Genomic DNA, 72,089 nt, shown 5'->3' on the forward strand with positions numbered 1-72,089 from the left:
AAGCCACATGGGTCTTGTGTAGGCACATGCGCTCTCATATCCACTGCACTCTTAATTTTTAAAATGCACTCATGCCAATGTGAAACTAATTACTCTGGCCTCCACAGGGACCTAAACTTACAGGCCCAATGTCCAACTCTACTCTCTACAGGAACATGCAGTCACATGCCCACTGCCCCCATCTGGTCACAGCAGGCTCCTACTCTCACATGCCCACAGCTTCTCTCTGGAATCTGCAGGCCATTTCCCTCATATGGACAGTTTCCCTCTGTCCTGGACAGGCCCCTGCACTCACATATCACTGCCCCTTCTTACCTCTTCATGTCTCTACACTCATGTGCTCACTGCCTTCCCTAGCCTCTGCAGGGACCTACACTCACAAACAAACTGACCCACTCTGCCCTCTGCATGCACCTGTACCCACATGCCCACTTTTCCCATCTGACCTCTGTGGACATCTGCACCTATATGTCCATAGCACCCTGGTCTCTGCAGACACATGAACTTGCAGGCCTGCTGACCCTCTCTGCTATCCACAGGTAGCTATGCTCCCATGCCCACTGCCCTACTCTGGCCTCTGCAGTCACTTGATATCCCATGATGCCTGCCACATTTCCTCTGCAGGCACATATACACATACCCACTGCCTACCCCCCACGCCTCTCCTCTCATGTGCCCATTGCACTTCTGTACCCTCTTGAGACACCTGTATTCATTTAGCCAATGATTACCTGCTCTGTGCAAGAATCTGCTCTAACATGTATACTGCCCACCTCTGGTCTCTGTCTGTAGCTACACTCACATCCCCACTGCCCTTCTGGTGTCTGCAGGCTTGTGCATTCAAGTCCTGCTCTACTTACCCTCTGAAGTCTCCTGCACACAAATGCCAACTGACCATGTGGCACCTGCAGTCCCTTATCTTACAGTACTAAAACCTGTACTCTCATGCACATTGCCAAACTCCAGCCTCTGCAAGCATCTACAATCACATGTCCACTGCACTCTTGGCCTCTGAAAGTCACCTGCACTCACAGGGCCACTGACCACCAGTCCTATGCAGAAACTCATGTACCCACTGCCACCTGCACTCTCCTTACTGCATAGAACTGAACTCATGAGCCCACAGACCTGCTCTGGCCTCTGCAGGTACCTGCAATCACATGCCCACCTCACCCATTTGATCTCTGTAGACACCTACATTCACATGTCAATGACACTCTGGTCTCTGCAGACACATGAACTCACAGCCTACTGCCCCTCTCTAGTATCTACAGTTCCAGTGCCTGCCCTCTGCAGGCACCTGTACTCACATTGCCATTACTCTCTTCTATAACCTAAAGTCACCCATACTCTCAAGCCCACGGCCTCTGCAGGCACATACACTCATAGTCATTGCTCACTAATGCCTCTGCACTCACATGTGCACTGCACCTCCCTTTCCTCTTAATATACCAAAATTACTTCATATACCCAAATTACTGACTGCCCCGTGCAGGAATCTGTACTGATATTTCTAATACCCACCTCTTGTGTTGTTGCTAGCTACACTCACATGCACACAACCTTCCTGGTCTCTAATGGCAACTGCATTCACACGCTCAATGCTTTCCTGGTATCTGCAGGATTATGCATCCCCATTTCCAAAGATCCAATTAGCCCTAGGAAGGGTGCAGCACTCATAGGCACACCACATGCCTGGTATGTGCAGGTACATACAATCACATGCATAATAATACCTGCCTGGCCTTTCCACGCACTACCCCACTCTAGCCTCTGAATGCACCTGCACTGACATGCCTCCACCGTGCCTGGGCTCTGAAGGAACCACTACTCACATGTTTCCTGGGAACCTCTGGTCTGTCCACACTTCCACTCACATGACCACTGCCAGCCTGCCCTATGCAGGCATGTACATTTAAATACCCACTACTTGACTTAGCCCTCTGAATGTTCCTGCACTCAAATGCCCAGATACCCCTGGCATCTCTGGGCATGTTCAGCCACAGGCCAATCCCCTCATCTGACATCATCAGTCACTTATAGTCATTGCCCACTGCTATCCTGCCCTCAGCAGGAGAGTGAACTCACAGGCCTACATCCCACCTCTGACCTCTGCAGGCATCTACACCTACATATCCACTGACACACAGGATCTATGCATGCATATGCACTCACATGCCCACTGGCCCTCGCTGGTCTCTGTGGTCACCAGCACTCACATGCCGACTGCTGCCTTGCATCTGCAGACACCTGCACTCACACACACAATGCCCTCCTCTGGCATCCTCGGGCACTTGCACTCACATACCCACCAAACCCTTCCTGCTTTGCAGGTACCTGCACTCACAGGCACACTTCTTCTCCCTGACCCCTGTAGATAATTGCACTCACGGGCCGCCCTTCCACTTCTGATCTCAGACAGCAACAACACCCACATGTTAACTGACACCCTGGTCTCTGCATGTACTTGCACTTACATCACAGGCCACTGCCCCTCTCTGGTATCTACAGGTAGCTATGCTTCCATGCCAACTATCATTCTCTGGCCTTTGCAGTCACTTGCACCCACATTCCCAGTGCCAACCCCTGGCCTCTGCAAGCACCTACATTCACAGGCCAATTGCCCTCTTCCATAACCTACAGTCACCTTCACTCTCATGCCCAGTGGTTCCTTGCCTCTGCAGACAGACACACTCATCCCCAGTGCTCCCCTATACCTCTGCACACATGTGTCCATGGCACCTCTATGTCCACTTGAGAAAACTGAATTCACATAGCCAATGAGTGCCAGGCCTGTGCAGGAATTTGCACTAGCATGTCCAAAACCAACATCTGGTCTTGTTGTCTACACTCACATGCCCACTGAGGTCCTGAAAACTACGTGAGTGTCCACTCACATTCCCTCTGCTCCACCTAGCCCTCTGAAGGCTTCTGAATTCACATGTCCACTGCATCCCTGATGTCTTCAGGCACCAGCAGTCACATGTCCATTGCTTCATTTCACCTCTGCAAGAATCTGCACTCTCAGGCCTAATGACCACCTCTAGACTGCAGGCACCTGTACTCACATGCCTCCTGCCCACCTCTGCTCTCTGCATGGACCTGCACTTCCATGCTTACTACCCAACTCTGCTCTCTGAATGTAACTGAACTCACATGCTCACTGCCTACCTCTGCTCCATGCAGGTATCTGTACTCACATAATCCACTGCACCCCTGTGTCCTCAGCAGGCAACTGTACTCACATGCTCAATTCTTCTCTCTTGCCTCTATAGCCACCTCAGTCGCAGTGCAACCTCCCACTTATCACATCTGCAGACACCTGCACTCACATGCCCACTGCATCCCTGGCATCTACATGCATCTGCATGCACACTGACAACACATGCCTCATCTATGAAAGGCACCTGAGCACACGTGGCCACAAATTATTCTGCATTCTCATACCTACTGTTCTCACCTATCTTCTGCAGGCACCTGCATTCAAGTGTACAGGGCCACCCTCAAGCCACTGCAGGGACCTTTATTCACAGGTTCACTGCCTTTCTCTGTCCCCTGCAGGCACCTGAAAACAACTGCTCCTTGTTTCTTTCTGGTTTCTACAGGCACCTATAATCCCACACCAATTGCCATGTTCTGTAACATATGATTAATCGCATTCACATGCCCACTGCCCCTACATGGCTTCTACACAACAAGTACTCACATACCAATGACTGCCTGGCTCGGACAAGGATCTGCATGAACAGGTCTATTACCCACATCTTATCTTGGTGCTTACCTGCATTCACATACACACTGGTCTCCTGACACCTGCACACACATGCCCACTGCCCATCATTTATCTTCTGTAGCCTCATGCACTCACACCACACATCAGCCATGTGGCCCCTGCAAATACCTATACACTGCTCCACTCTGCTCCCTGCAGTTACTTGGACTCACATGCCCACTTCCCTCCTCTGGCCTCAGCAGAACTGTAGTCACATGAGCACTTCCTGTCTCTGGCCTTGTAGGCACCTGTTCACACAGCCAACCTCATACTGGGGACATCTACTGGCATCTGCACTCATGCCTACTGCACTCTTTATCCTCCGAGGACACCTGTACCCACAGGCTCCTCTCTGTCTTCTGAAGTCATATGCACTCACATGTCCAATGTCACCTTCTGGCCTCTGCAGCCACATCTATTCACAAACCCACAACCCTCATATGTCTTCTGCAGGCACCTGCACTCACATACCCACTGTCATCCTTTTCTCTGCAGGAACGTGCAGTCTCAAGCCTACTGCCACTCTCTGGCCTCTCCATGCATGTGCACATGTCTCTGCAGACAAATGTCCTCACATGGCCACTGCTACTCTATGGCCTGTACATGACACTTTCTGATCACTCAGGCACCTGCACTCAAAAGCCTACTGTACCTTCTATCCCCTGCAGGCACCTACACATGCATGCCCACTGCCTCTCTCTGCTCTCTGCAGACACCTTTAGTCACATGACCATTGCCCCCTTAACTCTGCAGTAACATACACTCACATACCCACTGTGCCCAATGGCCTGTACATTCACCTACACTCAACTGATGATTTTCCATTTCTGACCCCTCTAAGTCACCAAGGTTCACATACACAATGACTGCCTGGCCTGTGCAAAATTATGGATTGACATTTTAGCTGCCCATGTGTTGTCTTGTTGCTAGGTACATTACATGTCTATCACCTTCCCTGGCAGCTCCAGTTACCTGCATTCACATGACCACTTCACCCTGGCCTCTAAAGGAAGCTGCACTCCCTCCTATCCTCTGGTCTATGCCTACGTCCTACACTTACATCTCCTCTGCCCCCTGACCCACTGCAGGAACCTGCACTCACATGTTCCACTGCATTACTCTTGACTCTGTAGGTACCTGGCCCACATGCTTATTGACTTCCTGGACTGTGCAGGAACCTGCACCCACATGCCTCCTCCCAGACAGGCCTATGAAGTAACCTGTGCTCACATGCTCCCTGCTAACCTCTTATCTATGCCCACACCTATACTCACATGCCCACTGCCCTATTCTTCCCTCTGTAGGCACCTGAATCACATGCCTATTACCAGCCTGGCCTCTGCAGGAATCTCCAGTCACAGGCTCACCAACCATACTGTGACCTCAGCAGGCACATACTCTCACATGCTCACAGCCAGCCTGTCCTATGGAGAAACCTGCACTCACATGCACATAAACACCATCTGGTCTCTGCAGGCAACTGCAGTCACAGACCCAAAGCCCATGCCTTGCCTCTGTAGGCACCTGTACTCTCAGACTAACCTTCCACTTATGAGCTCAGCAGACATCTACACTCATGGGCACACTGTCATCCTGTCCTCAGCAAGAACATGCACTCACATACTGACTTCTCTGTCCTCTGTAGGCATTCACACACACACACACACACACACACACACACACACACACACATACACACACACACACACACACACACACACACACATCCACTCACACCTGCTCTCTGCAGGCAGCTGGACTCCAGGCCCACTTGCCCTCTCTTTCCTCTGCAGGCACCTGCACTCACATTCATGCCCACTGCCCAACTCTGCTGTTTATGGAACATACAGTCACATTCCTACTGCACCTGTGGCCTCAGTAAGGGTACAAATTCACATGCCCACTGTATCCATCTGTCTTCTAGATACACCTGGGCTCAAATGCCCACTGGTATCCTGCCCTCTGCATGATATCACATGATCACCGCCCTACTCTGCTCTCAGCAGGTACTTGGACTCACATGCCCACTGCCCCCATGGCCTCAGTCAGGGGCTAGAATCACATGCCCACTGTGCCCATATGTCTTCCTCGGGCACCTGTATTCACATGCCTACTGCTCTTTTGGGCTCCAAAATTCACATGCCCGCCACCTCCCTCTGGCACCTCTAGGCACCTACACTCACATGCCCACTACACAACTCTGCTCTCTACAGGAACATGCAGTCACTGCCCGCTTTGGTCACAGCAGGCCCCTACACTCACATGCCCACATATTCTCTCTGGCATCTGCAGATCATTGCCCTCATATGGACAGTTTCCCTTTGTCTTGGACAGGCCCCTGCACTCACATGTCACTGCCCCCTCTCTCCTCTGCATGTCTCTACACTCACGCACTGCACTGCCCTGGTCTCTGCAGACACATGAACTCACCATCTTACTGCTTATCAGAGTACAGGGGTACAGCCTGAAGGGAATCCTTAGCCAGGACAGGAGCAAAAGTTTTCACGGGACTCGGGCATGTCCAGAATGACCAAAGTGTTACAGCTTCCCAAGGGGAAGCCTGAGCAAGGTAGGCTGCAGGGCCTCTTACCAAGGCTGCTGCCCCGGAGTTGGTGGCAGGAAAAGAGATGCAGTGGGCAGGAGGGAGCCAAAGTCCTGGCCACAGAGCAGGAAATAGCTGTGCTGAAGCATGCACGCCTGGCCAGCTGGGCAGGGTTAAAGTCCAGTGAGAAAAGCTTCAGGAGGGAAAACTTTTCTGGAGTGTTATAACTCAGTAAGACAGCCACGCTCAGAGGCTCTTTGGTGAAATATGCTCTTTATTCCTTGTAGACAGGGATGTTATAAGCGTTTTGGTGTGGGATGGGATCTAGGGGTAGGTGCTTCCTATTGGCTCGGTTAGGGATGCTCTATCAGCATGGGGAAGGACTTCAGGTGCTGTCTCTATGTGATTGTCTTGGTCCTCCTAGAGGATATCACAGTCATGTGATCCAGGACAGGAAGCTGGCTGAGACCTAGTTCAAACTCCTGTCATTCTCAATTATGAGTTTTATCAGGGCTCTGAACTTTGCTACTACCTTACTAGTTCTCTACTGCCCCTCTCTGGTAGCTACAGGTAGTTATGCTACCATGCCCAGTCACACCCTCATGCCCCTTCAGGCACATACACTTATACCCATTGCTCCCTACTACCTTGCACTTACATGGCCACTGCATTCACATACCTAAAGACTGCCTGGCCTGTGCAGGAATCTGCATTGACATTTCTACTGCCCACTTCTTGTCTTGTTGCTAGCTACATTACATGTCTGTCACCTTCTTAGCAGCTGATGGCAGCAGCACTCACATGCCCACTGTCTTCCTCGTCTCTGCAGGAATGCGCAATCCCATCCCCACTGTTCCACATAGCCCTCTGAAGGCTGCAGCACTCACAGGTGCACTGCATGCCTGGCATGCACAGGTACCTGCAGTCCCGTGCATACTATCTGCCTGGCCTTCCCAAGCATTGACATGCCCAGCTCCCAACTCTGGCCTCTGCATACACCTGCACTGACATGACCACTGCCCTTCCCTGGTTGCTCCTATCACATGCATCTGCATGATCACTTCACACCCTGGCCTCTTTAGGAAGCTGATCTAGCATGATCACTGACACCCTCTGACCTCTGCAGGCACATGCCTCCTCTCTGCCTGACCTCTGAAGGAACCTGCACTCACGTGCTCCCTGGGAACCTCTGGTCTATATCCACACTTCCACTCACATACCCAATGCCTTCATGGCCTCTGCAGGCATGTACACTCAAATGTCTGCTGTTTAACTTAGGCCTCTGAAGGCTCCTGCACTCAAATGCCCAGTTCCCCTCCCTGGCCTCTGTAGGCACCTGAACTCACAGTTCAACATCCCATACCTGACCTCAGCAGGCACATACACTCATGGGCCTACTGCTGTCCTGTCCTCAGCAGGAACATGAACTCACAGACTCACTTCCCATCTCTGACCTCTGTTGAATTAATTAATAAATAAAACCCACCGTGGGGTTGCTACCTACCTCAATGAATTAAGTTCCCAAAACAAAAGCTAGACAATTGCCTAGTTTCTATGCTACTAAAATCCACCTCCTACGGATAATTCTGAATTACTACTTACTAATTTCTATGTTACATCTTGTATGCTCAGGACCTATTTGTTCAGCCCAAGGAGAATCCTTGCTTCTCTACCTCGATGTCTCTGTCTATCCTCTCTTCACACTCTCATATTGCATGAATGATCTCTTTCTTCTTCTCCTTTAGTTCTCAAGCCCAGGAAATCCTAAAGTTCTGCCTCTGTCTGTTCTCCCCAGCTATTGGCTGCTGGCATCTTTATTTACCAATCATAACCAACTGGGTGCAAGTTTCCTGAAGCTATGTGCAAACCTTCTCCAGCAAACAGTTATTTTGGGGGACATAATTAGCATTTGTAATATAAGCAGCTACAGGACATCTGTAAGCTTCTGCACTCACAGGTCCTCTAACACCCTGGTCTTTTCAATCGCATGCACTCACATGCCCTCTGGCCCTCTCTGTCCTCTTCAGGCAGGGGGACTCACATGTCCACTACCCCCTTGCATCTTCAGACACCTGTACTCACAGGCCCACTGCCAGGCTGTATCCTGCAGGAACCTAAACTCACATGCTCTCTGACACCCTTCAGGCACATACACATATGTTACCACTGCACCTCTGTTCCCTCTCCATGGACATGAACTCACAGGCCCACTGCCCCTCTCTAGCCTCTGCAGGCCCCTATACTCCCATATGCATGATACACATCTGCCCTCTGCAGTTACTTGTTTTCATAAGCCTAATGCCACCCTCTGTCCTCTCAAGACATCTGCACTCACATACCTGCACCCCTCTCTGGCCTCTATAAGAAACCTGCATTCAAATGGCCACTGTCCTACCCTGGCCTTTTCAGGCATCTACATTCATATGCCCCTGCACATTTTGCCTCTGCAGTCACTGGCACTCACATGCCCACTGCCTCCTTATGGCCTCTCCTGGCATGTGCATTAACATGCCCACTGCTCCAGTCTGCCATATGCAGATACTTGAATTCACATGCCCTCTTTTCCACTCTGGTGTCTACATGAAACTGGAGTTACGTCACTGCTTCCCTCTGGCTTCTACAGTCACCTGCAGTCACCTGCACTCTACGTACCCAATATTCCCCCATGGCCTCTGCAGCCACCTGCACTCACATGTCCACTGCTCTACTCTGCCCTCTCTAGGTACCTGAACTCACATGATCATTACCTCTGCAGGAATCTGCAGTCACATGCTCACCAACCACCCTCTGGCCCTGGAGGCATGTGCACTCGGATAAACACTGCCCTCCTCAGGCCTCTCCATGCATCTGTACTCACATGGTAGTTGCCCTACTCTATCCTCTGCAGGCACCTACACTCACAGACACACTGCCCTACTGTCCCTCTGCAGGTTCCTGGAATCGCATGCCCACTACACACTCCTTACCCCTGCAGCCATAGACATTCAAATTACCAATGACCCCAACTGTAGCCTCTGCAGACACCTGCTATCACATTACCAAGGAAATCTTCTTTACTCAGAGGGCACCTGCACTCTCAGGCCCACTGCCTTCTTACTCTTCATGCTCACTCATCCCCTGCCCCCACCCCTGCCTTGTGCCCATGCATTCACAGGCCCATTGCACCCCTGTGGTCACTCCAGGCACCAGTATTCACTTAACCTAAGGACTGCCAGGCCTGTGCAGGAATCTGCACTAACATGACCTCTGCCAACATCTGTTCTTGGTGCTTAGCTGCATTTTCATGCACACTTCTTTCCTAGACTTGCTGGCACCAGCATGTATATGCCCACTGACCTCCTGGCATCTGCAAGCATGTGCATTCCCATTTACTCTGCTCCAATTATCCCTCAGAAGCCTCCTTGAGTCAAATGCCCACTATATCCCTGACATTACAGGCATGAGCAGTCACATGTCCACTGCCTCCTTTTTGCCTGTGCAGGCTTCAACACGTTCATGCCCAATGCCGACCTCTTGCCTTGCAAGCATATGCATTCACTTACCCAGTGCGTCACTCTGGTCTCAGCATGTACCTGCCCTCACAAGCCCACTATCCCATCCGTATCTCTGCAAGCACTTTGACCCATAGCTCACTGCACCACTGTGGTCTCAACAGGAGCTTAGACTCACATGCCATGATGTCCATATGTCTTTATCAGGCTCCTACACTTGCATGCACATTGCCCCCTCAGGTCACAGCAGGCTTCTAAACTCACATGCTCACTGCCCCCCTCTGGTCACTGCAGGTGCCTATGCTCAAATGCCCACAGCTTTTCTCTGGCATCTGCAGGCCATTTCCCTCATATGGACAGTTCCCCTCTGTCCTGGATAGGCCCCTGCACTCACATATCACTGCCCCCTCTCTCCTCTGCATGTCTCTACACTCACGTGCTCACTGCCTTCCCTAGCCTCTGCAGGGACCTCCACTCACAAACAAACTGACCCACTCTGCCCTCTGCAGGCACCACATACCCACTTCACCCATCTGACCCCTGTGGACAACTGCACGTATATATCCATGGCACCCTGGTCTCTGCAGACACATGAACTCGCAGGCCTGCTGACCCTCTCTGCTATCCACAGGTAGCTATGCTCCCATGCCCAGTGCCCCACTCTGGCCTATACAAACACCTATACACACATTGCTAGTGCCATGCTCTTGCCTGCAGTCACCTGTAACCACATGACCACTGCCACCATTCCTTTGCATATATATATACACACACATACACACACACACTGTCCCCCACACTTCTGCCCTCATATGCCCATTCTACTTCACCCTCTTAGATACCTGTATGCATTTACGCAATGACTGTCTGTTCTATACAGGAACCTGTACTAACATATCCACACAACTAAAAAATTCATCTTACACTCATCAGAATGGCTAAGATCAAAAACTCAAGAGATAGCACATGCTGGGGAGGATGTAGATCAATGGGGATACTCCTCTATTGTTGGTGGGAGTGCAAACTTCTGCAACCACATTGGAAAACAGTTTTGTGTTTTCTCAGAAAACTGGGAATAGTTCTACCTCAAGAGACAGCTAAACTATTCCTGGGCATATACCCAAAAGATGCTCCAACATCCCCAAAGATACTTGCTCAACTATGTTCATAATAGATTTATTCATAATAGCCAGAAACTGGGAACAACCTACATGTCCCTCAACTGAAGAATGGATAAAGAAAATGTGGTATATCTACACAATGAAATACTAATATTCAGCTATCAAAAAAAAAAGACATCATGAATTTCGCAAGCAAATGAATGAAACTTGAGAATGTCATTCTGAGTGAGGTAACCCAGTCCCAAAAGGGCATGCATGGTATGTACTCACTGATAAGTGGGTATTAGCTGTAAAACACAGCTTTCATGTTATACAGACCTAAAGAAGCTAAACAAGAAGAAAGGCCCAAGGGAGGAAGCTTGAATTTCACTTAAAAAGGGGAATAAAATATTCATGAGGCAGCTAGAGGAAAGGAATTGGGAGAGGGAATGGGAAGGGGAATGTGGGGTTTGGGATCAGGTGTGGGGAAGGACAGGAGAGAGGCCCAGATGGTCATGAAAATGAATGGAAATCTGCAACTGCTGGGGATGAGAAGGTGGGGAGGCATCTCCAGGATGAGATAGAGCCTTGGGATAAGGGAGACACCCAAAAATCAATGGAGGTGATCTTAGCTGGGACTCACAGCATTGAGGATACAGAACCTGAAGAGGCAACCTCCTGTAGCCAGGCAGGAACCCCAGTGGAGTGTTAGAGACACAAACCCACCCACAAAACTTTCAACCCAAAATTTATCCTGTCTACAAGAAATGCAGGCATGGGCAGCGGGAGCAGAGACTGAGGGAATTACCAACCAACTGGCCCAACTAGAGACCCATCTCATGGACAAAAGTGCCAATCTCTAACACTATTAATGATACACTGTTATGCTTGCAGACAGGAGCATGTTGCACTCTGAGATCGTCCACTCAGCAGCGACTCAGACAGATGCAGACACCCACAGCCAAACAGTGGATGGAGCTTGGGGACTCTTATGGAAGAACTGGAGGAAGGATTTCAGGCTCTGAAGGGGACAGGAACTCCACAGGAAGACCAACAGTCAACTAACCTGCACCCTTGGGGCTCTCAGAGTCTGAACCACCAACCAAAGAATATACACAGAGTGAACCTAGGCCTCCCCACACATATGTAGCAGATGTGCAGCTTGGTCTTCATGTGGGTCCTGAATAACTGGAAAGGGGGCTATCCCAAATGCTGTTGCCTGTTGATGGGATATGTTCTTCTAGCTGGGATGCCTTGTCTGGCCTTAGTGGGAGACAATGCACCTAGCCTCATAGAGACTTGATGTGGCAGGGTTGGGGGGATACCCAGGAGGCCCCATCCTCTCAGAGGAGAAGGGGGATGGGGATGAAGGAAGGTTTGTGGGAGAGGATGAACAGGAGTGGGTCAGTGAGCAGGATGTAAAGTAAAGAAATTTAAAAATTAAATTAAATATAAAAAGAAAAGAACACACACACACATTTGCAGTGCCCATGCCTCCTCTTGGTGTATACACACACTCACATGCCCACTGCCTCTCCTGGTATCTGTAGGCTTGTGCATTCAAATACATGCCCTCTACACTCTTGGTCTCTAAAAGTCACCTGCACACATAGGGCCACTCACCACCAGGCTTGTGCAGGCCCCTAACACTCATACCCACTGCCCCACTCTGCATACTACATGGAACTGAACTCACAAACCCATTGCCCCCATCTGGGCTTAGCAAGCACCTGTGCCCACATATTCATTGTCTCTCTCAGATATCTGCAGGTACCTGCACTGGCACGCTTAGTGCTAACCTCTGGCTTCAGCAGGCACCTGTATTCACATGCCAACTCTATCCTGTGCTCTGCAGGACCCTACACTTACATGCCCACTGTAACCCTGGACTCTGCATGTACCTACACTCACATACACAGGGGCCAAATCTGCCCTCCATAGGTACCTATACCTGCATGCCCACTGGCCCCAGCAGTCTTCTGCAGGCACCTGCACTCCAATCCTCACTGCCAGCCTGTGCTTAGCAGGGGCATGCACTCACATGCACACATCTGTCATCTGGCTTCTACAAGAGTCTGCACTTAATTCGCACCACATTCTATCCTCTGAGGACACTTGTGCTCACAGACCCACTGCCCTTCTCTCTCCTTTGAAGGTATCTACACGAATATGGGCATGGGACTCTTCTATCCTAGGAGGACATGTGTACTCATATGCCCACTGTCCCCTTGCCTCTATAGGCACAAACACACCCTCTGGAGTCAGTGGGCATTTACTTTCACATGCCAACTGGACCCATCTGTCCCCTGAAAGCACATGCAAACAAATGTTCATTGTCCCTCTTTGGCTGCTTCAGACACCTATAATCACATGAGAACTACCCTTGTCTATAAGATATTTAACTGCAGTCACATGAACACCAACTCGCTACTCTGCAGGCACATACATTCACACCAACTGCTGTGCTCTGTCTCTGTAATCATCTGTATTAAAGGGCCCATCGTACATCTCTGGCCTCTCCAGATACCAGCATTCACATACCCAATGACTGCCTAGCCTGTGCAGGCATGTGCACTAACATGTCCACTGCCCACATCTGATTTTGACCATTAACTTCATTCATATGCACACTGACCTCCTAGAATCTGCTGGCACCTGCTCTCACAGGCCCACTGCTCCACTTAGCCCTCTGAAGGTTCCTACACTGAATGAACCATTACATATGCAGGCACCTGCAGGCACCTGCCAACTACATCCCTTCACCTCTACAGGTACCTGCACTCACATGCCCACTGCCCCACTGTGCTCTGCAGACAACTGCACACACATGCCCACTGCCCATCATTTTTTTTTGTGTAGCCTCATGCATTCACATCACACAACAGCCATGTGGCCCCTGCAGACACCTACACACTTTTTTTTAATATATTTTATTACATATTTTCCTCAATTACATTTCCAATGCTATCTCAAAAGTCCCCCATACCCTCCCCCCTCTCCCCCATTTCCCTACCCACCCATTCCCTTTTTTTTTTTTTTTTTTTTTTTTTTGGCCCTGGCGTTCCCTCTTATATGCACACTGCTCCACTCTGATCTCTGCAGATACTTGGACTCACATGCACACTGCCCTCCTCTGGCCTCAGCAGGAACTGTAGTCACATGTGTACTTCCTGTCTCTGGCTTTGTAGGCACCTGTTCACACAGCCAACTTCACACTGGGGACATCTGTAGGCACCTGCACTCATGCCCACTGCACTTTTTATCCTCTGAGAACAACTGGACCCACAGGCTCCTCTCTGTATTCTGAAGGGAAGTGCACTCACTACACATTGGCACCTTCTATCCTCTACAGACAACTGCATCCACATGCCACTGCCAGCTTGTCCACTGCAGGAACATGCAGTTCAAGCTCACTGCCACTCTCTGGCATCTTGGTGCATCTGCACTTGTCTCTGCATACAACTGTACTCAAATGCCTACTGCAACTCTCTGGCCTCTCCACACATCTGAATTTGTCTCTAAGGACAAATGTACTCACATGACCACTGCCACTCTCTGGCCTCTGCATTTACATGCAAACACATGCCCAATACCACCCTCTAGACACTCAGGCACCTGCACTCACAAGCCCACTAACCCTCCAGTTCCCAACAGGCACCTGCACATACATACCCTCTGTCTCTCTGACCTCTGTAGTCACCTGCACACACATGACCAATCCCACCCTATGGCCTCCATAGACATTTGTACTCACATGACAACTGCTTCTTTCTTTTTCAGCCACATACATTCACATACCCACTGTTCCCCAGTGACCTCTACACTCAGCTATACTCACATGCCAATTGTACCTCTGTGGTCTCTCCAGATGCCAGCATTCATGTACTCAATGACTGCCTGGGCAGTGCAGGGGTCTGCACTAACATGTCCAGTGCCCACATCGGGGTCATGGCACTTAGCTGCACTCTCATGCACACTGTTCTCCTGGCATCTTCTAATACCTGCATTCACTGCCACTGTCTCTATCTGGCTTCAATGGTTAGTTACTTGTTCTCAAGTGCCCAATACCTCCTGTTGGTCTCTTCAGGCATCCGAGCTCCCATACTCTGCACCCCTCTCTGGCCTCTTCAGGAAGCCTGCATTCAAATGACCATTGTTATACTCTGCCCTCTGATGGCACCTGCACTCACATGCCCACTGCCCACCTCTGTCCTTTGTAGGCACCAGCACTCACAGGTCTACTGTCATTCTCTGGCTGCCTAGGCACCTGCACTCACATGAGGATACCCCTATACCTCCCACTGTAGGTACCCACATGCACATTCACATGCCCACTGCCCACTCCAGCATAAACAGGCATGTTCACTCACATGCCCCTACTGCCTGCCCCTCAAATTCTGCAGGGTACACTAACATGCCCCTGCTTAGCCTGGCCTCTGCACTCACCTGTACTCAGGTGCCTACTGCCTCCACATGGAGTCTGCTGACATGTACACTAACATGCCCACTGCTCTCCTCTAACATCCTGAGACACCTGCACTCACATATTCATTACCTACCTGGCCTTTCCCAGCACTTGCGCTGACATGTCCACCACCAAACTCTGGCTTCTGCATACACCTGCACTGACATGCCCATCGTCACCTGCACTCACAAGACCACTGCCCCCTTGTCTCTGTAGGCATATATACTCACCCCCACTGCTCCCCAAAGGCCTCTGTACTCACCTAAAACCACCTGCTAATTGCACCTCTGACTTCTCCAGACACTGCATTCACATAATGACTGGCCATTGCAGAAATCTACACTAATGTCCACCACTCACATCTGGTCTTGGCACCTAGCTACACTTTCATGCCCATGACCCTCCCAGCATCTGCAGGAGTGTGCACTGACTTTCCCATTGATCCAATTAACCCTCTGAAGCTCCTACACTCACATGCCCACTGCCACCCTGGCCTCTGCAGGCTCCTGCAATAACATGTCCACTGCCTCATGGCATCTGAAGTCATGTGCACTCAAATACCCACTGCTTAACTTAGCACTCTGAAGGACCCTGAACTCAAATGCACAGCATCCTTTCCTGGTCTCTGTAGGCACCTGTACTCACATGCCCACTGCCCTTCTCTGGCCTCTACATGCAACTGAAGTGATATACCAACTGCCCTCTACTTCTGCAGGAACATGTGCTCTTACTACCACTGTATCTCTTTGACCTCTCTGGGCACCTGCACTCATATTTCTAATGTGCCCCCTCATGCTGTCTGCAGGCACTTTTACTCACATGCCCCCTGCCAGTCTATCTTCAAAAGAAGCCTGCACTCACATGCATAAAATCATCATCTTCCTTCTGCAGACAGCTACACACAGATGCACACTATTCTTCTCTGGCTTCTACAGATAGCTATACTTCAATGCCCAATGCCTCTTCCTGGATTCTAAATACACCTATGTTCATGTGCAATGTATCTCACTCTACACACAGCAAGCAACTACATGCAAAAGCCCACTGCCTCTCTGTGACATCTGCAGGCAGCTACACCCTTAACCTCACTGTCCCACTCTGCTCTCTGGAGGGACATTGAATTACAAGCCACTGAAGCCATCTGTCCCCAGCAGGCAACTGCCCTCACATGTCCATGCCACCTTTATTGCTTCTGAAGACACCAAGAACAAGCATGCAAGTCTCCCATTTCAGACATCTGCAGGAACCTGCACTTACAGTCCCACTGCCTCCAAGTGACTTGAGCTGATATATGCACTCACATGCTCACTGTCAACCCCTGTTAGCACATGCATTTAAAGTCCAAACTCTAAAACATCTCACCTCTGGATACATGTATATTTATGAGCAAAGAATGCCCTGTCCTCAGCAGGAACATAAAATCACATGCCCACTTCTGACCTCTGCAGGCATCTCTATCTACATATTCACTCACATTTGGTCTATAGAGACATCTGAACTCACATGCCCACTGTCCATCTTTGGCCTACACAGGCAGCTACTTGTTGATGCCCACAACTTCTTTCTGGTTACTGCAGAACTTACACTCACATGCTTAATAGTCGTCTGGCCTCTGCAATCACCTTCACTCACTCTCCCACTGCACCTCTGTACTCTACAGACACCTGTATTCACATACCCAAAGACTGGTCTATGCAGGAATCTGCACTAACATGTCAACAACACAGCTCAAGATTTGATATGTAACTGCAGTCCCATGTCCATAGCCTCCCTTTGTCTCCACCAGTACCTGCACTCTCATGCCCTCTGCCCACCTATATCCTCTTTCTGCAGGCATCTACTCTCATATGCACACTGCACTCTTTGTTTCTGAAAGACACTTGTGAAAATGTAGCAACTAACCAACCTGCCCTATTCACTCTCCTACACTCATATGCCCAGTGCCCTAGTCTGCTCTCTGTGGTTACTTGTACTCTCATGCCCACTGCCCATCTGTGGCCTCAGTAGGGACCTTGACTTACATGCCCACTGTACCCATCTGTCTTCTGCAGGCACCTGAATTAACAAGCCACTTTTATCCTGTCCTCTGCAGACACCTCCACTCACTTCCCCACTTCACAGCTCTGCTCTCTACAGGAACATTCAGTCACTGACCCACTGCCCTCTCTGATCTACTCTCACATGCCCACAGCTTCTCTCTGGCATCTGCAGGCCATTTCCCTCATATGGACAGTTCCCCTCTGTCTTGGACAGGCCCCTGCACTCACATATCACTGCCCCCTCTCTCCTCTGCATGTCTCTACACTCATGTGCTCACTGCCTTCCCTAGCTTCTTCAGGGACCTCCACTCACAAACAAACTGACCCACTCTGCCCTCTGCACGCACCTGTACCCACATGCCCACTTCTGCCCTCTGCCCTATGTGGACATTTACATCTATATATCCATGGCACCCTGGTCTCTGCAGACACATGAACTTGCAGCCCTGCTGCCTCTCTCTGCTATCTACAGGTAGCTATGCTCCCATGCCCACTGCCTCTCTATGACCTCTGCTAGTCTGCTCACACATACTTTTTTCACTCTCCTATACCCCACAGTCACCTGCCCTCACTCTCCCACTGCAAGTCTCTGCCTTCTAGAGACACCAGTATCACATACATAACTCTGCCCTCTTGACACAACTTCATTCAAATACCCAGTGACTCTGGTCTCTGAACATGCCTGCTATGACTTGCCTACTGCCCTTACCTGGATGTTCCCATCACCAGCATTCACATGACCACTTCTTGCACTCACATGATCACTGACACTCTCTGACCTCTGCAGGCACCTGCAGGTACATACCTGACCTCTGAAGGAACCTGAACTCACATGTCCACTGCCACCCTAGTCTTTTCAGGCACCTGCACTCTCATGCCCAGTGACCCCCTTACATCTACAGGCACACATACTCATGCCCACTTCCCTCAATGGAGTTTGCACTTTCCTGCACTCACGGGCCCACTGAACCTTTCAGCCCTCTTGCTACAACTGCACTCACATACCTAATGCCCACCTGTTCTGTGCAGGAATCTGCACTAAGGCGTCCACTGCACACTTCTTGTTTTGCTGTGTAGCTACACACACATGTCCACTGCCCTCCTGGCATCTGTAGGCTTATGCATTTAAGTATCCACTGCTCCACTTAGCACTCTGAGACTCCTCCACTGAAATGCCCTCTGCCTCCTTTTGGCCTTTCCTTGCACTTGTGCTTACATGCCCACTTCCTGCCTGGCCTTTTCAGGTACCTGCACTCACACACTCACAGGCAATGTCTGGTCTATGGTCACAACTGCACTCATATGCCCATGGCCCCTCTCTGGCCTGAAGGCAACTGAAGTGACATGCCAACTTTCTCCTCTGGCTTTGTCAGACCCCACACTCAGATTCCCACAACCTCTCTTTTACCTCTCCAGGCAGCTGTTCTCACATCCCCACTGCTCCCCTCTGGCTTCTTCAGATTCTTGCACTTACTGGGTCAGGGTGGAAGCCTAGAAAACTCACTTTAGACACAGAAGCTTTAAAATGAAAGCTTTAGTTTCTGAGTGCTCAGGGAGGCAGCCAGTTGGTGATCTAAACCTTGCCCCTGAAGGGAGATTATGCATTTTAATAAGATGGTAACACAAAGTGAGGGGGAGCTGTGGGGAGATGCTGTGTTATCCAATTGTATTTTGGCATTGTGGGTCAAACAAGGGAGTACCTGTTGGAGACTGGGTCATATCCAGGGCACCTGGATTCAAGGTCCTTAATTCATTCTCTGAGGTATTAGTTCCCAAGCTCAGAGTGATAAGGGGACAAAAGAGTGGGTCAGCTGCGTGTGAACCTGCCAGCAAGATGGAGAAGTTGTCCTTTAGATGTCTGGACTCAGACAACTGTTTACAACAGAAGCTATTCAGCTATATAGAAGTTCTCAGATGCCATAGGTTCTGTAACCTTGAATTTAGTTTCTCCCTATGATTAAATAGAGTCTGAATATGAAGTAGTAGTACTGAGAATATGTTTCTTTTGTTTGTTCCCAACATAACCATATGTCCACTCCTCCCTTCTGCCTTTTCCAGGCACCTGTACTCCACCCATCCACTGACATCTTCTGGCCTCCACAAGAACCTGCACTTTCTCACACACACACCCCTCACACATGCATACATACATACATACATACATACATACATACATACATGAGCCACATGTGTGAGGGTGCCCTCTAATCAGCACAAACCTGAAGGATGTGTCTGATATCCTAGAGCTGGAATGACAAATGGCATGAGCTGGGGTCTTCTGGGAAGTGTGGGAAGTACTCTTCCCTTCTCTTCTCTTCTCTTCTCTTCTCTTCTCTTCTCTTCTCTTCTCTTCTCTTCTCTTCTCTTCTCTTCTCTTCTCTTCTTTTCTTTTCTTTCTTTCTGTCTTTCCTTTACATTTTTGTGGCATATTTTTATTAGATATTTTCTTCATTTACATTTCAAACGTTATCCCCAAAGCCCCCTATTCCCTCCGCCTGCCCTGCTCCCCAAACCACCCACTCCTGCTTTCTGGCCCTGCCATTCCCCTGTACTGGGGTATATCATCTTTGCAAGACCAAGGGCCTCTCCTCCCATTGATGGCCAACTAGGCCATCCTCTGCTACATATGCAGCTAGAGTCACAGCTCTGGAGGGTACTGGTTAGTTCATATTGTTGTTCTTCCTATAGGGTTGCAAACCCCTTTAGCTCCTTGGGTATTTTCTTTAGCTCCTTCAACTGGGGCCCTGTGTTCCATCCAATAGATGACTATGAGCATTCACTTCTGTATTTGCCAGGTATTGACATAGCCTCACAAGAGAGAGCTATATCAGGGTCCTGTCAGCAAAATCTTTCTGGCATATGCAATAGTGTCTGGGTTTGGTGGTTGTATATGGGATGGATCCCCTGGGTGGGGCAGTCTCTGGATGGTTCATCCTTCCATCTCAGCTCCAAACTTTGTCTCTGTAACTCCTTCCATGGGTATTTTGTTCCCCATTCTAAGAAGGAGTGAAGTATGCAGGAAGTACTCTTTTGTTGTTGTTGTTGTTTATTAGGTATTTTCTTCATTTACATTTCCAATGCTATCCCAAAAGTCCGCCACGCCCTCCCCCCCAATTCCCCTACACACCCACTCCCACTTCTTGGCCCTGGCATTCCCCTGTACTGAGGCATATAAAGTTTGCAAGACCAAGGAGCCTCTCTTCCCAGTGATGGCTGACTAGGCCATCTTCTGCTACATATGCAGCTAGAAACATGAGCCCCGGCGGTACTGGTTAGTTCATATTGTTGTTCCACCTATAGGGTTGCAGAACAGAGGAATGGATACAGAAAATGTGGTACATTTACACAATGGAGTACTACTCAGCTATTAAAAAGAATGAATTTATGAAATTCCTAGGCAAATGGATGGACCTGGAGGGTATCATCCTGAGTGAGGTAACCCAATCACAAAAGAACTCATACAATATGTACTCACTGATAAGTGGATATTAGCCCAGAAACTTAGAATACCCAAGATACAAGATACAATTTGCAAAACACATGAAACACAAGAAGAATGAAGACCAAAGTGTGGACACTTTGCCCCTTCTTAGAATTGGGAACAAAACACCCAGGAAAGTACTCTTAAGCAGTGGCTCATCTCTGTAGCCCCATAAAATAAAATGTCCAAAAAATGAAATAATACAGTATTGATCCATGTAGTCTTATCAGCACCTGTCTGGGAGATCCTCAGGAAAGCTGATTTACCTGTAGATATGATAAGGATCTGAGAGAGGTAACGTTCTAGCCCCATCGCAACCCATTTTCTAGGGCTTGCTTTTGCTATACCAAAGCTCTACTCTTTATTTCTCTTAAGCTTTCACGTAAAATCCTATAACAACTATCACCCTCTTATCATGTGTGAATTGAAATTCTTTAAGTTTACAAGACAAAAGAGCCAGAAATCACTGGGTTAAGGATGCTTTTTTGTGGCTGTTATGTCCTGAACCATTGTAAACTTATTTATGCTCACCTGAGGTGAGAAAGAATACCTCCATCAGTTCTCTTGAAGATACCCGTTGCTCCATATCACTAACGTTTTTGTGTAACAATGAGGTAATATGATTTCTTTATTAAAAATAAGAACAGAAGAAAGGAGGGAGGGAAGGAAGGAAGGAAGGAAGGAAGGGAGGGAGGGAGGGAGGGAGGGAGGGAGGGAGGGAGGGAGGGAGGGAGGGAGGAAGGAAAGAAGGAAGGAAGGAAGGAAGGAAAAAAGGAAGGAAGGAAGGAAGGAAGGAAGGAAGGAAGGAAGGAAGGAAGGAAGGAAGGAAGGAAGGAAGGAAGGAGCAAAGCACAATATGGATTTATTTGATTTGATTTTTTACTTATTCACTTTACATCCCACTCACTGCCCTTTCCCGGTCACTCCCTCCCACACTCCTTTCCCCCTCTTCCTCCCCTTCTCCTTGATTCAGAAACTCTATTATGCTGTTACAGGGATTATCACCTTTGGAAACCATTGGGGGTGGACCACACCTCTAGTTTCTTTGGTAATACTAGAAAGATAAATATCAATTATGCTACTCCTTGAAATGCCTTATAAAAAAGATGGGGGTATCTGGGCATTGTTGTGGTCCAAAGCAAAGCTACTTCCTCTAAGTCCAAAGAAGAATTTTAAATCCCATTTCCAAATCTATCCTTGGGTGGAGGGAGACCTGAAATTCTAAGCTTACAGGAAACATTGCATACCATTCTCTCCTCCTTTTAAGAGTTGAGGAAGCCTAGCCTGTTAATCACTTGGCCAGAAAATCTGAGTTATCTGAAGGTGCTAAAGAGTAAGGAGCACTAATCAGTTCTTTAGTAAGGTAATCATTTCTCTTTCCTAGAAGCCTCTCCATCATTGCATTGTTTTGCAGTGCTTCCACATGTAGCTGAAAAAACAAACAAACAAACAAACAAAAACCTGCCTCTTTAATTTAGTTACTTAGAACTTCATAACTTTCCCCTTTTCATCTTTCTATCTTTTACTTTTGAATACTGATCAAAGATTGGGAATGTTTCTTCATGCTCTGGGCTTTTTGCTGTTTCTCTGCTCCACTACCCGCTCTGAATTATGGCTGCATACTAACTAAGTCAATTGCAAAGGGTCCCCCTTTCTTCCCCTTCTCCATCACCTTCCTCCAGGCACCTGTCAACACCTACACCTTGCCTGTCCTGTTGTTTTCCTCTCAGACACTAAGAAAAATTGTCCTCAAGCTTCTGTTTGATTCTGTTTTAAAATTCTTTATTTAATGAGAATAAGAACTCCCCAAAGGGAGTTTTCCTTGGTAACAATATGCTTCAGGTATTGTTAAATACACACACACACACAGTTGTTCCATATTAATTAAAAATGCATCTGAAAACTAATTTCAAATAGAATTTTCAATATGCTGCATCTGTCAGAGTTGCAGAGTATCACATTATATAATTATAGCATTGTATACATAAATTACATAAATTGCATTAAAAGAGTAATTTCTGTTATGAACATAGATGTTCAGTTAAATGGTATAATGAATGAAGACTCAAAATCTAATATTGACTGTTTGTGAAAATACTGGTGTTATCTTTATAATCTTGCAGTGCACACATACACATATACACACGCATGCACACACACACACACACACCAAATTAGAGATAAAAATATCCAATATTGTGATATTACAACAAAAGATATGTGCCAATATAAAAGTTTCTCAGCTCAGAGTCTAAGAGTTTATTCTAGAGCCCAATACAAGTAATCATGTCCCAGGAACATGAATTTTCCTTATTGAAAATCTAAGTTTCAACATAATAACATGTTAATGAAGTTTTTAATGGGAACAGAATAAAGAAAAACATAAGTCAAATGCTTTTGAAATGTGTTGCTGGTGCCACATATTTCATATATTTCACATGTTCACCACATAAGGTGGTGTACACCTTTAATTTTAGCATGCAGAAGACATAGGCAGGGTGAGTTTCAGGTAAACCTGGTCAACATATGAATTCCAGTATAGCCAGGGATACAGAGTAAGACCTTGTCTCAAAAGTAAACAAATAAGTCAATCAATTAAATACATTGATAGAGACAGTAGGTAGGCAAAGCAGGGAAACCTCTGCTATAGGTCTCAGATGCAGTATAATAACATTCTTAGCTTTTCAGATGGTAGAAGCTAATGGTTCCTCAAACTAATGCATTCCAAAGGTTTCAAGTCATAGTGATAAGAATTTGTGTCATAAACAAAGGTAGACAATAAATGGCTATTTAGGGCTCTACAGATAATCCAAGATAACTTGCAATTAGACCCTGGACCTGCAACATTCCAACCTCCCCAGTCACTGAAATTCCAGTCAGTCACATCAGACTTTGAGGAGTGTTCAGTGTAAAGTTTGGCTTTTTCCTCTAAAACTTAAGTTTGAAATCTATTAGCAACTAATCCAGCAGCAAAATTAGTTGATATCGGCTTGAAATAACGTATATATATTCTGTATGGGTGGAAGCCAAGAAATCAGGAAAAAGTATCTCTGTATTCAGGCCAATCTTAAAATTGATTTTATTTATTTGACGTTTGCAGATGACTGAAGAATAGGCTCAGAGTTTAAGAGCACTGACTACTCTTCCAGAGGTCCTGAGTTCAATTCCCAGCAGCTACATGATGGCTCACAACCACTTATAATGTGATCTGGTGCCCTCTTCTGGCATGCAGGCATATATGCAGACATAACGTTGACAAATAAATAAATAAATAAATAAATAAATTTGATGTTTACTTAGCAAAATGCAGTTTAGAAAATGGCTGTGTATTTGATGAAGGCATATTTTAACACTTCAGTCATCCCTTATCTTTCCTGTAAATCCTGCAACAGGATGTTTTTTCCCTCAGCATACATTTAAAAAATTAAGATTTGAAAGCATCAGATTTAAATCATTCCATCCAAAAGAATGTTCATAATTAATATGCCACTTAGTTAACATTTCAGGTGAGTGTGCCTGAAGTATAGTCCTGTTTAATAAAGTTTTTTTTTCAGTTTCAAATACTCATAATTATTGCTAACTGCTTTCTCAAAGAAAAAGAACAAAAAATCCTCACTACAGAAGCTATAACCTCTTATATGTATTAATGTAGCTTGATATCATCCCCGAAACATATTCATATAAACACATACATTTTATTCTGGTATTTATAAATTAATTCAAATTTAAATCACCACATAAGGTATTATAATTGGGTTTACTTTGTGTGTGTGTATATGTGTTTATTTTCTTCTTTATTATTTTTTTATTATTTAAATGCATTTTATAATCAAACATATTAATAATATTGAGTATTTTGAGAATCAAATAATACATAAAAAATTGTTCGACTTTTATATTCATATCCTTTCATACCCTAAAAATATCATTAATGAATATTTAATACTATCCATAACTGATGATCCTATATCTAATGTTGAATATTAAATTGTTTTAAAACATATGAAATATTCTTTGGGAGTTAAGCATAGTAAAACAGCAGGAAATATTAAAAATGAATCATTAAAAAATATATTCAAAAGCCATTGTATGGTACCACCTGACATAGTGAGAGAGTATTTAAAACACACTAAACATTTGTGTACATTGTCTAACAATCAGTTTATTTTTAAAAGATTATCAGTGTATCTAGGAGAGAAATTATTTTATCAGTAAGTATATTTTGAAAACTTCAAAATAGCAAAAGGTCTTTGAAGATAAACATTAAGAAAATGATAATTTCAAGCATGGTGAGAAAAATTATCAGTAATGATGTTTGTAAAACATGATTTTAATATTTTCAACTGTTGAAACAAAGACTTGACATGACTGCAAGGTGATCATAACAACAGGTATTCATAACAATAGGTACTCATAGCAACAGGTAGTCATAACAACCTTTTGAATCAAAGGCAAGGTTGCAGTTTTTTGAAACAAAGGTATGATTGCAGTTTCCTGGAACAGGCAATATAGAACCACTTGTAGATTAAGGTTACAGGTGAGATGTAGTCCAATACTTGAGAAACAGATTTAATTATAAATGGGAATGAATCTAGTTTGTCTTTCCTATAAGATATCTTTTAAGCCTTAAAATGAAGGCTGGCTGGTTTATCATAATCCAACAAAGAAAAATAAAGAAGAAAAAAATAACTGAAGTACTAGAGATGAAAAATAAAAATATATCAAAGAAAAAGGGCCACAGAAAACCTCACCAATGGAATGGATCACAGAACGAAAAAATGTTAGGTCTTGAAGTAAAGATAGAGGAATTAGAACATTCAAATAGTGACAAGATAAATTAATTGTAAGGTACAAAATGAGCATTCCAAATCTATGCTATACTATAAAAATTCTATTAATTATTTGCATAAGAAAATAAGAATGTCATGCTAAAGGAATACAAAGCATTTTCACTAAAAATAAAAGCAAAGGATTTCCTAAATCTTGGAGAAAAGATTCTCATATAAGAGGTATTTATAACAAGAAACAAGACAAAACCATAAAGGAAATTCCCTGTGCTGTTCTAAACTTAAAACATAAAATATACAGAGTAAGAAAAAAGTATTTTGTAATCTACAAGAAGAATACCAAGTCATATATGAAGGCATACACATCAGAGTAAAAGCAGGTTTATTAACAGAAATTTAAAAGCTAACAGTGATTGGAATGGCAATTTTCAAATTTGGAAAGAACACAGGTGCCAACTCAGATGACTTATTTCATCAAAACTGTCGTAGCTGAAAGATAAAGAAAAACTTTCCATGATTAAAAACAAGCTAAAATAGTTTATAATCATTAAGCTAGCTCTGCAAGTGATATTTGCAGGAATCTTTCAAAATCTAACAAAAGATAAACATACCCATGATACTACAGGAAAGAACATATCACACCAGAATAGTAATTAAGTAAATGAGAAATAGAAAAACACTAAATTCTATAAAATCAACAAAATGAATGGATACACCTTTGCATAACAATTTTGAATATTAATGGTCTTAATTTCCCAATCAAAAGATACAGACTACCAGAGTGGTTTAAAATACGAAATGCATGTATGTGGTGTTTCTAAGAAATATACCTCATCGTAAAAAGCATATACTACTTTACGATAAAGGATGGAGAAACAATCTGGTGTTGCTGTGCTAATATATAACAAAACAAGGCTCCTAACCAAAACTACTCAGAGGACATTCACATAGGCACTTCATACTGATTAAAAGAAAAATAATCCATCAAGAGGACATTCTAAACATACACACAGAACACAGGCACAACTAATTTCATGAAGCAAATGCTATGAACACAAAGATGTAGATTAATCTCCAAGCATTAATACTTTGTTATCTCAATATAGCACATCCATCAATAGACCACTTCAACAAAAGTAAACTGAAAATATTGAAATGAATGATACCATAGAATGAGTTGATCAAACAGAAATTTATGATGGTTAATGCTAATTGTGAATGTGACAGAATCTAGAGTTATTTGTGGAATGGCCCTCTCGGCATTCCTATGGGAGGTTTGTTTGTTTGTTTGTTTGTTTTGGTTTTTATTTTTTAAGAAATTATTTTATTTAGAAACCACATACTGAAGAATACACATTCTTCTCACTCACCCATAGTGTGTTGGCTAATTTGATGTCAACTTGACACATCTATCTATAGTCATCTGACAGAAATTGATAAAAGGATTATAGGGTATTGCTGTGCCAGACATGATCATGTTGCTTTTGAGAGGATTGTGGAAGGGCTTTGGAACTTTGGGCAAGAAAAACCACTGACTGTTCAAAACTTGGTGAACTGTTCTGTGGGAACTTGGAAGACAAGATTGTTGACAGACATGTAAATAATAGAAGGTTGACTTGTGAACCTCCAGAGGGAACTGTGAGACTTACATAAACACTATTGGAGCTGTTGCATGTTTACTGTGTTAAATTAAGTTTCTGTCATACTAGTCAGCTACAGCTGAAGAGTCAGTCAGGATTAACAAGAGACCAGTACCAGAGAAATTAAACCGTTGCTTTACTGGAATAATTAATGCTGGTTAGCTGCAGCTAAGGAATTAGCAGTGATTAAGAAGAGACCAGCATCACTGAGGTGAAATCTTCTGGGAAGTGTTTCCTGAGAGTCAACATCCAGAAGCTGTTTTCCAGAAGTGACCACAGTTGTACCTTGCACTCGCAGCCAAGCTTGGTAGTACAAGAGTAATCCTGTAGTACTGATTTAGAAAGCGTAAAGGGTTTATGAAGAACAGCTGAGGCTTGGCATTGTAAGTGGCCAGGAAAGGCCATTGATGAAGGTGCAGCCTCAATAGCAGCTGAAGTCTCAGTACCAAAGGGGCCACACATAGAAGTTGAAGCTTGGCACCATGAAGTGAACACAGGAGATGCAATCCCGGTAGCCCAATAACAGCAGAAGATCTATCATTTTGGAGATGCCAGGACCACAGGATAAACACTAAGAACAACAGTAGTAGAAGAAAGGATCTAGCCTGAGCATCGAAGACAAGCTGTGTGTGTGCTGCTGAGGGCAGAGCTCGACAAATGACTGAAGTCCACTTGGAAAAGCCCAGAAAATCATTAGTAGATCCCAGATTATTGGACATTGTGTTATTTATGCTGTTTAAATTTGAGTTTGCTTTGATCTGACTGGGACTATGCCCTGGTTCTTCCCTCTTGAAGAAATAAAGTATTCATTCTTAATTTTACAGAATCCCAGAGTCGAAAGACTTCAAATTTTTCAAGAGGAGATTTGAGAGTTTTAGATTTTAAGAGACAGGATATTTCTAAAAATACAAAATTAAAACTGCATGAATTAGTAAGGCTGTGGGACTTTTTAACTTTGTAAAATAATTCTGTATTGTGATGTCTTTATTAATGTGTGGTCTTAGGGATAAACAGGAAAGGAAAAGTTGTGGCTTAACAATAACTTGTTTGTGTGTCAAGATGACAATGGCTTAGTTGTGCTGGTTAGTATTATGCAAACATGACATAAATTATAGTCTCTGAGAAAAGAAAATATATGTATAAGATCAGACTGCAGGCAAGTCTTCAGAGAATTTTCTTAATTAGTAATCAAAGGGGAAGGCCCCAGCCTATTGAGGGTTATGCCATCCCTCCCATGGTAGTCTTGGATACAATATAGGTGTGCAGGCTAAGTAAACTGTGAAAAGCAAGCCAGTAAGCAGCATCCTCCATGGCATCTGCATTGACTCCTGCCTCCAGGATCCTGCCCTGACTTCCCTCAATGAAGGACTGTGATATAAGTCTTTTTTTTCTGACTTGTGTTTGGTCATGGTATTTATCACAGCAATAGAAACTCTGACTAAGATGCATGGAATATTCTTTAAACTCCAATACTTCCCAAACTTCCATGAAATGAAAAATGAGAAAATCATTCCAGATGCATTTAATTCATCTCTTATAATATGTATTGAAATAACCCCCATGGCTTGTTTTTGAACACTCAGCCTCCAGTTGGTGCTGCGGTTTTGAAACATGGAGTGCAGTGGAATCATCTAGAAATGGCCTATAAAGGTTTTAGCTGATTCTGGTTCTGATCTGTATCTTTGAGTCCTTTCTGTTGGAAAAATAGTCTGGTCACATTTTTAAATGTCCATATGGGTTCAATTTTGGCAGGCTATATGTGTCCAGATACTTATTCATTTCTTTTGTTTTGGTTTGGTTTGCTTTAATTTTTGCCACACAGTTTTTCACAATAACTTTTAACAATAATTGTGTCTTTATGGTATTTGGTATAATTTCAACTTTTTCAGCTCTCATTTTTTTATATTGTCACCACTTTTCTTGATTTGTCAATGAATTTATTCATTTCATTTACACATTCAAAGAACCAACTCTGCTTCATTAACCTTTTGTATTGTGTTTGTTGTCTCTATTTTGCTTATGTATCTTTCTGATCTTTGACATTTAACTTAATTTTTGGACTGGGTTTTTTTTTTTTTTTTTTAGTTTCTTGAAGTATTTGACAGTATGTTTAACCTGATTAATTGAAATCTTTTATTTTTGATATATATACTCTCTGAAACTGGTTTTCCTCTTACTACTGAAAAAGAAAACTTTAATTTGAAAAAAATGAACAACTTAAGACTCATGTTAAGCTTTCCCACTTTTACAAACAATTCAGTTTTGTTCTTGAATTCAGACAAACTGAATATGTACCCACATTGGATATAGAGCCCAGTCTCTTTCACAGGCAAATATTGTCAGCTTCTACTCAGGCTTAAACTATGCCCATGAATTGAGTGACTAAGCAACAAGGTTGTTTTCCCACAAGGTCCAGAATTTCAGATTCTTCATTGGAAGATAATGTAGGTTGTGTTGGCATCACCCGGAAGCCTCATAAGCAAGCCCCCATAGGATACTCTCTTATTTAGGGTTTTACTGCTATGAACAGACACCATGACAAAGACAACTCTTATAATGACAACACTTAATTGGGGCTGGCTTACAGGTTCAGAGATTCAGTCCATTATCATCAAGGCAGGAACATGACAGATTCCAGGCCAGCATGGTACAGAAGGACCTGAGATTTCTATCCCTTCCTCTGAATGCTATGGGGAGACTTACTTTCAGGCACCTAGGATAAAGGTATTAACGCCTACTCCCATAGTGACACAGCTAAGCCAACAAGATTACACCTCCTAACAATGCCACTCCCTGGGCCAAGCATATATATAAAGCATCACATTCCACACCATGGCCCCCATAGGCTTGTTCAAACACATGAGTCTATGGGGCCATACCTAACCATAACATAATTCCATAGCAGTCTCAACAATATTAAAAGTCCAAAATTCAAGGTCTCTTCTGAGATTCATTTAATCAATTAACTGTAATCCCCAAAGCAAGACAGGAAACCAGCTGGGAAAACTCCAAAATCTGCATCTCCATTTCTGATGTCAAGGAGGTCTTCAGATCTCTAACTCCTTTTTCATCTTTGTTGACTGCAACAAACTTCTTCCTCCTTGGCTGATTCCATTCCATGTTAGTAGATATCCTCAGCAGATAGGCCATGGCTCTGGTATCTCAAACATCTTGGGATCTCCAAGGCAACTTCAATGCTACAGCTTCTTGTTTCAATGCCTGGGATACACACATGATCTTCTTGTCTCCTACAAGTTGGGACTCAGAAGCCCCTGGAATCCTGTCCATGGGCTATTATCTCACACTCTTTTGCTTTTTCCACTATCTTGCTTCTGTTCAGACAATTTTAGAATGAGGGAATTCCTTTCCCTTTACAATGAGGGCAATCCTTTCCCTTCAAAATGAGGACATTACTTTCTGGACCTTTTTACAATGGTGACATTCCTTTTACATTAATGTCACCACCAGTTTGGCCTGTGTACCTGAGCAAATTAGATTCTCGGTTTTCAGATTTTAAAGCCCCACATTGTGCTCACTAAAATTGGAAGATACAGAGAAGATTAGCATGGCCCCTATGCAATGATGATATGCAAATTCATGAAGGATTCCATATTTTTAAAAAGGTCAAGTAACATATGAAGGCAGACCTATCATAATTACACCTGACTTCTCCTCAGAGACTATGAAAACCAAAAAATCTGGGGCAGATGCCATACAGACCCTAAGAGAACACAAATGCCAGCCCAGGCTACTATACCCAGCAAAACTCTCAATTATCATAGATGGAAAAGCTGAGGTATTCCATGACAAAACCAAATTTACATAATATCTTGCCACAAATCTAGCCCTTCAAAGGATAATAAAGGGGTAACTCCAACACAAGGAGGGAAATTACACCCTAGAAAAACCAAGAAAGTAGTCTTTCAACAAACATACAAGAAGATAGCCACATGAGCAGAATTCCAACTCTAACAACAAAAATAACATAAAGAAACAATTACTTTTCCTTAATATACCTTAATATCAATGGACTCAGTTCCACAATAAAAAAAAGATATAGACTAACAAGCTGGTTACATAAACAGGATCCAACATTTTGTTCCATACAGGAAACCCACCTCAGTGACAAAGACAGCCACTACCTCAGAGTAAAAGACTGGAAAACAATTTTCCAAGCAAATGGTCCCAAGAAACAAGCTGGAGTACCCATTCTAATATTGAATAAAAACAACTTTCAACCTAAAGTTATCACAAAATACAAGGAGAGACACTTCATACTCATCAAAGGTAAATTTTCCTAAGATGAACTCTCAATCCTGAACATCTATGCTTCAAATGCAAGGTTATCCACATTCATCAGAGAAACTTTACTAAAGATCAAAGCACACATTGCCCTACACACAATAATAGTAGGAGACTTCAACATCCCACTCTCAGCAATGGACAGACACTGGAAACAGAAACTGAAAAGAGACACAGAGAAACTAACAGAAGCTATGAAACAAATGGATTTAACAGAAATCTATACAAACATTTTATCCTAAAACTAAAGAGTATACCTTCTTCTCAGCACCTCATGGTACCTTGTCCAAAATTGACCATATAATCGGTCATAAAACAGGCCTCCACAGATACAAAAATATTGAAATTATCCAATGCAACCTATCAGATCAACACACACTAAGGCTGATCTTCAATAACAGCATAAATAATAGAAAGCCAACATTCACGTAGAAACTGAACAACACTCTACTCAATGATACCTTGGTTAAGGGAGAAATAAAGAAAGAAATAAAAGACTTTTTAGAGTTTATGAAAATAAAATCACAACATACCCAAACTTATGGGACACAATGAAAGCAGTCCTAAGAGGAAAACTGATAGCCCTGAGTGCCTCCAAAAAGAAACTACAGAGAGCATACACTAGCAGTCTGACAGCACACCTAGAAGCTCTAGAACTAAAGGAAGCAAATTCACCCAAGAGGAGTAGAAGGCAGGAAATAATCAAACTCAGGGTTGAAATCAAACAAGTGGAAACAAAAAGACCTATTCAAAGAAACAACCATACCAGGAGCTGGGTCTTTGAGAAAATCAACAAGATAGATAAACCCTTACCCAGACTAACTAGAGAGCACAGGGACAGTATCCTAATTAACAAAATCAGAAATGAAAAAGTAGACATAAGACCAGAACCTGAGGAAATCCAAAACACCATCAGATCCTTCTACAAAAGGCTGTACTCAACAAAACTGGAAAGCCTGGATGAAATGGACAACTTCCTAGACAGATACCAGGTACCAAAGTTAAATCAGGATCAGGTTAACGATCTTAACAGTCCCATTTCCCCTAAAGAAATAGAAGCAGCCATTAATACTCTCCCAACCAAAAAAAGCCCAGGACCAGATGAGTTGAGTGCAGAGTTCTATCAGACCTTCAAAGAAGACCTAATTCCAACTCTCCTGAAATTATTCCTCAAAATAGAATATGGAATAAAATACCCATTGAAGGAGTTAGAGACAAGGTTTGGAGATGAGCTGAAAGGATGAATCATCCAGAATCTGCCCCACTCAGGAGTCCATCCAATAATCAGTCACCAAACCCAGACCCTATTGCATACAGCAGGAAGATTTTGCTGAAAGGACCCTGATATAGCTGTCTTTTGTGAGGATATGCCAGTGCCTGGCAAATACAGAAGTGGATGCTCACAGTCATCTATAGGATGGAACACAGGGCCCCCAATGGAGGAGCTAGAGAAAGTACCCAAGGATCTGAAGGGGTCTGCAACCCTATAGGATATTAAAAATGAGGGACAGAGCTAAACAAAGAATTCTCAACTGAGGAATACCGAATGGCTGAGAAGAACCTAAAAAAAAAAAAAAATGTTCAACATCTTTAGTTATCAGGGAAATGAAAATCAAAACAACCCAGAGATTTTATCTCATACCAGTCAGAATGGCTAAGATCAAAAATTCCAGTGACAGCAGATGCTGGCAAGGATGTGGTGAAAGAGGAATACTCCTCCATTGCTGGTGGGATTGCAAGCTGGTACAACCACTCCAGAAATCAGTTTGTTGTTTCCTCAGAAAATTGGACATAGTACTATCTGAGGACCTATAAATACCACTACTGGGCATATACCCAGAAGATGCTCCAACATGTAATAAAGACACATGCTCCAGTATATTCATAGAAGCCTTATTTATAATAGCAAGAAGCTGGAAAGAGCCCAGATATCCCTCAACAGTGAAATGGATACAGAAAATGTGGTACATTTACATAATGGAGTACTACTCAGCTATTAAAAACAATGAATTTATGAAATTCTTAGGCAAATGGATGGATATGGCAGATATTATCCCAAGTGAGGTAAACCAATCACACAAGAACACACATGGTATACACTCACTGATAAGTGGATATTAGCCTAGAAGCTTGAAATACCCAAGACACAATTCACAGACCTCATGAAGTTCAAGAAGAAGGAAGACCACAGTGTGGATAATTCAGTCCTTCTTTGAAGGGGGAACAAAATACCCATGGAAGGAGTTAAAGAGACAAAATGTGGAGCTGAGACTGAAGAAATAACCATTAAGAGACTGACTCACCTGGGGATCCATCCCATATACAATCACCAAATCCAGACACTGTTGTGGATGCCAGAAAGTGCTTGTTGACAAGAGTCTGATATAGCTCTCTTCTGAGAGGCTCTTCCAGTGCCTGACAAATATAGAAATGGATGCTCACAACCATCCATTGGACTGAGCACTGGGTTCTCAATGAATGAGTTAGATAAAGGACCTAAGGAGCTGAAGGGGTTTGCAGCCCCATAGGATTAACAACAATATGAACTAACCAGTACCTCCAGACCTCCCTGGGACTAAACCACCAACCAAAGAGGACTCATGGTTTTAGCTGTATATGCAGCAGAGATGGCTTAGTCAAACTCCAATGGAGGGAGAGGCCCTTTGTCCTATGAAGGCTCTATGCACCAGTGTAGGGAAATGCCAGGGCCAGCAAGTGGGAGTGGGTGTGTTGGTGAATACAGGAAGGGAGGAGAGGATAAGGGGAGGGTAGTTCTTGGAGGGAAAACCAGGAAAGTGTGTAACATTTGAAATGTAAATAAAGAAAATATCCAATAAAAATAAAATAAAAATCTCCCCATTTCCACTAAATAAACAAGGCTTGGACAGAATTTTTGTTGTGCTTCCTTCCTTCATGTCTTCTTTTTTTTCTGCAATTTTCTTCTTTTTTTTAATTAGATATATTCTTTATTTACATTTCAAATGCTATCCTGAAAGTTCCCTATACCCTCCCCACTCCCTGCTCCCCTACCCACCCACTCCCACTTCTTGGCCCTGGCGTTCCCCTGTACTGGTGGCCAACTAGGCCATCTTCTGCTACATATGCAGCTAGAGACGTGAGCTCTGGGGGTACTGGTTAGTTCATATTGTTGTTCCTCCTATAGGGTTGAAGACCCCTTCAGATCCTTGGGTACTTTCTCTAGCTCCTCCATTGGGGGCCCTGTGTTCCATCCTATAGATGACTGTGAGCATCCACTTCTGTATTTGCCAGATCCCAAAATTTGTAGTTGTAGCTCCCTTCCTTTGAGAATCCTGTTGTTTAAGTCCTGCAGGTCGAGCATCTATAAATGGCTTGAGTCACTTCTCTAGCTCTGCCCTCTGTAGCACTCTAACCTAAGGTTGATTCACTCCACTGCCACTTCTGTTCTTGATGATCATTCTATGGTACTGGCAACTCCGGTACTCTGGAGTCTTCCAGTGCAACCAGGCTTCACTAATAGCATCTCATATGTTCTCATCATGGTGCTGATACTCAAATCCTTTGTATGTCCCCTTCAGTTCTGGGCCATCAACTGCCACTGAGGCTCTACTTTCACCAATGGCCTTCCCTGGCCTCTTACAACACCAAGCCTCAGATGCACTCCATGACCCCTTCATACCTTCAAAACCAGTACCACTTTGGTGATTACCAAGTGTGCTGCAGCAGGAGGTACAACATAGGCTATCTCTGGAGTACAGCTTCTTTGTGCTCTCACAAAAACACTTCCCAGAAGATTTCACCTCAGTGATGCTGGTCTTTTCTTTATCACCACTAATTTCTTAGCTCCAGCTAACCAGCATCAGCTGTCCCAGTAGTCCCTTCTGTTTTTCACTGTAAAGCCACAACCACATGGCCAAAGCTGCTGAGTTTTGCTACTTGCAGTAGCTGGAACAAGGCCCCTTTGTTCTATTACCTTATCACTAGCTTTCTGTGTTCTAAATCTACTGCCTAAGCGTGGCTTTTCTGGAACTTGTTCTGTAGATTGACCTTGAACTTAAAGATCTACATGGTTCTGTCTCTAATAATGTTGGGGTTAAAGGCATATTCCATTATGCCTGGACTTAAGCTTTTCTTCACTTCCAACCTGCTCTCTTCAAGGCTGGCCTTGAAGTCGGAGATCTGTTTGCCTTTGCATCCTGGCCTTATAGACTTGCTCTGCCAAGCCTGTGCTTTAATTTTGATGGGTGGTATCTTGCCCCAAGGTCATTACTACCTTAGTTCAATTTAATATCCTTGAACACAGGATTCAGCTCCATTTCACTTCTGGAGCCCCTTTAATACTCGAACCATATATTTTATATTTTTCTCTTCTTATCTTGCTATGTTTGTTTAAATTGCTCTTCATGAGACTTAACCAAAGAACAAAGTCTATTCTGGACATTTCTGAGACTTCCTTTGTCTATGCAATTAATCTGAATCTCTTCACCTTAGCCTCAGGCAGACTTTTCAGACAAGGGGAAAAAGCAGCCACATTTGTGGGAAGCCACATACGCCATTACAAGATGGTGCTGGCTACTGCTGGCCACCACCCATAAGTTTGGGTAAACAACCAATATGCGCATGTGCAAAAGAGTTTTTTTGCCGAGTCACTGCCTTTCCTGAGGCATGTTAATGAAGTACTGAAAGGATAACCAATCAGGTGTAGACATGACTCTCCTAGGCCTATATAAGCAGCGCCAGTTCTGGGGCTCGGGGTCTTTCGCATTCGTAGTAAATGCTCTCCCAATAAACGTGTTGCAGAAGGATCCTGTTGTGGCATCTTTCTTGCTGGTGAGTCAGGGGTCTACACACATTCTTCACCAAAATGCTACAAAAAGGTATCTAGGCTACACACTGAAGTTCTTCTCCACTGAAACAACTTGGGCAAGGTCTGCACAGTCCAAATCAGTCATAGAAACAAAGTCTTCCATATTCCTATTAGGATAGCTCATTAAGCCCCACTTAAATTATTCCATTGCTCTCTAAATCCAAAGTCCCCTAATTCACATTCTTCCAAACAAAAACATGGTCAGGCCTATTGCAGCAATATCCCAGTTCCTGCTACCAACTTCTGTCTTAGTTAGAGATTTACTGCTCTGAACAAACACCATGACCAAGGCAACTCTTATAAGGACAACATTTAGTTGGGGCTAGCTTACAGGTTCAGAGATTTAGTACAGTATCATCAAAGTGGGAGCATGACAGCTTCCAGGCAGGCATGGTGCAGACGACCTGAGTTCTATGTCTTCAGCTGAAGGCTGCTATGAGGAGACTGATTTACAGACAGCTAGAATGAAGGTATTAAAGCTCACATCCACAGCGACCCTCCTACCACAACAAGGCTACACCTCCTAAAAGTGCAACTCTGTGGGTCAAGCATATACAAACCATCACAGATACATACATAGAAAGAAATGTTGCTGCTTCAATAGCGATATTGTTCCCTCCCAACCCTGTATACCTCCCCATACATTATATATTCAAGCCAGGCTGCCCTGGAAGGTTTATCATCTGTGAGGTTGTATTCACTGTCAACAAAGGTCATACCTTCATCCAAGGTACTAATTTTGACCAATCAGAACTTCTCACCTAAGTCACAGGGTAAATCTGAATGCTTACATCTAAGATAAGTTCTGTCTTTAAAGATGCACTCTCATAGCCCAGCTGAGATACTCAGTCAAATTTCTTGCCTTCTATTTCAATGGCATTCTTATAAAAAAAAATCTTTAAACCAGATGTCCAGAATTGTTAACAGTACAAGAACTTTAGAGGTGCTGAGCACATAGTACCACTTGGGTTATTTGTTTCTTTGATATCTAGTTTTATTAGGATCTTTATATATTTTGGATATTAGCTCTATATTGGATGTACAGTTGTTAATAATCTTTTCCTACCCTGTAGGCTGACCCTTTGTCTGAATGACAATGTCCTTTGCTGTGTAGAAAGTTTTCAATTTCATGAGGTTCTGTTTAATAATTGTTCATCCTAGAGCCTGCATAGGAGAAGGGTTCTATTCAGAAAGTCTTCTGTGCTGATGAGTTTCCCTAATTTTTTTTCTCAGCCTTTTTATCATTTGTATATAAGAGGCCACTGATTTCTTTGGGTTAATTTTGTATCTAACCACTTTGTAGAAGGTGTTTATCAGCTGTAGGAGTTCTCTGATAAATTTTTGAGGCCATTTATGTATACTATCATATCATCTGCAATTAACATACTTTGACTTCTTCCTTCCCAACTTGAATCCCCTTGATCTCCTTTAGTTGTTCTATTGTTCTAGTTAGAACTTCAAGTACTATATTGAATAGATATGGAGAGAGATCCAGAGAGAGGGAGGGAGAGAGAGAGAGAGAGAGAGAGAGAGAGAGAGAGAGAGAGAGAGAGAGAGAGAGAGAGAAAACAGTTTATCTTATTCCTGATTGTAATGGAATTGCTTTGAATTTCTCTCCATTTAAGTTGATATTGTATCTGGACTTACCTTTAATATATTTATGTTTGTCCCTTGTATCCCTAATCTCTCCAGGACTTGAATCATGAGAGTTGAAGATTTTTGTCAACAGACTTTTCTGCATTTAATGGGATGACTATGTGTTGTTGTTGTTGTTGTTGTTGTTGTTGTTTTTCAGTTTGTTTCTGTAGTAGGTAATATTTGTCAATTTACATATGTTAAGCCATCCTGATATTCCAGGGATGAAACCTACTTGAGCATAGTGGGTGAACTTTTTAATGTGTTCTTAGATTCAGTTTGCAAATATTTTATTGAATATTTACCTATGTTCATAGGGTGAATTGTCTCTAGTTCCCTTTCTTTGTTGAGTCTTTGTGTGGTTTGTGTGTCAGGTGGCCTCAAAAAAGTGAATTGGCAATGTTCCTTCTGTTTCTATTTTATGGCATATGTTGAAGAAAAATAGCATTAACTCTTCTTTGAACATGTGGTAGAATTATGTGCCAAAACTATCTGGCCCTGGGATTTTTTGTTTTTGTTGGGAAAATTTTAATGACCACTTCTGGTTCTCAATGGGTTGTAAGTCTGTTTAAAGTTGTGTCCGGCCAGCAGCTCACATGTCTGGGTTCTAGCCTGGAAAGGCATTTTGGAAACCTGGAAGAGAAGAAGTGCTAGGCAGCGATAGAAAGATGCAGTTAAGACAGTCATTCTGATCAAAGCTCAATTTTACTATTCTGCACGCAGTTATGAAGCAGGGGAAGGGAGCCCGATTCCTGCCAAATAATCTTGGGGTCCAGGAGCAGGGTGACCACGTGATGGCTTCGGAACAGCAAAGCGGCAAGCTCCAGCAGTGGGCATGGCAGAATGATTGAGAGGCAAGCTCCACCCCTGAGCAAGCAGGTTTCAGGCTGGGGGAGGTTACATCTCCTCTCTGTTGTTAATAAAAAAAGAAAAGGCTGGCCTGAGGCAAAAAAAAAAAATTATCTATGCTCAATAGTTCTGCCAAAATTTTTAGGGGAAAAAAAAACACCCGTCTCCATGGAATTTCCTAACTTTTCTTATGGTAAACAGTGTCTGGATAAGACTGTCCTTTCTCTCCTAGTAAACAACTAACAGAATAGCCCTGGGCTGTAGGCTCTGACTTTATAATGCTAATTAGTACTGAATAGGTAACTTCCTAGTTGAATTTTAAGTAGGGTGTTGGATCCCTGGCAAAGGTTGACTGTATGAATTTGAAATGCACTTTATTATGAATAACATTGAGTGGATATTCCTCCGCATTTTTGGATGACAGGCAGGGAACAGGGAGAAGGGGGTTATGACCGGCTCCGTAGTACAAGGCCAACTGGCTTTTTTAGGGTGGGAGGCTGTGAAGGGCTTGCCCTTCTAACAGTACGGTCTCCAACCTCTCCCCCCCCCCATTAATTAAGTTTAATAAGGCCATGCTTAACTGAGGTGATCAAATGATTTTCTCATCCGTACATGAGTGGGCTTTTAACCTTGGCTTGGGTGGAAATTGACCGGATTCCTCCCGTGGGTGCTGTCATGACCCACACCTGTGGCTCTTGGTATCTTTTGGGGAGGGGAGGCAGGTCTTAGAAAGATATTTTTGGTTGTAACTGGAAATAGATACCAACCTCCATCCAATCCGGGTGTATCTCACAGGGAACTCAGAAATGGTCAAGCTGGAACCTTCCCCTGCAGTAAATCTCTGCACCAAGAAATACCCATACTGTATTCTTATGATCACGAACCAGTATGCACAATTCTGAGTATTGTGCAGCTCCTAAAGGAGAATTGTCAACCTTAGATTTAGCAAGGCCTAGACAAGAATTATGTCATTAGTAACACCACGATTTGTGGCTAAAATAGGAGCTGGAAGTCATCCTCCTCATCTCTGTTATTCCCACAGCCTGAGGAACTAAGGGGACCTTGCAGTAACACCAAGGGTGGAAAACCAGAGGCCAGCTAAGGGACTAAGCCTGTCTATCAGAATAAAAACCAATCTCTTCTAGTATTAGAAATATATGCCTTTCTAGCTAAACCTAAATCTCAAATCAGACCCAAAGCCATGAGACATTCTGGAATGTCCTTTGAATGAAAACAGTCACCACCTGTATGCTCTTGGGGGCGGGGATGTATGCCCACTGCTGTCAGGCCAGAGGATGTTGATTGATCTGCTTGAAAAAAAACAATATCTAGACAATGAGAAAGTAGCAATGCAAATCTTTTTTTGGGAAAGTTCAGGTACTATATTCAGTTGCAAATTAGCAAGGCACAAGTTAGGCCAGAAACTCTCTGGAAGTGGGGGATGTGCTCTGAATTAACCTTGGTAGGTAATTAAGAATATAGGAATCTCTAATATTGGACTAAATATTAGACCAGTCTAAGATTGAGTTAGAATGACTGGTCACACCAAAGAAAAGAGAACAATCATTATGACTCTATTAAATGACTAAGCTCACTAAGTCAGAATATACAGTCTCTAATGTACTATTGCCATAAACTTAAAAGGCTTGAAGCTAGTCTAAACTGGAAAAATTGTAAGCAAGGATGGATCTAAAACATGAATCTAATTTAATTTCTTAGCCATTTCAATCAAGACACTGAGTCAACTTACCTGCCAGCTCGTCACACGAATTAACCAATATGTTTTTGCAGCGTTCTGTGGAGAGAACATGTTTTTCCCTTTCCTACTAAGGTAGCTGTTTAGGATCAATCTATGAGCCAATAATTAGATCCTTTTAAGATACTATAAAGCATTTATTAAATTCTTTGACATTTAAATTTCAAAATTTGAAAATAATGGTATGATTTAAATAGTGTGCATGGGAATGCACTAAATAGTATGTATGGAGATACAATTTTTCTCTTTTTTGTCTTTTAAGAAGTTAAAGTTTTAAAGTTTTACAATATCTAACCTTTTGAATTAATAACTTGTTGACAAAACATTTTAAATACTTGGCTCTAAAGGGCAGTGACTAATTGCACTTCTAATCATTTATCTTAAGGAGTGGTTGTAACTAGAAAGCTTAAAAAGTTATTAAGAGTCACATGTGCATGATTTATTTATTTATTAACTAGAATTTAAAGCATTATTTGTAGCAAATTATTAAGTAAAATTCCTCAAGAATTAACACTATTATGTGGAAACAAGTAGTAACTGAGGACACTAAAAGGAATTATACATGTACAATTTTTAAGAATACTAAAATATTATCTTAAACCATAACTGTTATGAATATATAAAGAACGAGGTTATATATCTAAACTATTTTATATGGACGGCCTATAGACTGTCTGAGATATAAAATTATCCTGCCATTGTTTTAAAAATGTCCAGGCAGTTAGGACAATTTAATAAATGTCTAAAAACCGCCTTCTTCTTTTTATGTTTTTATTAGGTGTTTTTCTCAATTGCATTTCCAATGCTATCACAAAAGTCCCCCATACCCTCCCGCCTCCCCCCCCCACTCCCCTACCCACCCACTCCCACTTTTGGGCCCTGGCGTTCCCCTGTACTGGGGCATATAAAGTTTGCATGTCCAATGGGTCTCTCTTTCCAGTGATGGCCGATTAGGCCATCTTTTGATATATATGCAGCTAGAGTCAAGAGCTCCGAGGTACTGGTTAGTTCATATTGTTGTTCTACCTATAGGGTTGCAGATCCCTTTAGTTCCTTGGGTACTTTCTCTAGATCCTCCATTGGGAGCCCTGTGATCCATCCAATAGCTGAATGTGAACATCCACTTCTGTGTTTGCTAGGCCCTGGCCTAGTCTCACAAGAGACAGCTATATCTGGGTCCTTTCAGCAAAATCTTGCTAGTGAATGCAATGTAAAAACTGCCTTCTTAAAAGGACAGATTTTTTTTCTATGAGTTGTATATGCATAACCAATTGCAAATTTGAGAATTAATAGCATCTGAGGGACAAACAATCTTAAGCAATTGTGAGCTCAGAAATATTGAATTGAATATTAATATACAAATTAAGGTTTGATTGTTCAGCATTTTAAAACACCATCTACAGCACACAACTAGATTATTTGTGCTGAAACAGGGGAAACTGTGTGTCTCAAGGCTCTGCCCTACAGCAGTCAGCAGCTAGCTGGGCCTACGTGGGCCAATGATCGGCTGAGAGGATGAGAAAAATGACTTTACAATAATGTTTTTTCTGGCTAAAGAATTGTCTTGGGCACACCTAATATTTAATTACCAATGAATATAATTAATAACAATTATAAAAGCTTTCCTTAAGTTTTGTAAAACCTTTTGTAGTAAACTAAAACTCTAAGTAATAAAAGGATATTGTCTCTGAAACTTTTGGGTGAGAGCAAGGATTTAAGATTAACTTCCCTTGAGAAGCATTAGTTAATTAAACATTTTTCACTTAGGAAAAATATACATTGAAAGATTAAATCTCTTGGCTTCTTGTATAGAAGCAGAGACAATAAATATTTTTTCTTACATAATGTAAAGCTATATTAGCCATACCTAGAAGCAAAATTTTCTAGTGATTACCAGTTCACTAGAAGCAAAACTCTTTGAATTTAAGCATTATTCTAAACATCTGAATAGATCTGCAACACTGTTAAAAAGAAATTTTCTTGAGCACAGGGAAAAACTTTCTCAGGCACTGTTTGCAAAACACAAGAAGGCCACAAGCCGCTCTGGGGCTCCCCTGAGCCCTGCATTGACTCAAACGTAAAATATTTTTTAATCTGAGCATCTTGGCCCTCCTGCAATAAGGACCGATTCTAGAGGAACAATTTAACTGTCTATGTCTCTAATTTTTGATACTCTTTTTTAAGATGACTTACAGTTAAAACGTTCTTCACAACTTTAGTGTTGTGAAAAATTTCCCATACTGCAGTTTCCTGCCAGGCAGCAACTATAGCCAAACTGATTGTTTGAGGGCCTAATCTATGCACAAGGACAAACAAACATAGCTAGATAACTCTGTCCCAGTTTTGTATGAAGTGAGCTGTATTAGCGCTCTCATAAGATGATTACTCTTGTAATAATCTTAATTAACAATATATGGGTGAGTAGAAAATCTTAAATTTGCAATCAAATTGCAAACTGCAGTCAATGGAACACTGGCAGTTTTAACCATAATTTTCAAGTTTCTTTTGTAACGTTAGGATAATATCTAAAACCTTGGGAAAGCAAAACCCAAGTTTAAAACAATTTATCATCTTTAAAACCAATATTAGAAGCATTACTATCATATTACGAAGTTTTGCTGCCAATTAATACCTATGAATACATGCAAGCTCTAATTCTTTAATAAAGAGGCATTGCTTTAAATCTTATCTTAAATTTTACTTTTTAGGATAGGAACCACATTAATTATTATCTAAACTAGAAATATCTTTAGAGACCCAGCCTCTTGGCCTGCCTTATGCCACGTGTTGGAAAGACTCCAAACTTGAGTTATCAAGTTTAAGACTAACCATCTGTAGCAATGTAACAATTATTAATCTTAACCAACAACTTATGAGCTGATTGTGAAAACACGCAGAGCACATTACCAATAAAAAGGAACCAAATGAAGCAGTTACATTCAGACCAATCAGAGAATATTAATTTTTCTAGCTACAATCATAGAATAAAAGGCACTTTACCATTTGTCAAACACATTAATCACGAACCATTTATCAGCTTTTTTACCCCGTAACTAAGAGGCTGTGCACTCGCCCTTTTTTCCTAAAACCAACAGTTTTTCCAGCAGGGACCCTCCTGCCATATGTCTGTTTCCTGGATGAAGCACGTGGCAGCTCTCGGCTTTGCAGATAAATTTATACCATCTTTATTATCCAACATAAAACATAGAACATTCATTCATACAGACTGGACACGAACATACATGAATTGAACACATGAACAGATTGGTGCACCAGACATTAGACAAGACACAAAAGGGGACAGAGTACTTCTGCTATAAGGCCCAGAGAGAACAAAGCATGGCACTCCTGAAATTTCTCTCTGCTTTTTGGGACATTTTCGTCCTGCATGATGCAGTTTTTTTAACTGCGGCAATCTGCCTAATTATAAATTTCCTTTTAATAAACCCTTTCTTTTCTCATGCCTAAAAATGTAGCTTTTGAGAGCTACGGCTAACCACCTGTTACAGTTCCTAGCTCCTGTTAATCTTCACCGCTGAACCTAAGTGAATTAGCGCTCAGGTTAAACGCTGTTTCAGCTTAGCCCATACCTACCTTCTCCGGTATGAATTTCCTTTAATTATTTTCTTCTTCTATGGAGCTCCAAACCAGCAGTGCTTCTTCCAAATGTCCTCTGCCATTTCTCAGTCCCGCATTGTTTTGCCAAATGTTGTGTCCGGCCAGCAGCTCACATGTCTGGGTTCTAGCCTGGAAAGGCATTTTGGAAACCTGGAAGAGAAGTGCTAGGCAGCGATAGAAAGATGCAGCTAAGACAGTCATTCTGATCAAAGCTCAATTTTACTATTCTGCACGCAGTTATGAAGCAGGGGAAGGGGGCCTGATTCCCACCAAATAATCTTGGGGTCCAGTAGCAGGGTGACCACGTGATGGCTTCGGAACAGCAAAGCAGCAAGCTCCAGCAGTGGGCATGGCAGAATGATTGAGAGGCAAGCTCCACCCCTGAGCAAGCAGGTTTCAGGCTGGGGGAGGTTATATTTTAAATTGTTTATCTGATCTTGATTTAACTTTGGCAAGTGGTAACTTCTTTTAGATTTTATTTGGCTTTTAATCCATGTCCTCAGTGCCTGCCATTATGCTCCCATTTTGATTTGACTTTATTCATTTGGATAGCCTCTCTTTTAGTTAATTTGGATAGGGGTTTGTTGATTTTACTGATTTTCTCAATGAACCAACTCTTTTTTTCATTGATTCTTTATTATTGTCTTTGTTTCTATTTTATTGATTTTAGCCTGAGTTTGATTATGTACTCCTTTTGCATTTGATTTCTTCCTTTTGTTCTAGAGCATTCAAGTGCAAGTGTGCTATTAAGTTGCCCGTATGAGATCACTCTGAATTTTTCCCAATTTTTTATTAGGTATTTACTTCATTTACATTTCAAATGCTATCCCAAAAGTCTGCTATACACCCCCCACTGCTCGCCTACACACCGAATCACACTTCTTGGCCCTGGTGTTTCCCCTGTACTGAGGCATATAAAGGTTGCAAGACCAAGGGGCCTCTCTTTCCAGTGATGGCCGACTAGGTCATCTTCTGATACATATGCAGCTAGAGACACAAGCTCTGGGGGTACTGGTTAGTTCATATTGTTGTTCCACCTATAGGGTTGCAGACCCCTTCAGATCCTTGGGTACTTTCTCTAGCTCCTCCATTGGGGCCCTGTGTTCCATCCAATAGCTGACTGTGAGCATCCACTTTTGTGTATGCCAGGAACTGACATAGCCTCACAAGAGACAGCTATATCAGGATCCACTCAGCAAAATCTTGCTGGGATATGCAATAGTGTCTGCAATTGATGGCTGATTATGGAATGGAGCCATGGGTGGGGCAGTCTCTGGATGGTCCATCCTTTTGTCTCAGCTCCAAACTTTGTCTCTGTAACTCCTTCCATGGATGTTTTGTTCCCAATTCTAAGAAGGGGCAAAGTGTTCACACTTTTCTCTTCCTTCTTCTTGAGTTTCATGTGTTCTGAAAATAGTATCTTGGGTATTCTAATTTTCTGGGCTAATATCCTCTTATTAGTGAGTACAAATCATGTGAGTTGTTTTGTGATTGGGTTTCCTCACTCAGGATGATACATCCAAATCCATCCATTTGCCTAGGAATTTCATAAATCCATTATTCTTAATAGCTGAGTAGTACACCACAAGATGGCACCGGCTTCCGCAGTGCCTTATGCCACTTAAACAAAGAACAAGTTATGGTGCACATGCACTAGGAGTAATGTGCGCCAAGTCATAGCCCACCCCGGGGCGTCTCTATGAGATTGTGGGTAAGCGACCAGTCAGGCGTGGACAATCCACGCTAGGGTGTATACAAGCAGCGCCTTTCTGAGGCTCTTTGTCTTCCTCATCAATATGCAATAAAATTTGGCTGCAGAAGGATCCTGGTGTCCCATGCGCATTCTTGCCAGCGAGAAAACAGCGCGGGACAGAAACTGAATAACACTATCCTCAAAGATACTTTGGTCAAGGAAGAAATAAAGAAAGAAATTAAAGACTTTTTAAAGTTTATGAAAATGAAACCACAACATACCCAAACTTATGAGACACAATGAAAGCAGTCCTGAGAGGAAAACTCATAGCTCCTAGTGCCTCAAAAAAAAAAAAAAAAAAAAAAAAAAAAAACTACAGAGAGCATACACTAGCAGTCTGACAGCACACCTAGAAGCTCTAGTCCTAAACAAAGCAGATTCACCCAACAGGAGTAAAAGGCAAGAAATATTCAAACTCAGGGCTGAAATCAACCAACCATATCAACAGATGATATGATAGTATATATATAAGTGATCCTGAAAATTCCACCAGAGAACTCCTAAACCTGATAAACAGCTTCATTTCTGGGTCTTCAATTCTATTCCATTGGTCTACTTGTCTGTCGCTATAGCAGTACCATGCAGTTTTTATCATAATTGCTCTGTAGTACAGCTTTAGGTGAGGCATGGTGATTCCACCAGGGGTTTTTTTTATCCTTGAGAAGAGTTTTTGCTATCCTAGGTTTTTTGTTATTCCAGATGAATTTGCAGATTGCCCTTTCTAATTCCTTGAAGAATTGATTTGGAATTTTGATGGGGATTGCATTGAATCTGATCTTCTTTAATTTCTTTCTTCAGAGACTTGAAGTTCTTATCATACAGATCTTTCACTTCCTTAGTTAGAGTCATGCCACTACTTACACTACTTACTATTGTGTAAAGGTACCACATTTTCTGTATCCATTCCTCTGTTGAGGGACAAGTGGGTTCTTTCCAGCTTCTGGCTATTATAAATAAGGCTGCTATGAACATAGTGGATCATGTGTTCTTAGTACCAGTTGGAACATCTTCTGGATATATGCTCAGGAGAGGTATTGCTGGATCCTCCGGTAGTACTATGTCCAATTTTCTGAGGAACCACCGGACTGATTTCCAGAGTGGTTGTACAAGCTTGCAATCCCACCAACAGTGGAGGAGTGTTCCTCTTTCTCCACATCCTTACTAGCATCTTCTTTCACATGAATTTTAGATCTTATCCATTCTGACTGGTGTGAGGTGGAATTTCAGGGTTGTTTTGATTTGCATTTCCCTGATGATTAAGGATGTTGAACAGTTTTTCAGGTGCTTCTCAGCCATTCAATATTCCTCAGTTGAGAATTCTTTGTTTAGCTCTGTGCCCCTTTTTTTAATGGGATTATTTGGTTTTCTGGAGTCCATCTTCTTGAGTTCGTTATATATATTGGATATTAGTCCCCTCTCTGACTTAGGATTGGGAAAGATACTTTCCCAATCTGTTGGTGGCCTTTTTGTCTTATTGACAATGTCTTTGGCCTTACAGAAGCTTTGCAATTATATGAGGTTCCATTTGTCAATTCGCGATATTACAGCACAAGCCATTGCTGTTCTACTCAGTTGTGCCAGCATCATTTGTTGAAAATTAACTCAAGTCAATGGCCTTTCTGTACACAGAGGATAAACAGGCTGAAAAAGAAATTAGGAAAACAACACCCTTCTCAATAGTCACAAATAATATAAAATACCTTGGCATGACTCTAAGGAAGTGAAAGATCTGTATGATAAGAACTTCAAGTCTCTGAAGAAAGAAATTAAAGAAGATCTCAGAAGATGGAAAGATCTCCCATGCTCATGGATTGGCAGGATCAACATTTTAAAAATGGCTATCTTGCCAAAAGCAATCTACAGATTCAATGCAATCCCCATCAAAATTCCAACTCAATTCTTCCTCGAATTAGAAAAGGCAATCTGCAAATTCATCTGGAATAACAAAAAACCTAGGATAGCAAAAACTCTTCTCAAGGATAAAAAAAACCTCTGGTGGAATCACCATGCCTCACCTAAAGCTGTACTACAGAGCAATTATGATAAAAACTGCATGGTACTGCTATAGCGACAGACAAGTAGACCAATGGAATAGAATTGAAGACCCAGAAATGAAGCTGTTTATCAGGTTTAGGAGTTCTCTGGTGGAATTTTCAGGATCACTTATATATATACTATCATATCATCTGTTGATATGGTTGGTTGATTTCAGCCCTGAGTTTGAATATTTCTTGCCTTTTACTCCTGTTGGGTGAATCTGCTTTGTTTAGGACTAGAGCTTCTAGGTGTGCTGTCAGACTGCTAGTGTATGCTCTCTGTAGTTTTTTTTTTTTTTTTTTTTTTTTTTTTTTTTTTTTTTGAGGCACTAGGAGCTATGAGTTTTCCTCTCAGGACTGCTTTCATTGTGTCTCATAAGTTTGGGTATGTTGTGGTTTCATTTTCATAAACTTTAAAAAGTCTTTAATTTCTTTCTTTATTTCTTCCTTGACCAAAGTATCTTTGAGGATAGTGTTATTCAGTTTCTGTCCCGCGCTGTTTTCTCGCTGGCAAGAATGCGTATGGGACACCAGGATCCTTCTGCAGCCAAATTTTATTGCATATTGATGAGGAAGACAAAGAGCCTCAGAAAGGCGCTGCTTGTATACACCCTAGCGTGGATTGTCCACGCCTGACTGGTCGCTTACCCACAATCTCATAGAGACGCCCCGGGGTGGGCTATGACTTGGCGCACATTACTCCTAGTGCATGTGCACCATAACTTGTTCTTTGTTTAAGTGGCATAAGGCACTGCGGAAGCCGGTGCCATCTTGTGATGGCAAATGTTATGGCGGCTCTCCACAAGTTTCTATGTGAATGTTGGCTTTGTATTATGTATGTTGTTATTGAAAATCAGCCTTAGTCCATGGTGATTCGATAGGATGCGTGGGACAATTTCAATATTTTTACATCTGTTAAGACCTGTTCTGTGACCAATTATATGGTCAACTTTGGAGAAATTGCATTTTCTTTGATTGTTTTGTCCATGTTCTCTATGGAATCTTCTGCACCTGAGATTCTCTCTTCCATCTCTTGTATTCTGTTGCTGATGCTCGCATCTATGGTTCCAGTTTTCTTTCCTAGGGTTTCTATCTCCAGTGTTGCCTCATTTTGGGTTTTCTTTATTGTGTCTACTTCCCTTTTTAGGTCTAGTATGGTTTTGTTCATTTCCATCATCTGTTTGGTAGTGTTTTCCTGTAACTCTCTAAGGGATTTTTGTGTTTCCTCTTTAAAGGCTTTTAGCTGTTTACCTGTGTTTTCCTGTATTTCCTTCTTAAAGTCCTCCATCATCATCATGAGAAGTGACTTTAGATCCATGTCTTGCTTTTCTGATGTGATAGTGTATGCAGGACTTGCTATGGTGGGAGAGTTTGGTTCTGATGGTGCCAAGTAACCTTGGTTTCTGTTACTTCTGTTCTTATGCTTGCCTCCTGCCATCTGATTATCTCAAATGTTTGCTGCCCTCAATATATCTGATTGGAGCCTGTCTCTCCTATAATCCCAGTTGATTCAGGACTCCTCAGAGTCCAGCTTTCTCTGTGATCCTTTGATTGTGGGCTCCTATTCTGAGATTCTGGGTGTGTTAGAGTTTTTGAAAGTCAAGCTTCCTCTGAGACCCTGAAATACTGGTGTGACCCAGCTCCTATCATCCTGGGATCCTGTTGTCCTAAGATCCTGGGTGTGTTACAGTGCCTGGAAGTGGTGTCTCCTTTGAGGACCATAAAGCTGTCTGGTCAGTGATTCTAAGATCGTGTGGTGAGTCCTCTGGGAACTGTGGAGTTATCTGCAGATTCAGCGCCCAAGGTGACCTGACGCTGGCGCCAATCGGAAGGGACTTGTGCCCCTGGTCAAGCAAGTTTTCTGCTTCCCTTCTTCTGTCTCAAATCCCGTGTAGTTGGATTGGAACAGATGTTGTGTTCCACTCACCAGTGATCCTAAGATCACATTGAGAGTCCTCTAGGGATCGTGGGGGTGTCTGTTGACTCTGCACCCTAGGTGACCGGGTGCTGGCGTCAACCAGAAGGCCACTTTGATTTTTAATATAGGCACTTAATGCTATGAAGTTGCCTCTTAGAACTGCTTTCATTGTGTCCCATAAGTTTAGGGATATTCTGTATTCGTATTCATTCAATTCCAGAAAGTCTTTAATTTTATGATTTTTGTCTTGACACATTTTTCATTCTCTAGAGGGTTGTTTGGTTTCCATGAGTTTGTAAGATTTCTGTTGTTGATATTGAGCTTTAATCTGTAGTGGTCTGATAGGATGTAAAGTGTTATTTCAATTTTCTTATATCTGTTGAGACTTGCATTGTGTCTGAGTCAATTTTGAAGAAAGTTCCATAATGTGCTAAGAAAGTGTTTTCTCTTGTGTTTTGGTGAATATTCTATAAATATCTATTAGGTCCACTTGTTTTTATGACATCTTTTAGCTAACTGTTTAGGTTCTGTCTGGATGACCTATCCATTTCTGAGAGTGGGCTATTGAAGTCTCCCACTAACTGTGTGTGAGGGTCAGTGTGTGAGTCACATTGTAATAGTGTTTCTTTAAAAAAAAATGTGGGTGCCCTGGTAGCTAATGAAGAGATGAAAAAAATTGCAATGTCCTCTTGGTGGATTGTCCTTTGAATATATAGTATCCTTCTTTATCTATTCTGACAAGTTTTAGTATCAAGTCTACTTTGTCATATATTAAAATGCCTACAGTAGCTTGTTTTTTCAGCATATGTAATTGGAATATTTTTTCCATCCCTTTTCTCTGAGCTGATACCTATTTTTTGTGATCAGATCTGTTTCTTGGAATCAGCTAAAGGATGGATCCTAAGATTCTGCTTTCCCATCCAGTCTGTTAGTCTCTGTCTTTTTATTGGGGAGTTGAGGAGTTGAGACCATTGCTGTTGAGAGACAGGAATGAGCAGTATTTATTGTTTCTTGGTGGTGGTGGTTCTCTCTCTCTCTCTCTCTCAGAGATTGATATTTCTTAAATTTGGTTTTATCATAGGGTGTTTTAAATTCTCTGTCTATGGAGATTGAAAGTTTTACCTGATACAGTAGTGTGGGTTGGCATCTATAGTCTCTTAGAGTCTGCAACACATCTGTACATGCCCTTCTGGCTTTTAGAGTCTCCATTTAGAAGTCAGGTATAATTCTAATTATATGTTACTTGAACTCCCCCCCCCCAGGTATTGTTAAAAATATTTTCTGGATCTTTGACCTGGGAATCTTTTCCTTCCTGTATTCCCATGATTCTTAGATTTGGTTTTCTCATAGTGTCCCATATTTCCTCGATGCTTTGTGTCAGAAGTTTTTTAGATTTAACATTTTCTTTAACCAATATATCCATTTCTTCTATAATCTCTTCAATGTCTAGGATCTTCTCTTCCAACTCTTATATCCTGTTGGTGAAGCTTGCCTTACACATTTTAATCATTCCCTTGTTATGTACCATCATCATCTTGACAATAATATTATGGAAAGCTTTTTACTTTTCATCTACAGTTGAGTTTCCAAATACCTCTCATGTTAAAATTTCTATTTCTTATCTGAGGAATTTTCTGATCTAATTCATTGTATGAATTTTCTGTATTCTTCCTTGGTTTCATCCTCCTTTGATATAGCATTCCCTTTCATTTCTTCTATATTTCCCTCATACTCATTTCTAGCCACATTCTGCTTATATTCTTTCCACTCTCATGATTAGTAAGCAATATCTAAGTATACACCATGCTTCTCTGCTCTAACAAAACCTGTTGCTAGTGCTTTACACACTCTGTGCAAATCAGAGTGACACTCAGGTAATGGAAAATGATGCCATTTCAGAAGTGATATTCCTACCACGTTGCCTTTAAATTAATATAAAAATCATTTGGTTTCTATTTTAAAACAGACCCTGCTTTCTCTACAAGATTCATTTCCCAGTTTGTCTCTTCTGGTGATGTTATCCTCCTGTGATACCCCCTCCCCCAATTCTTCATTAAAACTTTCACACGTGTAAGACCTAGTCACCATCCAAGGAAAGTAGAAACATGACTAGAGGCAGACATATATGCCATATTCAATAGATTTCTAGATCATACTTCACCCAGGATCTTTCCAGGAGATAAGACACAAAACAAAGCGTTAAACACACTTAGGACCCAGAATAAGAATAGTGGGACAAAGAGGACTTTTAAAGATTTTTATAAAAAAACTTATTTGTTTTTATTATTTCTTTGTGAAGTTCTCAAGAGTGAACATTTCAAAAGACAACCATTATTTTTCACAGTGTCAAAAAGTTAGACATGCCTGCAAGATTTCCTAACACCCCACATTCCTATGATCTAATATTTTGTCTTATCAGCTAAAATCCTATCCTGTGCATTTCAGGACCTGCCAGACAATCTCAGATAACTTCCTTAGTAATGCTTTGAAGAAAACACTCCAAACCTCACAAAAAAGCACATAAGTGACAATTGCAAAGATAATAACATGTGAAAATTTTCTTTGAAAAGTCCACACCCATAGTTTGCTATGTATGTCTTTCCTTTTATTTGCTTTTCTTTCTAGTAATTCCCCCTCCTCCAGTGCTCAAATCTGTGTCTAAAACCCCCTTTAAGAAACTACAGCTCTGCTTAATATTGGCTCATACTCAAATTCCCTGTTTGCAATTAGTGCAAGAATCTATTTTCACTTAAGCAGAAATGTTGGAAAATAACTCCTCATGTTGCTGTAGCCAGTAATGTAGAGCTGTGTCTCTAACCCAGCATGAACTGCCCCAGCCAATAAATATAGTATATCACCTGATTCACCCTGGGAACCAGAGATATACTGTAGGTCAACAAATATCTGGGTATTGTTTGGACTAATAAGATATGCCCTTTAAAGGTGCCTTTCTTCTACAAAATTTGCAGAAGCCAGCTAATTTTCCCTGGTTGCTGTACCCCAACCTCCCTGGGGAGCTTAATAGGTCTTATCTTTACATAGTCTCTTCCTTCTGCCTGGCTGAGACATCAAGTCTGAGAATGTAATGATGTTTGAATGGAAGAAGCCAGACCACTTCAACAGGGAATCTAAATGTGGATGAACAGTGAGATTTGAGGGTGATAAAGCCTCTTGATGATAAGAAGTCAGATGCAGTGTAGCTGTAAAAGAGCACTTGTCACAGGACAGGACCCAGGCTATCAGTGAACTTTTTAAGATAGGGTCCCACCATATGGTCTAGGCTGCCTCCCAGATGCTGGCATTAAGTTTGTGCACCATCATATACAGCCATGAGTGGATATTTTAAGGATGTTCCTACTCCAGATGGATTTAACAAACTGCCTTACAACCAGTAGGGTAGAAGTCAGGAGAGAGAAGAGAAAGGACTAACAAACTGACTTGGGTTATGGTATCTAAGAGTTCCCTTTTTTACAACTTGGGGTCACAGGAATCTCTTAACTATTAGCACAGTCTCTAGAACTGTCCTTTCACCTTTCTACTTTCCAAGGGCATCTGGTATCTTACGGACTAGAAATGACCTTTAACCACTGTAGGAATGCAGTAGTGGTGTGTGTGTGTGTGTGTGTGTGTGTGTGTTAAATTAACCAGTAAAGGATAAATGTGGGATAAAGACTCATACACACATGCATTGTCTGGGCCACAGCATGTGCACATGGACTGATATGGACTGGTCTTCTCTCCAGTGGGATATATGTGGAGGCTTAGTGATGTGTGAATGCAGTTAGGGGTGAGGGGTAAATGCAGTGGAGGAAAGGATTATTTATAGAGGTTACAAGGTAAAGTTGGAGTTGTAATCTAAACACTTAGGAGCAAAGATGACCCCAGGAATGAAAGCCTTGTGTAGACTAGCCAATCAGCATTGACCATTGGTACTTACAGAATAAAAATTATAAGCATACACCTCTCAGATTGCCAAGAATGTTAATTTTGGTGACAAAAATACCAAAGTGGACAGAAATCATAACTTGAGCCTCAAAATTGATCAAACTTTGATAAGGTATTTGGAATACAACACTTTTCAGATAAAAAACTTGGGGGAAAAGCAGAGACTCAGATAACTGCGGGAAACTCCTATCTGCACAGCCCTTGTAAAAGAGTATGCTGTGATCTCTCATATTTGCCTCCTTTTATCTTGAAGTACTTGGTTAATATTTGGAAAATGGTACAAATGGATAATCTAATATATCATTTTTACAGTGGAACAAAACATTTCAGAGAGCCAGGCAATAATAACATATTAATGATTAGGAATCTCAAGTGTTCATCCCAGTGTGAAACAGATCCCAGACTTTATGAACGTACAATTTCACATCTTTTCTTCCAAACTGTTTCAAAGATTATTCAGCTTGAAAATAAAGAAAAATTAAGTCACACCACAAACAACACCCTAGCTTTAGAACGTTGGATAAGCCTGTGAAATTATTACACTAAATATGAATGGCGGATCCTAGGTGGCATACAAAAATCCAAATATACAGACCCTATCTTCTAGGTAATCAGCTTTTCATAAGGCAATTTGTTATCCAAGGTATTGTAGATACTTTCCTTTATCCTTACAGCAACCGTGTCTGACAGAGAACTAGGTGATTGCTGAAAAGATCTGTGTACCTTTCACATGGCTAAAATATGTAGTTCTGCTTGAGTTAAAATGATTAAAACATTCTAACTCATAAAGATGTATGCATGTGCCTGGTAGTGGTGGCTCACGCTTTTAATCTCAGCACTTCGAAAGCAGGGACATATGGATCTCTGAGTGTGAGGCCAGCCTGGGCTACAGAATGAGGTCCAGGATAGCCAGGGCTACACAGAGAAACCCTGTTTAAATAAATAGATAAATAGATAAACAAGAAAAGCAAGAGTATTTATGCCATTCTAATCCTGGGAAATTAAAATGCTGGCCTCAAAACAAGAGATAAAATCAAATAATTCTAAAAGTCACTATTCTATTGACTGATAGGAAATTACAGTCTGGATAGGCTAGAAAAATAAAACATAGTATGCAATCAAATTACGTTGGATTCTCGGTTCCAGGAAGCAGTTACTGTCATCATTTAGAGAATTCCAGTCCATACTCACAGGAAGAAAAACGACTATGTCTGTAAAGTATGTTTTGTTCATTTAAAACAGTTTCTCTACAAACTTAACAACAAAAATAACCTGAAACTGAAACCATCAATAATAAATGAGAGAGTAGTACACCGTCACCACGGGGACTACAACCATTCTTTCAAATATGGTGAAACTGGGACCACATCAAAGACTTTTGAGTTCCAATGTTTATCTCCCACAATCTCAAACTCACTCTAAAAATCAAAGGGCCCACAGAAAGATAAGAAATAAAGATTTGAATTAATAAATCACTGAGTGAACATTTCAATGGAAGTATACAGATATACTGTTACATGTGTGACCAGTTTTAGTGTTCTGATAATCTGAATTTGAAAACTGTTCAAATTTATCAGTAAGAATTTGCTAAATAAATTGTTGTTCCCATATGTTGTTGAAATGTTGTATAAAGAGAAAACAGCATTAATAATTACAAATGTCAAAATTGCTTTGAAGAGAAGTTTATAAGATATATAGTATGATTTGATTTGTTGAATTTCTGTATATAAGCAAACATGTGAATATGATTTATAGTTATGCATAAGTATTAAAAATATATACATGTATATATTGTTTTTTCCTTTCTGTGTTTACACACACATGTACATACACAATGTCTTAGACTAGACCTATAGAGTTTAAGATCATTTGATACCTAGGAATTGTATTGGAGTTGTCATTGCCTCATCTTGATTAGTGTATTGATAGATTTCATCTAAATTACCTGCTTGTAATGTAGGGTACATATTGTCTCTGGTGTGATTGTCTTGTTCAAATCATAAAGCTACAGAAAATCAAGACAACATACATCTCACAGGGAATATGGCAAGTTTAATTTTTAAATATGAAATAAGGACACAGGGGGCAAGCCTTATACTGAATATGAATGAGACTGAAAAATTCCTTCCAGTTTCTGGTTAATGAAAACCTTAGCTTGATTTTTACATTGTGGAAAGTGGTGGCAATGCTGTGAGCATGTCCAGGTGGTGGAAAACCAGCTGCCAGCATCCAAATAAGTGGAATCAGGAAGAGAGAAAAACAGTCCTGATAAAAAGACTACAGGACAGATTCACGCATAAAGGGTTAGTTTTCCTTGTAATCAGGGTAGCATTTTCCTTCTTGCTTCTGACCTTCCTCTGAAGCCTCAGTACTATTTCAAAAAGTTTACTTTGCACTCACTTTTAGGATGAAATAGATAGATGGGGTAGCCTTGGCCTCATAGCAATCACCTATGGAGGACAATTCTTCCCATAAGAGCTGATTTTACAAGAATCAACTCCATCAGAAGAAAGAATAGCAAAATTAGCTCTTGTAGAAAACTTAATTTTTTGTTTGTTTGTTTGCTTTATTTTGCTTTGCTGTTTTTGTTGTCAAAAGATCTTAGGAAACATTCATCACTAATTATTTTCTGTCAAGATCTATCAATCTGGCAGTTAGAAATTTCCAATTGCTAAGACTCCTTGGACCATAATGATTCATTCAGTAAGAAGGAAGTTATCACCAGTTAGCTCCTTTCTACACACACACACAGAAACAGACACACACAGACACACACAAACACACATACACACACACACAGAGGGGGTGAGAGAGGTGGGAGAGAGAGAGGGAGGGAGAGAGGGAGAGAGAGGGAGAAAGGGAGGGAGAGAGAGGGGGGAGGGGGAGGGGGAGGGGGAGGGGGAGGGGGAGGGGGAGAGGGAGAGGGAGAGGGAGAGGGAGAGGGAGAGGGAGAGAGAGAGAGAGAGAGAGAGAGAGAGAGAGAGAGAGAGAGAGAGACCACAGTAAAGAGGCAAATGCAGAAAACAGACAGGCATCATGATGCATGGTAGTAATTCTAGTCCTACCGAGGCTGGAGGAGGAGGACAGTCTGGGCTACATGGAAGGACTCTGTGTTGTAGAAAAGGAAATCAAAAGGAAACAAAATGAAGAGGAGAGAACAAAAAGAAATACAGAAACCAACCAACCAAAACAAAAACCAGCTCCTGAGACGTTTCTTTTATATTACTGTGCTTTTTCAGTTAGGGCCCTTTTAAATGGCAAAGTATAATTCAGCAGGAGTGAAACTGTAAATAATTAATTGATTTGATTCCCCCTTTTCTTGGAAACAAAAGAATTGTGTTAGTGTTCTGTGAGAACATTTGGAAGCATGTACTAAACTGCCTAGTCTGTTCTGGCCTTTGGATTTATACCGGCCTAATTTTCTGCCCAGGAGCCTGTGCTCTCACTTCCCTTTCAGCAATACTGAACAGGAAATTATTTTCTGGATATTCGTCTAAAGTTCCCCCACTATTGTCAAGTATAATTAGTTAAACTGCTTTGTCTGGTTGCCTGCACAGAGTTCTAAGGCAGATAGTATTAGAAACACATTCCTAGGATACATTGATCACATTTCCAGTATTTACTTAAAATTGTTATGGACAGATAGACCCATCGGTTCACTTCATGTTGCTCCTATACACGGCACAGAAGTATTAATGTGACTGGACTTTGGAGGTGCAAAAGCCCTGGTGTCGAGTGTTCCAACAAATAGACCCAGTACACCATTAAAATAATGGTGAAAAGTTGGAGAAAGAGGACTTAAACAACATAGCCACAGTGCCAGGTACAAATAAAGAGCTCCAGTTACCACCAAGTCCATACTTGGGCACTGGCAGAAACTTTAGGTTTAAAAGAGAGGGAGAATTGGGGGTAGAAAGCAATCAGTCTTGGTCAAAGTATGATCTGGTTGATCATTATCTAATTTCTGGTTTTGCAAGATGGTTCAAAGAGGCCTTTAATGCCCAAGGAAGCAGCCTAGTTTCCATGAAATAATTATCCAGTTTCTAAGTGCAATCTCACCATCACAGATAGCTGCATTTGTTTGGGAGATGGTTTGCCTTGTGAAATTCCCCATTGCTTTTGTCCCTGTTTATTTATCCTGAAATCAAAGGGCACCATGGTTTTATGACAATGATAACAGAGCTTGAGGTATCTTAAGGGTCTGGAACAGGACACTGTAAAAGCTGACAATAAGGTGATAGAAAATGAGAGCAGGTATCCCTGGCTTTTAGTCACCTTATGGGCCCAAATGACTAAACAATGCATTCTAAGCAAAAACAGTTTCTAAGTGCCTGCCATGTTAACAACCACGCCAGCATTTTTCACATTCTTGCTCTGCTTAGATCCTCACCAAGGCTCATGAAGCACTTCAGACAGGAGGTTTTCTCTGATTCACCTACAGCTAGACAACTACTTTAGAGAGAAGTTTGGTGTCAGTACTACACTTAAGACACATTTAAAAACAGTATTATATTTTTGGGAGCTATGTATATAATGAAAAAAAACACTAGTGGGAAGCTGGGACACCAAATGGAGCTCATGGACAAAGGGAAAAACTGTAGGTAAAAAGTAAAGGCAACAGGACTGGAGAGATGGCTCAGTGGTTAAGAGCACTAACTGTTCTTCCAGAGGTCCTGAGTTCAATTTCCAGAAACCATAAGGTGGCTCACAAACATCTGTAATGAGGTCTGATGCCCTCTTCCTGTGTGTATGAAGATAGCTACAGTTCACTCATAAGCATAAAATAAATAAATAACTTAAAATGTATCTTAAAAAATAAATGCTACATATTTTAATAACATTTTAGTTTCTTCTTTAAAAGATACATAATATGGGGAAAACAGAAAAGTGACAACCACAGCACAATTGTAGCCTAGTAGCGGATATGCTGGATTAAGCTCTGGCTCCTATAAGGCCTTTCTGTAACTTTAGTTTCTTTGTCCTCTCTGGACTTCTTACTCTGTATAAATGAGATAGATAAGATAATCTTTAAGGTTTACACAGCTCTGAAATTCTTATACATAAGAATTCATATGTGTGTGTTTATACATATGCATAAATATAAATATGTCTCTGTTTGTATGTGATTATATCCTACAAGTGTTTCCTTGTTAATTATATTACAGTAGTGGTTCTCAACCTTCCCAATGCTGTAATACTTTAATATGGTTCATCTTGTGGTGACCCTCAACATTATTGTCATTGCTACTTCAAACTGTAATTTTGATACTGTTATGAATCATAATGTAAATATCTGATATTCAGGATATCTGATACAACACCCCAAAGTGGCTGCAACCCACAGGTTGAGAAACACTCCCTTAGAGCACTCACAAAGTCTGGGAGGATTTGAGGGTGTAGCTCAATGTTCAGTCATTGGCCTAACATGGGCAAGGCCCTGACTTTGATTCCCCCACGAAATAACAACAACAACACATACTCATACACACACACACACACACACACACACACACACACACACACACGGAACACTTGAGATGTGTCACATGTTGGTGCTACGCCACACTTTTACTTCTCTGTGCCTTTGTATTTAAAGAATTCACAGGAACAAGTAGAAGTTAACTGAAAGGGCTGGAGAGATGACCCAGAGGTTAAGAGCGCTGACTGATCTTCCAGAGGGCCTGAGTTCAATTCCCAGCAACCACATGGTGGCTCACAACCATCTGTAATGAAATCCAATGCTCTCTTCTGGTGTGTCTGAAGACAGCTACAGCATACCCATATATATTGAATAAATAAATAAATAAATAAATAAATGTGAATAAATAAAACAACCAATTAAAAAATAAAGAAATTTTAAAAATTATCAAAAAAATAAAATTAAAAAACTTTTAAAAAAAAAAGAAGTTAACTGACTTCCCCTATGTCTTGCAGGCAATATGTAATAGCCACAAAACAAGAAGTCTACCTAGATAGGATCATCTATTCTCCATTCATTTATTCTAAAGGTAAAGATCAGGGACAGGTAAGCAAGCATCTTTATTTTCTGAGGCTGACCAGAGAGAGATATCTGACTCCAAAGGAAGCCTTGCTATATTAATCACATCCTCTTATGGTAAATGGACAGCATCATGAATATCTCAGCATTATAACTGCATCCTCACATCAAGATTCCATGTATGTATGAACTCCTTACCCTAAGGGCAACCTTGTTTTGGGATTTCTGGTCCGTAGTCATGAAGTGATGAATAGAGCTCTCTAGTCTCACTGCTAGAGGATCTGGGAAACCACACTCTTCCTGTCTCAGGTTTTTTGGGGGTTTTGTTTGTTTGTTTGTTTGTTTGTTTGTTTATAAGAAAGTTGTTGAACCCAGCACTTGGGAGGCAGAGGCAGGCCGATTTCTGAGTTCGAAGCCAGTCTGGTCTACAAAGTGAGTTCCAGGACAGCCAGGGCTACACAGAGAAACCCTGTCTCAAAAAAAAAAAAAAAAAAGAACAAAGAAATAAAGGTGTTGAAAAAGAATGAAAGCAGCCTGCAATGGCTGGTCTGCAAAGGAAAGCTGACACATAAATCCAGAGATGATATTTACTGCAATGAAAGGGACTCATGGCCACAGTCGGCTTATGAGAGACCAGGAGTTAGATAGACAGAGCAGGGAGGGAGGCCAGGACTAGAGAATAAAGTTGGCAAATATCTAAGATGGCCAGGTTTTTCCTCACCCAATGACTTAAGATAAACACCTAGCAGCTTAAAGCAAAGAAATGTCTTGTAGGCTTCTGTCTCGTACCAGCAGGCTCCTTGTTGATAGACTGTAGTGCTCAATGAGTTCAAGGCCTGATTAGGACATGCTACAATACGGCTGTGATCCAATTAACAATCCTATCTTTTCTTCAAACTGACCAACCCTAAACTAGGGGAGGAAAACTCTTCAGAGACAAAAAAGAAAAGGAAAAAGGAAGTAAGAGAGGGAGGGAGGGAAGGAGGAAGGGAAAGAAGGAGAGAGAGAGAGATTATTTCTGGCTTCTCTGTGTGTCTGCTGTATGTTTGTGTTTCCTCACCTCCAATAAATGTCTTTCTTCATCTCCTCATTTTGTCTACTCCTATTTGTGGTGTTTGTGATTTCTCTTATGCTACCTGTGACAGTCAAGATTTTTTTTCTGGGTTTTAATTATTAAGTGGCAGAGAAACGAACCCAATCAAAACCCTTAAACTTGAGAGTGCAGGGGTCAGGGGAAGTATTATAAACAATACAATGTATTAAGATACCTAAACACAATGTAGCCTTAAAGAGAGAGAATTCCCTTTAAAGCCCGGAAATGAGCTTCATTAAGAATGAGAATAATAGAGACAGAGAGAGGGAGAGAGAGATAGCATCAAGAGAAAGATGCTGGGAGTGGCTTGAGGAGCATCTTCAGAAAACAGCCTTCATCTTACGACCAAGTTCTTAACCAGTTTCCCTGAGGAGTCTTGGACCAGTCTCCTTAACAAAGGAGAGGTCAAATATTTTATAAACACTAAGAGTAGCAGGAAATTTTATGTCACATGACTTAGTTCAGCACAGTATACATAACAAGGAATGTTCAGGATCCAGGCACTTTTTAATTTAAGAACTGTCATACCATAGTGCACACTGCTTTTTAGATTGTAGAGGGAGATGGGGCCTGACTCAGGCTATGGGATCAAGCCTAAAGTTACAGGGCTGTGTTCGAACAATAACTAAGGCAAGCTTCTGACCTCACAGAAGTACTAACAGTATTATCTAGGAGACTGTATAACAATTCAGTGATCTCCCTCACTAGTAGTTCTGAAGACTGTTATGGAAAATCCTTTTATTTTCTTGTTTGTAGGGGAAGACCCGAGAACAGACAGTATTGCCTCTTTCAGACACCAGCTACTTAAAAACACTTTCTAAAGCCTTGGAGGGAAACTTGTTGGTGAAGGAAAGTATCTAAAATATGGAGAGCAGTCAGATTACACATGATGAGCTATCATTTGGCAGTTGGATAGAAACAGAAATGATCATCAAGAGCTATAGCAGAGAAATGAGATCCATGTCAGTACAAAGGAAGGAATGAGCAGCAGAGCTAGTTAGAGTACTGAGTAGCCTTCAAATATATATAAAAAAAAAAAATCTTGACAAATGAAGCAAGTTGGTACCCAACCATGCCATATGAGAACTTTTATCTCCATTCCAGCAGGAGATAAAAGTCAAAAGGTTAGGAAATTGGATTTTGAAGGAAATGTTCTGGAACTTAGGAATAGGAAATAACAGTTAAGTAGTATAAGAATGGTAAACTAGTAAACATGGGATAGAATAAAAGACCCATGTCATGAAGAGACAGCCCCCACCTCCAAAAGCATCTTTCTTCCACAACAGGTGCTTAGAAGCTGCCTTTGTTAAGCAACACTGGCATCTTGTGCAGGCTCACAATGTAAGTAAAAGAACTACAAGAGCCTGGAGCCTGAAATATCTGCCCTCTTTCTATGTCTCCTTCCCTTTGACTCAGACTTCTGCTTGACTCTCTACCTATCTAATTTATCTCATCCTTCTTCAAGAATGGAGACAAAAGGTTGAGTTATTTTCCTAATCTAGATTCCAGCAGCAATAAAACTTTGCAGAACAATATTCCACCCATGGGAAGGCAATTATCCATGAGTACAAAGCTGTATTCTGGAGCAGAATTTAGCATCTCTAGAGAAGTTCTTCATCCCCTCAAGAAATGAGGTGGTTTTAGATCACCTTGCAAGACTGGTACTATGAAAATGATCAAGCAGACCACACTCAGTACTGCTTAATTGTGCACACTTTTGTCTCTTTCCCCAGTTCTTCCTCTATGCCTAAAGTTCATATCAAATGAACTTGGACCCTGTTATCTGTTTCTCTTTCAATAGAGCCATCTTGAATAAATCCCTTCCTACTCCTCAAATTACTCCTGCTTTTAATTGGTATAATAACTTAGCCTGTTGAGTCTGCTGGTCTTGGCAAATTATGTAAAGTCAACATACACTTCATGTGCTATATAGCCAAGGAATACTTCTCTGGGTGCCAGCAAATATCCACCAAACAATGAACTAATAAATGCTCATGGAGTCAATCAAATATCAATGGGCATCAACAATTTCAATAGACTTCGGAGGCTGGGATGGCTAAAGGCTCTGAAAGCCTAGAATTATACAGGGGCAACCTTCATAGAAATAACGTGTTACATAACTAACCACTGGTGCCTTATCTTTTTATGATGCAGTGTTCTGCAAAACATTATTAGTTTGCCTTTATGCACATTCACTAGAATGAGCTCACACATCCCATGGATTTAAATAAAACTTTCATGCATATCTCTTTACATGCCCACCCTGACAAACTTTTACTCAAATATCTAACCCCTCCAGATTTAGTAATACTTTTGTTTACACAAAGGCCTTGCTGTATTCTCAGAACTTAAGTAACTAAAATGGTTGACTGCGTCCCACTTTCCTTTGTATAGATTCTTTTAAAGCTAGCCAATCATGGAAGACAGTGAGATCAGACCCCAGCCAATGGGGTGCAGGGATGGGGTGGGGCGGGGGAGGAACAGTCAACACCTACATTAGAATACAAAGCAAACAAAATGCCTGTCTTGGTGTTTATTTTCCTGTGAGTAGCATACCTTTATGATCATAAGCAAAGTTTTACCTTGTAGAGATATTTTATTTAGAGTGGCAGTCTTTTTCGTTGGGACCCCAAATTTATTTTTAAAAGGCAATACCCTAACTTCTTGTCTTGTGTCCATACTTTCTCCACTGTACCATTTACACAAGAGGAGAGACATACTTTGAAAATACAATTCAGTTCTCTGATCAAAATATGCCATAGCTGTAGATGGGGGGAAGCAACAACCAATTTCCCCTTCAATGAAGGATTTACTATTTCACTACATCTGTGACACCTATTAGACACTGCCTCAGCTACAAAGAACAACATGGCCCAAGGTCGTATCGTATCCAATAACTGAGTCGTGTAGAATTTAAAGGTATGTGAGTCTTTTCACTTTGAAGGGCCATTCTAAGTCAAGAGCTTCCTGTGGCTGCGGCTATCAATGAGTCTTTTTATAGCTTGACTTCCTGCGTAATTCTGACTCACATTTCCTGTGCAGGTGAAGAAGGTGTTCTTCATGACATTTTATCAGGCTTAACTTGGTTTCACTGTCTGTTTCTTGGGGATTCTAACCTGACAGGATTCTGTCAATATCCCTACAATATTTTATGGATTGTTACAGATTTAGAACCTTTAAGTTCTCATTGGCTTCTATGTCTCTTGCCCCACAGCTTCAGCTCAACCAGCTTTCTCTTTTATCACTGAAGATGCCAAAGCCCTGTCTATCTAATTCCCTTTGTTTAGTTCCTTTTAACTGGAAATGTCTTTTTCTATATATACATTTTCTAACTCTATAATTTCCTTATTTTTTCTTCTAAATTATTATATTCCCTGTTAACTTATCTAATCTCCCAGTTTACTATTGCTACCCATGAGTCCCCTCCTTTTATATGCAGGTCTAATTTGCAGTTTTTCAAAAGTTAGAAGGTTTTTTTTTTTTGACAAACCTCTTAATATAGTTTGTAAATATCATGAGGACATATGTCATTGACTCTGTGGTTAGTAACACATCCCAAGTGTCTTATTACAGGGCCTGATAGAAAACAAATATTAACCAAGTGTGCTGCACAATTGAATGAAGTAGATACAACAGGAGGAACAAAATAAGTGAAATGGTAAAAGAGGAAAAAAGAGCAAGTTATGGGAAAACCACAGCTATTTGTTTATCTTCTTCTTTGGGGTTTGGCCTTCCTTTTCATTTATTTAGGCAAATATTAAAAAGGGATATTTAGAATATTATTGCCAAGAGACATAAGTTCATTTCCAGCACTCTTACTATGTAACCCTGGTTTACTTTTTCTTTGTAAGCCTTATTTCCTTGTCTGTGAAATGTGATAGTAAAAATTTTGCTCCAATATCCTCAGAAGATTGAGATGCACCTAGCCCATATGTGGCATTTGACATGTGCTTATTTGTCATCTAAAAACCTATAGAGAGAAATGATACATTAGATGACTTTTAGTGTATGCTTCAAAATATAGCCAGAAACATGTGTGTTACGATATCCGTGGGTAAGTTTCAATACATAGATATGGGCAATATGGATTTGGAGTAAGGAAGGAAATCTGTCCCATTTCCTATTAATTATTTACTTATAGTCCCTTCATTTCATCTCTCAGGTCAGGCTAACAACTGAATAACACACAATAATATTGTCTTTAATGTTCTGTTACTTTAATAAAACAAATACCAGAAAACAACAAAAAGTTAATTGTAGAAAAGAGGATAATTGTAGGCTGTTACTGAATTAATATCTATGTATAAACAACTTTGATAATTCCAGATTTTCAGTTTATTTCTCGCTACCGAACAGTGGTTCTCAACATGTGGGGCACGAGCCCCACAGGGGCCACATAGCTGTCCTTATATTATGATTCATAACAGTAGCCAAATTACAGATATGAAGTAGCAATGAAGATAATTTTATGGTTAGGGGTCACCACAGCATAAGGAACAATTAAAAGGTTGCAGTATTAGGAAGGGGAGAATCACTAGGCTAGAACATTTCTCTTAAACTATTACATGGAGCAACTTCTTATCATTCATCTATTTACTCAAATACCCTCTCAGACCTTTCTCTGACAATCCCTATTGGAATTAATACTCTTATTTTCACTAATATCTATCTCTTTATCCAATTATAACTCTAAAATTATATAGGTTGTCTATATCTTTTTTCACTCTACCTTGTAAGACTCAAAGCTCCTTTAAAGTACAGACAATATGCTATGAAAATTGGACAGATCTGTAAAAATGTTGAATTGAAAAGGTGATCAAATCTACAAAAGAAGGTAGTATCTTGACATCCTCATCACCCAAGAATGTTATGAACTTTAATGAGTTCTATAAATAACATCTCAGTTCTTAGTAGAGAGGGAATAAAAGCCATATACATTCAAAGAAATATTTCAATAATTATTTTAACATTTCAGTAGTAGGATTTCTTGAACTTTAGTCACTAATTAAATGCCACTTGGATCATTACTAAATATAAAAGGTTAGCCAAAGGGATATGAGCTCTACCCTCCTGACAATTGAAAATTTATCTTTATTGACAATCTTACATTAATAATATTTTATTTAAAAATATTTTATTATGTACTGATATTATAATATAATTAAATCATTCTCACTTTCCTTTCCTTCCTCCAGATCCTCCTAAAATCATTGTTCTCTTTCTCATTCATCTTTTGTAAAAGTAACTTTTATTTTCCAAATGTAATTGTCATCTCAGAGATTTACTGCTGAATAAGTTTACACTTTCTAGCTCTTTCTGAACTCTGGCTTGTTGGTCAATTCAGTTATTCTGGCTCAAACTCCTCTCCACACTGATTGGTTCAAAGTAACTTCTTTCCGCTTCTGATGGAATTACTCTGCTTGACTTCGTACTAACTTAGCAATATGTTCTAGTCTTCCAGCTCCTTCTTCTCTGGCTTGTTCTGTCTTCACCTACAACCCATGTCTGTAAAACTGTCCCAGTAAATCTCTCTCTCTCTCTCTCTCTCTCTCTCTCTCTCTCTCTCTCTCTCTCTCTCTCTCTCTCTCTCTCTCTCTCTCTCTCTCTCTCTCTCTCCTCTCTTGCCTCTCTGTACTGTCTGAGACTTGGGCATATCCTATCTTTGACTCATTCTGTCAAATCTTTCTCATCACTTTGTCTGTCCCTCAACAAACATGGGTGCTTCCTTCTACAAACTAAATTTACCTTCATTTACTAAAGGGATGTGTGTGTGTGCGTGTGCGTGTGTGTGTGTGTGTGTGTGTGTGTGTGTGTGCATCCAGCCAGAGGGATTAAAGCTGTGTGGTGTGTCTGCATTCCAGCTGGATCACACAGACCTAGTAGGTTTTTGGATGTGATCCCTTGCCAAAGCAGCCATGTTGTTGGATTAAAATTTCTCTACAATATTTCTAATTGATTGTTGATGAACACACTTACACACACACACACACAAACACACACACACACACACACACACACACACACACACACCAGCCTGATTAGTCTATATGATGCTACTTGGAATGTCTTCTTGGTTAACTGTTCCTTTGATTGGAATAAAGTGTCTTTCTTAAACTCTTCTGATTAGTTTTAGTTTGAAGTCTATTGAGTCAAACATTAGTATAGCAACATATGCTTGCTTCCTGGTCCCATTTGATTGGACTTCTGTTCATCCATTTACTCTAAGGTAGTGTCTATCTTTTAAGCTAAGATGCATTTGTTGTAGACAACAGATAGATGGATTTTGCTTCTTGATTTAGCCAGCCAGCCTGTGTCTTTTGATTGTGAAATTCAGATTATTAATATTTAGATTCATTATTGAAATATGTATGCTATTTTATTATATTATTATATTATATTATAACATTATGTTGTTGAATTTTAGTTACTTGTTTGTTTTGAGTGGTTTTTAGTGTTTTAGTAATTATGACTTTTTATTTTTCCCTATAATCTCTTAAATAACCATATTTTTCTCTTTAACATGAAATATTGATCCATATATTTTCTTTCATTTTGGTTTGTGGGATATGATTTTTATTGTGGAAAGTTTTTCTTACTCTTTCAACTACTGCAGATAGTTTTGTTGGGTATATTGGTCTAAGTTTGCCTTTATCGTCTTTTAGGACTTGAAATGCATTGCTCCAGACTCTCCTGGCTTTCAACATTTTCATTGAGAAATCAGCTGTTATTCTGAGGAGTTTTCCTGCATGTGTGACTTGTGGAGGTTTTTGTGGTTTTTTTTCCCCCCTCGCAGCTTTCAATACACTTGTTTTGTTCTGAATACTCAGTCTTTTAACTACAATATGCCATAGGGATTTTATTTCCTGGTCTTGTCTATTTGTTGTTCTGTGTGCTTCTTGTATCTGTATGGGTGTGTCCATCCTAAGTTTGGGTATATTTTCTCCTATGATCTTGATGAAGATCTGATCTATGACATTGAACTATGACATTCTTCTCCCTTGTTGATCCCTACAATTCAAATATTTAGGCTTTTCATATTGTCCCACACTTCCTGTGTGTTCCTTTAATGTTTTTTTTAAATTCATATTTCTTGCTTATTTGGTCTAAATCCTTTACTTTATCTTCAAATCCTGATATTCTATCTTTTGCTTGATTAATTCTGCCTATAATGCATTTCTTTGAGTTTTCTAGTAGGGCTAATGTCTTTTTTCAATTCTGTCTTCATTCCACCTTGACTCCTCCTTTTTGGATGTTTCTATATCTTAATTGAGAGCCATTTTCAAATTCTGGATTGTCTTTGTCCTTTCCATCAGCCTTATGTTTGTGTTTTCTTGGGTATCACTCAGGCATTTGCTTTCTTTTAATTCTTTCTCTTTAGTTTCATTCAGTTCTTTCTTTGTATCTCCTTAAATCTTCGAATTCCTTGATGAATTTTATTAGTGTTTTAAATCTGTGTCATGGGGTTCATCCACGTAATTATCATTAGAAAATATTTCAACAGTACTGGTTGTTTGGGGTATGTGACATACTGGCTTGTTCTTTTCTATTGTTTGTATTTTTGAAATAATATTTTGTTGTGTGGACTTGTTTTTGTTGGTTCTGTGTCTGATATGGACATAGCAGGTTAGGTCAAAGGAGAAAATGTCCAGAAATGCTAGGCCTAGGCGTTGAGTATATCTTAGGTGGAATAAAGTCAGGTGAACTCAAGGAATGAGGTTGGTATACAGGGTGTGTTTCCCAAGCCTGGAGTTTGGGAGGTATATCTAAATGGTTGAGCAGGGTCTATGGTGTAGAGGATCAGGCAAACTCACTGGGCTAGATCCTGAAGAAGGATGTGCAGGATTTATTTGGGTGGATATGTTGGATGTGCCATAGGAGAAGTCTGTTTGTTGGGAACAGGCAGAGCAAGTGCTAGAGGAAGCCTAGAGGTTGGTTGTGGCCTAGAGAGGGGTGACCAGATAAGGCTGGGGCACTGGATTTGTGACGTGGGCCAAACTGGTGGTTGAAGAATATGTGAGGAGTGGGAAGCCTGGTAGACTCACTAGGCTAGACCCTGGAAAAGGATCAATTCCATTCTTAATAGAATAAGACTGTTGGTCCTACTATGAATATGAGGAAATGGGCTTAGAAAAAGTTAAGGAATTAACCAAATGTCACAAAAATAGTGGAACCTAACTTTAATTATTATCCAATAATCTTACCTTATTATTAATTTCTTCAGTGCTCTCTTGGGGAATATATGGCCCTTGGGCCTGTGCTTCTTAGAGCAAATATACCATTTCCATTATAAAAATAAGACTGTATGAAAAAGAAAAGAGACAATAAAATAAAACTTTGTTGATGGTTAGTGGTTAGCATCAATCTCAGTTAAAAGGGATAGGAATCAGTTGGAAATTTGTAAGATTAGAACAGCTAAATTCTTCACCTCAAACTAAGGTTAAAGGGAACAATGGCAAAAATATTGGAAACCATAATCAGGATATATTATGTGAGAAAACAAATCAGTTTTCAGTCTGTCAATAAATAAATCAAACTAGAGGCAAGGAAAGCTTAATTTCCCAAACATTGTTTACTGATCATCATTGATGATAAGAACCAGAACTACATAAGGTGTTTGCTATAGCTACTTTAAGTGTGTCCCCAAGAAATTTCGATTTACTAGATCTAAATTGGAAAGCAGCAATTTATGATTAATTACCACCCCAGATAAAATTCATCGAAGGATGACTCTGACATCCTTCAGTTAGCACCTGTAAGTCCATGATTTTCAATGTGGAATCTCAGCATTAGTCTCTGGTAGAAATTTGTGATAAATTTACGTCTAGGATCTTACTCTAGGCTTATATCAGAAAATATACTAGAATGTGTGGTTGATTAATATCATTAATTCTCATTTCCAAAAAGTCTTTGTTTTATTATAGAGTCCATTTAGTTGGTGTTGGTGTGTATTAATGTAGGCATATGCTTGCTTTGGTGTCATGTGGAAGACAGAGGACAACCTCAAGGGTCAGTCCTCACTCCTTGTTTGCAACTAAGTCTGTTATTGTTCAGGCACTGTATAGGCCAATTACATGTTCCATGAGTTTCCAAGGATTCTCATGTCTCTGCCTCGCGTGTCCAGCTTTGTGTGGCTTCTGGGCTTTCAAAGTGAGGTCCTCACACTTACACAGCAAGTGCTTTACACACTAAGTCCTCTCCCTGTCCCTAAATCTGTTTAAAATATATGTCTCATTACCTGTAGGGAAGTTCCTTTAGAAAATGTAATTCAAGTATATTAACATAAATGTGTACATGGAGTAGTTATAAGTGCATGTTTATTAGAAAAACTGGAATTTTCATTTCATTTTTAGGTTATTGAAATTACCCGAGAAGGTTAGTCTTTTCAGTTTTGATTTAACCTCTCTTAGCATAAATATATTGTCTGTGTAAGATTATTTTCCTGTTGCCATAATAAAACATTCTGATAAAAGCAACTTTTATTTTGGCTCACAGTTCCTGGTTACAGTCCCTTGTGACAGGGAAATCACAATGATAGCAACCTAAAGAAGAGGGTCTCATTGCATCCAGAGAGAAAAAGCAGAGATGGATGAATGCTAATGACCTTTCTCCATTTTGAACAATCTACACACCCTACTACCCAGTGAAGAGTATTGTTCCTAGTGGGAAGTTCTTCCCAACTCAATTAATGCAATCAAAAAAAACACTGTTATATACTATGGGGTAACTTACAGCAGAGGATAGTCTGGTCTCAATGATCCACCATAAAAATTTTCTTCTTTTTTTTATTAGTTATTTTTAATTACCTTACAAAGCAATGGGTTTCTCTCGATAATCACACCCATAATTTATTTCTATTGATCCTCCTCTCCACTCCCTTACTTCTGCCTCTGGCCCATACCTGCTCCTCCTTCCAACACCAATAGTCCCATTTCTACTTTCATGACACATGCATTATAACCCATTCTTTTTTTTTTTTTCTTTCAGGAATTTTCCTATGTTTTCCTCTAGAAGTTTTAGCATTTCAGATTTTGTATTAATGTCTTTGGTCCATTTTGAATTGATGTGTGTGTGTGTGTGTGTGTGTGTGTGTGTGTAATGTGAGAGATATATTCTTTATGTGAATATCCAGTTTTTCACCACTATCTGTTGAAGAGGCTATCCTATTTACACTGCATTTTTCTGTCATCTTTGTCAACAATCAGGTGGCTGTAGCTGCATGGATTTGTTCTTTTATCCCTTTCTTCTATTTTATTATTCTATCTGTATGCTTCTCTGTATGCTTGCATCTACAGAGACAAGTACTAGGATGGTGTACTTTAGGCATACTTTATTGGTCATTTTTACCAATCCTGTGGATAAAGTTTTTGAGAAAGGAAAGAACAGTTATTTTTGCAGTGAATCTGATGAACTATATCAGAAATTCCTATGTGATATGAATTGACGTTCCCTAAAACAATCTCACCTAAATTGAATATTTTGCACACTGATTGACTGATTCAAACTTTTATAATTGTGGAGAGTTGCAATGTTGCAGACTGAGAGTCAAAATCATCTTGAGTTATCTTCAGTATCTTTAGGAATAATTTACTACCCTCATCTCTATCCTCTTTGTAATGTACCAACTTATTTGATCATTAGCTTCTAGGTATGCAAAAGCTAATAATTAGTTCCATTAGCATCTGAAACCTATAGCACATGTCCCCACAAATGCATTTGGTAAATACATTGACTTGTGAATTCCTATTGTTCTTTGACAGTAACCACTCCCAACATAGAATTCAGAAAACCTTGAATTCATGTTTCCAGGCTCAGAACTAAGTGGCACTTATTCCCTTTCCAGTCTGACATGTGTTTCATTTAAACAGTTTCATTCAACAGGAGGTAGAAATTAGCACAATTGGGGGCTGGAGAGATGGCTCAGCAGTTAAGAAATTAGCACTATAAGTGAGGAAAGCTTCTCCTTTCATGTCCTCTCAGTGTGTGAGGGGGCATGGTAAAGGAACTACTGATATGACCATTCCAT

At 41.3% G+C, this 72,089-nt stretch overlaps 1 non-coding gene across 1 annotated transcript; it reads left to right on the forward strand.

Moving 5' to 3' along the window:
• The first annotated feature begins 30,827 nt into the window (after window positions 1–30,827).
• On the forward strand, window positions 30,828–30,934 carry LOC115030128 (U6 spliceosomal RNA). Its single transcript, XR_015047207.1, has one exon. It is a non-coding gene; the product is annotated as a U6 spliceosomal RNA (small nuclear RNA).
• The last annotated feature ends 41,155 nt before the right edge of the window (window positions 30,935–72,089 follow it).

Source organism: Mus caroli, unplaced genomic scaffold, assembly GCF_978045245.1.
Source record: "Mus caroli unplaced genomic scaffold, Mus_caroli_1 scaffold_5, whole genome shotgun sequence".
NCBI lineage: Eukaryota > Metazoa > Chordata > Mammalia > Rodentia > Muridae > Mus > Mus caroli.